Below are 72,089 nucleotides of genomic sequence, written 5' to 3'. Positions count from 1 at the left end.
CCAATCATAAAATATTCTGCTTGTTATTATATTTAAAGGCAAACCAATTTTGTGTGTGTTTGTCAAGCCATTCTCAGCTGTGCACATTGTCTAAACTGCTGCCATGATACATGGGTCACATTACAACATCTCACAGCGTCATAATACTCTGGCAAATGTGAATACAGACTTTCTGCCTCCTCTTCAGGAAACAATCATTTCAAAAGTTTGAAAAAAACAAGGCAATTACCACAACCAAGGTTTTGCCTTTTCCAAGATATACAAGCAGCCACCATATTTGCTGAAGAGGAAGAGGGACCAAGGTTCATTGGACTGATTGCTGGGATGGCAGGATTGTCCTTTGAGGAGAGATTGAGGATACTGGGCTTCTACTCTCTCGAGCAGGACCACCCAAAATGTAGGTCATGACTACTGTATTGTTGCATAATTCCTAGAAAGGCAGCGTATCTTGAAGATGTTTCACTGGCATCTGACTTCCAGTTTGAAAGTCCTCATGTCCCTTTCAGCAGTCACATTGCAGTGGAGTCAGTGCACTGTATATACATTGCAGTCAGCGATGTGTGGTATTGTTACAATACAGGGAAACAAGTCAAATCAAATCAGTCTCACTACCATTGGATTTGCAACACTGTGAAATTAAAACATGTAGTGACCCTCAAAATTGCCCAATGTTCCTAACTAGATTTCATGAATAACAGATCTTGGACACCAGGTTTGTAACTTAAAGAAAAATTAATGATTTATTTTAATTATGTAACTTTAGCAGAACAGAGATAAGTATCAAAGTAATCTAATCAAACAATTTAAAGCCTATTTTTCTCTCATAACCCTCACTCTCTGACAGACAGACAAATACAGTTAAGGGGAAAATTTAAAAAGAGATAAAAGAATTGTAATTTGCCAGTTCAATAAACAGTTTACGATGATGGATACCAGGCTGTCATGAAATCCTTGGACAATGTTCGTGTCGATTTGTCTATTTTGTTTGTCTTCTGAAGTCACCTGTTAACACAAACAGTTTCAGTCGACTCTGACAAATGTTTACTTATTCCTTACAGACTGGGATTATTTTCTGAGAACATTTGATCATTGACTAACTAGATAGAACACTGGAATGTCTGTAATGGTGATAGAGGTAGAAACCTTCATAACATTGCAATTGCACAGCAAAAGACTTCTTCAATGTGAAGGCAAATGGGATTGTGAGCCAAGTGTTGCAAATTGAATGTACAGTTTTAATCATTGCAAAAGACTGCCCAAAATGTGGGTCATGACTGATGTCTTGTTGCACATTTCTCAGAAAGCTGGTGTGAAAGGGTTTTTTTCTGCACAGTAAATCTATGACTCTAAAATTCGAGAGAGAGGGGGGGAAAAAAAGCAATGCTCTGTGGATGTTGTCAAAAATCAGTCTGCGTCTTGGTAAAATCCAGTCAGAACTGTCTTCTCCTCAGTCAACATTCTCTCTGGTTAGCACCAGTGCTCCTTTATATAGTCAAATGACCATGGGCCTAAAATTTCACATTCTAAATTGATGCCTAGCTGAAGATATTGGGCCTGACAGAAAATTGGTCAAATTAAACAGCAGCCAGTTGCTGTCAGCTGCAGAGCAGAGTGGAAACCAAGATCAAATTAGTTACAACCAGATCGAGCGTAGTGCATTGGAGAAATATGCATTGGACAGACTGCCTGAGGATGTGTGCTGTACACCTCACAACATAGCAACTGTGAAGGGTGTTGGGGCGAACCCTTTGAATGCTTTGAACCCGGCTCATTACTCCACTGTTCAAAGGCAACAGAACAGGAAGATCGGGAGAAGCCAGGGGTGGGGGGAGGGAGGGCAGACAGACAAGAACACACACCTGGATTTCATCCTGTCAGTGAAGAATCTGCAAAGACTCAACCAGGCCCAGAACAAGAGCTCTAACCATCTGGGGAGAGAGACAGAGAGAAAGTGAAAGTATGCTCTGATCTGTGAAACCCATCTTCGTCAGTGATTAAGGAGATCCCAGCAGTCCAGCTCAAACACATGAATCATTGTGGGTAATATATTTTCTCTGATGGATAGAACTAGATAGAGAATACATATTGTTGGAATTTGGCAAATGTTGACATAGTGTGATAATAAGCAATATTTTGTGAAGAAATGAATGAGTTCTGTCACCCTTTTTCCACCTCACCGACAAGAGAACTTGGGTAAAGCGTTTTGAATATATAAACTGGTCAGAGTGTCCAAAGCATGAACATTTGTTTGCCCAATTTAACATCTGACTAGTTGTCAGCCCTGAGCATAACAAAAGCTCAGTACTGATTCATCCTTAGAAAAACAATTATGTTCCATGATGTTCCAGGCCTTTTCCCAAAAGCAAACATCTGTCTTGGTTCTATTCTCTTTCAAAACAAGCTGCTGTTCAAAGTTCAACTCTCAGGTCCGAACTGAAAAGAAGAGAGAAAAATACAAGAAAAATAGTCAGAGATTCTACATTATAGTCATATTATGTAATGTGTAAGTCTAAAACCCTGTGATAATGTCATTCATAAATTTCCAGGCACCAATCTAAATAAGAACTTAGTCTCCATGATATATGTTGGATGGATCTAACATAAAGGAAAGCAATCACAGTGCATCTTACTGACAGTGGTGTCTGACGCAAGAAACCACATGAACATTTGGGCCTCATTAGCTCCAATGGCTGCCATGAACTGCTAGCTGGGAGGCCTCTTCTTTGTTTATTCATTCATGAGGGCCTTGCCAGCTGGACCAGCGTTTATTGTCCATCCCTAATTGCCCATGGAACAGTCAAGAGTCAACACATTGCTGTGGGTCTGCAGTCACATGTAGGTCAGACCAGGTAACGATGGCAGTTTTTCTTCCCTGAAGGACATGAGTGAACCAGATGGATTTTTACAACAATTGACAATGGGTTCATGGCCATCTTTAGACTCTCAGTTCCAGACTTTTGTACTGAATTCAAATTCCACCATCTGCTGTGGTGGGATTTGAACCTGGTCCCCAAAACAACAACTGGGTCTCTGGATTAACAGTCCAGTGATAATAGGACTGGGCCATGGCCTCCCCTTGGAGACAAGTATATAGAGTATGCCAATCAGCCCCTTTGAGCCTGCTCTGCCATTCAAAAAGATAATGACAGATTGTAGCCTTAGTTCCCCATTCCCACATACTACTGATCATGTTTCACCCACTTGCTGATGGATAGATTCTCTATCTCTTCCTTAAAAGTATTCCAGAACAAAGTTTCAACTGCATTTTCAAGGACAGAGTTTGAAAGACTGATGCCTCTCTGTGAGGAAACATTTCACCAGCAACATTCCAAGAGCTTCCCTGATTGCATGCTGGGATATCAGATCTGTTGGGCAGAATCCATATAGTTAGCAGTTGTGAGTTTGGCTCACTGCAACAAAGTTGTGTGTTATGGTTCGACAGGCGAGAATGTTGTCTCCTTCAGTGAAGAGTGAAAGTAAAGGCTGTTTGATGCAACTCTTGCTGGCTGGTCTGATAATTCATCCTTCCAGCTGTACTGAAACAGTTTCAATGTTGGGCAGACAAAGAAATGCATAGCTGGAGCTTAGTTGAATATGAAAGGTGCCAGAGCATTACTTTGAAGATAAACAGTCCTCTCCATGATCCAGGCCAGTGTTTATTCTTGAATCTGTTTGTGGGAACTTCCTGCGTACATCGTGTGTCATTTTATCCGCATTCCAATGATGACAAGTACTGAGATGGCTATAAAGCACTTTTCTGAATTTTTTCAATAAAGGCAAATCTTCTAAGTTGCCTTGAAGTCATATTCATGATTTGTGGAACTGACTTTGCTTCTCTTGATCTCCTCTTTGAGGTTAATATCCACAATTTTATTCCCTTTGCACACCTCCTGTACCAGGGAAAGGTAACTGAAACACTACTAAAAATGTGATGATCCTTTCAACTTCAAAACAGTGAAGTGAGATGAGTTGCACAGTTCAAAGCTTCACAATTATTCCTGAAGCTATGGTGGCAATAAGGATCTTGCTTCAACTGTCAGTCAATATTACGCATCGACCTTTTTCCTTAATCTCACTTCCTCATTGAGACTCTCACCTCAGCTACAGTTGGAAATTAATTTTTATTTTGTGAAGGGGTAGATTTCCTCCTGGAGAGGAATATGGAATTTAGGTTGGGCCTACCATGTGGACTCCGTTCCCAAAACCTTCCTCTCATCTTTCTTTAAGAGTCACATTAAAACCTGCCAGATTTTAATCATCTCCCTCAATGATAATATGCAACTGCTATCGGACTCTTTCCCATCTGAAATTCTTCGCACAACTTCGAATTGCTGCTAGAAAAAGGTCTACTATTTACCAATCTTCTATGGCAGTGCAACTTGCATGTTTTGCACTTCTTCTGCACTTTATGCCATGTACAATTGTGTAGTTTGTGCTGTCCATGTAGCGCCCTTAGTCTAGAAGGAACTTTGTCTCGTTTCTACTGTATCAGTTGTATATGGTAGACAAGACAAATAAAAGCTACCCTCTTTCTTTCTCTCTCTCTCTTCGTTTCTCCTGCTCCCTCTTGTCTGTCACCCTTCTGAACTCTTCTCATTGACAGAAGGACAACCAAGACAAAGAACATTAAACAACTTTTTGGCAAAATGGTGCTTCACAGAGACGGACCCAAACCTAATAAATGTCGTGGTCTGTTATGGTCAGTCCACTGGACCCATCTGCCATAATTCATGGTTCATGCTGACTGTGGACCTGCAACTTTGGAAACTGAGGAGCTCTCTTTGTGACACGTCTTCACAGGGTCACATCGACTCACTGAATCAGAGTGAAACCAAGATAGCATATGAGAGACAAATGTTTAAAGTGAAGGACTAGCTGTGCGACTGCAGTTGTGCCTTTTGGATACACTGGGGATGTTGTTAACTGTTGTGGCAGAGTCTAATGGGTAAATATAAAATGGTGAGATGACTGCCTACCTCTGCTGTAATTGTCATTGTGATCTGCTTGCCTTTTTTTTATCAGACTCTGGGTGATACATTAATTTGCTGAGGCACAAGGGACTTCCCTCTGAGTTATTTTCAATGAATTATGGAGATTTATTACACTACATTTGTAAACCTATTAGGTTGGAAATGTCCCATTGTGTTTCTCTTCAGCGGAGCATTCGTATCTGAACAAATATTTATTGTGTGGCAGAGAATGCAAATATTTCGAGTCTGATTGTGATTTTGCATTTAAACCCTGGGCCAATTGATTTCTTGTTGTGTCAATTCCCTGTTAAATCTAAAGACGATACTTTCATGAGCTCAGGTTGCAGCTAAATTTGAGTCCAAGCCAATCTTAGGGCTTGAAAGGAATTGCGCTGCTTCTGTGAAAAGGTGTTTACTAAAGGTTCATCTTCATTTGGCATCTGTCCGTCTGTAGTGCTGGGATGGTCACCCCTTGATTTTCCATCTTTGAATCTGAACAGGGCAGGCGGGGGGGGGAGGCAGGAGATTTGATGTCAAACAAAAACATGGGTGCCGTGCTGCCTTCACCACCTGGTCGAGGTACCTGACTAGAAACCACCTCGCTCTCCCAATTTTTTATCAACACATTGGCTGGAAGAAAGAATAAAGCAGGACTTATAATTTCTTTTAGAAAGAGGTTTGGCTCACTCTCACTTTTCTGACTTCCACACTTGCATTCTTCATTCACTGCCATTCCTTTAACACTGAAACTCCACTCTGAAATCCTAAATCTTTCACCAAGTTTTTGCTGATCTGACGACTTTTGATCGTTTTGCTCAACGCTTGTTTTATGACGTGACTGTTCATCTACAAAATCTCCTGGGACAAGAACCGAAGACCTGGGAGCAGAAATACACAGTTCAGCCCCTTGAGCTTGGTTCACCATTTAATATTGTCATGGCTAATCACAAGTTGGTCTCAACTCTGCTTTCCTCCCTACTCTGTACAATCCTTCAAGCCATTACTAATGAAAAATCTACCTCCTCCTTAAAATTTACTCAATGTCCCAGCATCTCCTGCTATCTAGGGTTGTAAATTCCATTATTGCATAGATATGTGATCCGTTCTCATCATCTCTCTTTTAAAACTGCGATGCTTTATGCTTAAACTGTAACATTTGAGAATACCCCACAAGAGGAAACATCCTCTCAACATCCACTGTACCAATCCCTTTTATCGTGTTAAATATCTCAGTTAAATCTCCTTTCATTCTTCTCAACTCTTGCGCGTATTGGCTGAAACTGCTGACATGGTCTTCATAAAACAAATGCCTCATTTCTGGAATGAATCTCATGAACTGCCTTCAAAATCACATCCCTTTCTCCCTCAAGGCAGGGGACCAAAACTGGATGCAATACTCCAAATTTGGGTTCATGAAGTCCTCATTGTTGCAGGATAATGTGCATAATTTTATATTCCTTCAGCAATAAATGCCAACATTCCATTTGCAATTGATATTACCTGCTGGAACATAAATCTTTATTAAATACAATGAGAATCTTTGGCATCAGTAATAATTGAGAACATCTCTGGTTGTGAAGAAATTAGATTATCAGTCGTCAATATAAGATGTTCACTCGTGACTCTGGTTGAGAATTCAGGGCACCCTTCTTGACCCACTGAATAGATGGAATGTGAAATCTGTTAAAAAGGAGTAGCTGAGCAGATAACTCAGAACATTGCCAGGGACTGGGATAAGAACATGTAGAAGAAAGATGTTACGAGCATTTGCTGATCGCATAAGTGAAGTACATGGTGGAGGAGCATAGCATGGGCCATTTGAGCCAAATTGCCTGTTTTTGTGCTACAAATTTAACAGTAAAGTCCAATTGAAAAAGTACGGGATATTTCTTGTTTTATCAGTAGATGGCAGCAAGAGAACACTTTGCCATCCACTGAACATTGTGCAGTTTCTTCACAAAATTGAAGACTTCTGTAGATGCTTTGCACTGCAGCTACACCTACTGATTTCTTAGTGCATAGCACTTCTTATTTCCACTCTGGCCAAGCTGCAAGTCTGAATGTGTTGTGAAGATTTGATTGGAGTTACTTCTCATCTCAAATTCCTCACTGCAAGTTTAGCCGAGTCTGCCAGGTTTGGGTGACTTTATCTGGAGCCAAATGGCATCCTTCAGCTTGGTCTGAACCTGTCTGAAGATGAGGCATTGTTGACAGTGACCCAGGGTGGCTGTTAATGAAAAAAGGGAAATGCACACAAGCATCAAATAGTCATGGTTTGCAGTCCTCACCCAAGGTAAATGCCAAGAATGCCACACTGTCAAAAATACCAAATTTCTCAGTTGAGGTATTAGTTTGAGCTCCTGTTTACTCTCTGAGGTGGATCTGAAAGAGCCCATTCTCCTATTTCTAAGAAGAGCAGGCTACTGGCCTACTGCGCAACATCTGTTCATCGGTGAAAATTACAAACTGTGCCCTCTTATTAACTTGTTGTTCATGGATAAGATGAGGGCAATTATGGACCACTGCCGGAACCCCATTGTCATTAGTACACTCAAGGATTGGAGGGCGATGCATCAGAGTGAGGGTTGTTTATCCAAGACTTCGCTTCTTATTCCTATAGTTGGCATTGCCAGGTTCCGACCAGGGATGATGGACTCAGGGTTCAAACTATGGACAACGAGAGAAGTTTCTAGTTTGGGAGACTTGTTTGAGGGGGAGGTTGTGATGTCTTTTGAGCAACTGAGCTGCAAATACGGGTTACCCAGCAGAGATCTTTCCCATTTTTTTCAGGTTAGGGATTTCATCCAGAAGAAGACTACGCTTCTCACTAAGCCCTATAAGCCTAATCCAGAGAGGTTGTTGCTCCGGTCCACAAGCACCCTTTCGGTTAGTGCCCTCTATCACCTGCTGGGTGGCAGGGCCTGGCAGGATATTAACTGGTTATGAGGTCTGGAAGCAAGAGCTAGGAGTGGAGATCTCTTCTGAAACATGGGAGAACATATGTGTGGTGAAACGGTTAAAAATTATGTCCCAATACATGTGTGAATAATAATGTAACACATGTATTGGGCCAAGCAGTGGAATGTGGTGAAACGGTTAAAAATTATGTCCCAATACATGTGTGAATCTAACCGGAATGGAGGTGTTGCTTAGTCCCGTGTGAATCTTATTACACACCTTCCCGTGTGAATCTTCTTATCTGTATGTAACCAGAATGGAATGTGTTTTTTAGCCTTGCTCTGCTCTAACCGAAAATGGAAGGTGTCGCTTAGTCCCGTGTGAATCTTGTTATACACCTTCCCGTGTGAATCTTCTTATCTGTATGTAACCAGAATGGAATGTGTTTTTTAGCCTTGCTCTGCTGTTCACATGAATGTTTATATCTGGAAAAGAGTATATCAGCTGGAAAAGTCTCCAGTTCGGTGAGTCTGCTCCGGGGTTACGTTTAACCGCCGAGCGTGGGTTGTTGGCAACCGCTCTACGAGAACTGACGGCTCCCAGTTCCGGTAACATGTAGAGTGAGTATAAGCCAGACCTGTTGTAAGTATGAGACCTGGTTGTGGCGACGCTGCGGGGGATAAAATGCTCATATTCTAGCAGACTCGCCTCTTGGTCGTTTGTTCTGTGTCAGACTACTCTCCTACGAACCTGACCTTGAGAATTTTTTAAAACAATATGGGAGAATACTCAAAAGATCTCAATCTATAATAGGACATGCGCTACGCTGCACAAGGCTCATCTGGCACCAGACCGTCTGATGAAGTTTAAAAAAGTGGCATCCTCAGTGTGCCCCAAATGTAAAATAAATGTAAGTATTCTTGCCCATTGCTTCTGGACATGCCACAGGCTCCGTATTTATTGGAGCGCTGTGGAAGGAGAGATAGGGAGGGTATTGAGGACTGAAGTCAAAGTAGACCTGATATCTCTCTTCTTAGGTCTACTGAATTTACCATCTTTAGACGGGCATGGGAAGAAACTATTTAATATTCTTGCATATTGTGCAAGGAAGAATATTCTGATGAATTGGGTGTGTGAGAACCCGCTGTGCTTGCTGGGATGGCAGAAATTAATTATGGAGCACATTCCCTTGGGCTTTTTAACAAACATGGTGCACCATGTGTGGGCAGCACGGTGGCACAGTGGTTAGCACTGCTGCCTCGCAGCGCCAGAGACCCGGGTTCAATTCCCGCCTCAGGTGACTCTCTGTGTGGAGTTTGCACATTCTCCCCGTGTCTGTGTGGGTTTCCTCCGGGTGCTCCGGTTTCCTCCCACAATCCAAAAATGTGCAGGTTAGGTGAATTGGCCATGCTAAATTGCCCATAGTGATGGGTGAAGGGTTAAATGTAGGGGAATGGGTCTGGGGGTTGCGCTTCAGCAGGTTGGTGTGGACTTGTTGGGCCGAAGGGCCTGTTTCCACACTGTAAGTAATCTAATCCAAACCACACAACAGACCATTTTTATAAGACATGGCAGCCCTCCTTGAGTTATTTGGATATAGATTTGTCAGTTGTCTTAACTAGGGCATTTGTTTAACCAGGATGGTTTTGTCAAGCCTTGGGCTATACAATGCTTCCGTTCCTTTGTTTGGGAGCTTTGCGCTGAGCATAGCTGTTCTGTATTTTGTGTGTTTTTTTGATTTTTTTGGGGTTTTCTTTTTTTTTGGTGTTGCTTTGCACAGTGTTAGGGTTTGTTTTGTATTAAAGGGTAGGTTAATAGTTAGGAGACAGTAGTTGTATTGTAATTTGTGGGTTTTTTCTTTTTATTAAACTGATAGTTGTTATTGATTGTATTTTTCAATAATTTTATATGTTGGTAAAGTTAAAAAAAATTTGCTAATAAATATATTTATTTTAAAAATTACACAAACTGTTGGCCTGTTCATGAATACAATGCTGTTTGTTACATTTTCCTGTGTACAAATGAGTTGGTACTTTTCTAACATGGCAATAGTGACAGCAATAGCACTCTATCAGACGTAAAGGGCTTTGGAATATCCTGGCATTGTGAGAGGCACTATGTGAAGATCCAAGTGTCCTTTTGCTGACTTGTTCCTCATTTATATGATCATATCTGAGAAATGGAAGAGACAAGCCCAGTTTAGTTGCCAAGGGAAGTAGCTGAAATCAGATCTGAAAATACGACAAGGAAACTTCAAACCAGAAAGCTGGAACCATTCAGCAGGTCTTCTAAAATATTTGGAGGGAATAAAGGCAGGTCAACAAAGAAAGGTTAGACCCGAAACATTGACTTCTCCACCCCCTGATGCTGCCTGGCTTGCTGTGTTCTTTCAGTGCCCTGCTTGTAGATGTTATCCTACTGTTATGGATCAGGCCATAGCCCCTGAAAACGTTTCAAGAAGAGAGCCTGGATCCTAACTTTGCTAGTTGTTTTAAGCAGGTGTAAGTGGATATTCCAGGAGTGATGCTGCTGGCCAACCCAGTTAGTTTCAAGCAAAACAGAATTTATGTACAAGATTACTGAATGAAACAAAACAAAAGAGAACAGAATAGCTTAACCGATCTGAAAAACTAACAGATTATCTCAATTTAATGATGCTGTTCCAAACTCCTGCAATAATCCCCATAAACAATCCTTGGCATAAATGGTAAAATCAAACACAGGGTCTTACAGGAGAAAAGTCAGACAGACAATACCAGTCTGGACTTGCTTCTTTGGGTCCAGCAGTTTTTTTTCTCTCCACTGTTAAAACCAAACCAAACCAAAGAAAATCTGAGCTGGGAGAACTGGCTACTCCCCTTTCATTGTACAACATTTTGTTAACTTAGACTCTGAAAAGTTTGAGGTTGAAGGATTTTAGGGCCAATTTGTTTATAGCTGACAGATACTGCCTCAGGCAGAAGGTTTCTGAGTCTTTTACAACCTCTCTGAAAAAAGAAGCCGAGGATAGCATAACCTTGCTAAAGGAGCAGCATCGTCACACTATCATCAGCACTGTAGTGAAAATGCATGAAACATTTAACAAGAATCTTGCTGGAATCAAAACAAATGGAGAACAAAAGAGACAACAGGTTTCAGTCGAGAAAGTGTAACGATCTGTCATCTACTGCAAAAAGATAAGAGTGAGTTTCCTTGGAACATCCTTAACTGAAGCAAAGGATTTAAGCATCCAACAAAGCATAATTTACCACTCCTTGGTCAAGGAGAGATATACTTAAATTGGAGTCAGTTTGAAGAAAAGTCACAAGGCCGTAAGATTCCTGGTATTCAGGGATTGCTCTGTGAGGAATGGTTAAGCAAGTTTGGCCGGCACTCATTGGATTTTGGAAGAATGAAAGTTAATCTTATTGAAGCATACAAGATCCACAGGGCAGATACTGGAAGAATGTTTCCTTGTTGTGTGAGATCTAGAACTGGGGGATGGGTAGGGCAATTGTTTGCCCAGACGGTGTTGGAGGCTGGATAATTGAATGTATCCAACAGTGAGTTCAACTCATTTTTCATCAACCATGATTGTCGAAAGCAGGCAGGAAAGTTAAAGCCACGTCATTTGTGCCATGATGGTGTTGACTCAGGGAGCAGGTATGATGGTTTGAATGGTCTATTGCTGCTGCTATTTTTTTCTGTGCTCATGTAACAAAGTGTAAATCTGTAAGAGAAACCAACGCAAAATTACTGCAGGTGCTGGTCATCTTGAAATACCAAGAGGCCAAGCTGGACACTCTCTGGAGGTCTACGAGCATCTGCAAAGGGAAAGTGGAGTTTCAGGTCAGTAATCTTTCTTTTGTTGCTTTTGTATTTCTTCACATGCTGCCTGTCCCGCTTAGGATTTCCAACACTTCCCGTTTCTAATATATCAGCAACAAAGAAGTTGAAAATGGCTGGGATCATGGAAGACAATCTGAGGAAAATGTGGACAGAAATTCGGCCTGAAGTTAGAAAGGAAATAGGAAAAAGTAATTTAAATTCTCAATCTTGTGACAACATTCTGGTTGACCATGGTTAATTTGTATCTCTGCTGTACTCCAGTTATGTTCCAATTAAATAGGTGAAGCTTCAAAATGTAGTGATGCCTCCTGGCTCATTGGAACATATGAGGCCATGAGTGTACACGTAGACTTCTTCAACAAGTCAGGTTCTTAAGAAAGAATCCTCACACAAGGCAACTGAAAGACAATAAGTAGTGTTACTGATAAATGCATGAGACTGGTAATCCAGAAACTAAGGCTGCTGACCTGGTCTGGCCCAAATGTGATGTGAGATATGCAGCAGTGTGGCTGACTTATTGACTCATTGAAATGACCAAAGTTAGCTACTCAGTTCAAGTCCACTTCAGGATGATAGATCTTGCTTCCTGTCCTGGGGACATCAGTGAATCAGCAAGGTTTTTGCTCTGAGTTCACTGGTTTGGAAGAATCTGTTGTCACTGGCAATCTATTGTTTGTTGTAAGTCAGAAAAGTGTATTATTACGCACCATAAATAAGTGACTGTCAGGAGCAATAATAAGAAAGAAGTGTAAGTAAGCAAAAGTAGAGTCAAGTTAAGGTCTGGGAATTAAGCTTCAGACTCAAGATGAAGCATGGCAGCCGAGCTCAATCCTGTGTTTTGCACAACCTACAGTTGGCGGGAAATCTTAGTGCTCCTGGGAGGCTAAATGACCACATCTGCAAGAAGTGTTACGTGTCTGGTCAGATTGAGCACTGGGTTTTGGAACTTGAGCATTGGCTAGAGGCAGACCAGTGCATCAACAATAACGCTGATAGTAGATTTCCTGACATAATGATGGTGCAGCTTAAAGAAATGCAGTCAGAGAGGGAACGTGTGACCGTCAGTCGGAAGAAGGGTGACAGTCAGGTAGTAAGTAAAGCCCAGATTGCATTGGTTTCTCTGGGGGCTGCAGAGAGACTTCAGCTGTACATGGTGGAATCAGGAAAGGGGGAACAAGTGGTCGGAGATTCAATAGTGAAGTGTATAGTCAGGTGTTTTGGTGGCTGCAGATGTCACTCCAGTTGTTGCCTCCCTGGGGCAAAGGTGAAAGATATTACTGAATACCTGCAGGACATTCTGAAGAGGGAAAGTGACCATTTGGAGATCAAGGTTGACATTGAGACCAACAACATGGACAAAAAGAAGGATGAAGTCCTAGAAGAATGTTTGAGAGAGTGAGACAGTTGCAGATTTTAATGTCTGCATAGTACCCGGACCACATGCGCTTGAGGAGAGGAATAGGTGGATGAAATGGACACATTTATGACTGAAAGGTTGAATAACCAGCTTTATTTTTGGGCAATGTGGAACCTGTCCAAGTCAGAATCAGAATGGAGCCAACATTCTTGCAGGGAGGTTGCTCGTGCAGTTGTTGGAGGTTTCAACTAATTTGGCCAAGGCATGGGATGCAAAGTGGAGGTACAAAATGGGTGATGTATGGACAAATATAGAAGAATAACCAAGTTAGTCTGGAAGGCAGTTTAAGTATAGTCACGTTAAGGTACAGGGAGCATGGCAAGGTTGCATGGTATTTATTTTAATTCAATGCATGTTGCAAGTAAGGCAGATTAGGGTGAGTGAGGGTGTTGATTAGCGCATGGGGAAATGGTATCAATGCTGTATGAAAGCAGGTTGGGGAACAGGCAAGACAGGCAACAGCAGGATGGAAGAATGATATCTTACAAGATTCTTCAAATGAGGCCATGTCGGCAGAACATAAGAACAAACTGGAGACATATCACTTTGCTGGGGTGTTAGGTAGAACACTAAGCAATCAGGGAGAGATGCAAAGACAAGTATGAGGGCAAATCATGGGGAGGTCTAAAAATGAAAGTGGTGATAATAGTGTGGAATTCTTGAAATGCATCCACAAGAACTTTTTCAGTTAGCACGTTGGACATACAAAAGAGGGGAAGATGCTGAATCTAATTTTAGAAAACGAGGCCAGCCAAGTAGGAGATTTGGTCATGTAGGAGCATTTCAGTGACAGCAAGATTGAGTGTAATTATGGATAAGGAGAAAACTGGACTGGAAGTCAAGGTTCTGAATTGAGGAAGGCTGATTTTAATCAGATGAAGACAAGGGTCTGGCCAAAGTGGACTGGAAACAGCTACTTGCAGAAAAATCCATATCAGAGCTATGGATCACATTCTAAAGGGTAACAGTGAGAATACAGGGCCAACAACTTCCTGTAAAGATGAAGGTTGAGTCCAATATGTCCAGAGAACTCTGGATGACAATAACTGTACAAGATTGGACGAGGAAAGGGAAGTAACTTCGGGTAGATTCCAAAGGTTCAGAACACCAGATACTTTCCTTGAGTATAGAAAGTGATGGATGAGGAGAATGAAGAGATGTGAAAAAAAACACTAATAGCACATACTAAGAAAAATGAATGTGCACTTGACAAGGGAGTACTATATACATTAAATGGAAGGACATGAAATGGAAGTAGAGAGGATCGGAAAGACCTTGGTGTGCATGTCCATGGGTCCTTGTAGGCAGCAAGTCAGGTGAATAAAGTGATAAAGAAGCTGTAATGGACACTTGCTTTTATTAGTCAAAGCAATCGATATCAGAGCAAAGAAGTTATGATAATGCTGCTTAATTAGGCCACAACTGGAGTACTGGGTACAGTTCTGACTACCAGACTGCAGGAGGGATGTGATCCCACGACAGAGTGTAGAAGAGGTGTATAAAGCTCTGAGAGGCACAGAGAGGGTCAGTAGAGAGATAGCTTTCCCTTCAGTCGTGAGGTAAATAACCAGGGGGCACAGTCTTAACGGAAAGAGCAGAAGGTTTAGAGGGCATTTGAGGAAACATATTTTCACCCAGAGGGTGTGGGTGTACTGGAATCCTACAGACATTTAAGAAGTATTGAGATGAGTACTTGAAATGTCCTTGTAAATGGCTGTGAGCCAAAGTGCCAGAAAATGGATTAAGCATCAATGATTATTTCATGTGCCAAGAGTGTGGTGCTAGAAAAGCACAGCCAGTTAGGCAGCATCTGAAGAGCAGGAGAATCGACATTTTGGGCATAAGTCCTTCATCAGGAATGAGGATGAAGGGTCTATGCCCGAAACATCAATTCTCCTGCTCCTCAGATGCTGCCTGACTGGCAGTGCTTTTCCAGCACCACTCGCTCGACTCTGATCTCTAGCATCTGCAGTCCTCACTTTCTCCTAATGATTATTTTCATGACTGGCGTGGATACAAAGGGCCTCTTGTTGTGCTGTGAGAACTTTTCACAGTCACGGTCACCATCATTTGAGAATAGATTTAAATCCCATATTTTTGACTGACTTTAAATTCCACAAGCTAGTGTTTGACTTTGAATGCTTGGATTCTGAATACTGAGTAAAATATGAGTATAAAGTCATGAGTCACATGACACTAGATTCTAGTCCAACAGGTTTATTTAAAATCATAAGCTTTTGAAGCACCGCTCCTTCATCAGGTGAAGTGAACAATGACACTTCACCTGACCATGGAGCTATGCTCTGAGAGCTTGTGATTTTACATAAACCTGCCGGAGCATAACCTTGTGGTCTGACTTTGTCCACCCCCATTCCCACACCAGCATCTTCACATCATGCCCGTTAGCACATCACCAGCACTTAAAAAAGCTACTTAAACACAATGTAGACAGGCAGGAGGCTGGAAGAACACAGCAAGCCAGGCAGCATAAGGAGGTGAAGGTGACATTTGGGTGTTAACCCTTCAGAATTTGTCCAGTTTGGATTCCAGCATCTGCAGTTTTTTTTGTCGCTAAACACAATGTGGCAGTGAATCGGCTGGCAAGAATTGGATTATTATACCTGCCCATTCTGCCTTTTTGGGCTATAAGGAGCAGGCTTACAAATGGTATCAGGTGGGTAGCTCAGTAAGGGATCTATTGGAAAGGCCAATGCAGAGAAGAGGAGCTGAAGGGCCTCCTCCTGTTTTCTCACTCTTTCTCTGATTCAGTAAAGTGCCAAATACTTCCCCAGTTCTCTCTTTTTTTTGTCAGGATGTTGGATACTTCAATTTTGTTTTTCGTTTTTTTAACTCCTGTTCTTTTTTCTTCTTCTTTCCCCACACTGCCGCCTTACTGCGGTGGTGCTTATATATTCCCCAGCACTCATGTGTGTGTGCAAGTGTAAGACACAAGGTGCACAAACCAAAAGAGAAAATGCTGGAAAATCTCAGCAGGTCTGACAGCATCTGTAAGGAGAGAAAAGAGCTGATGTTTCGAGTGCACAAATCTTTATTCAGTTTCCACCACCAGGAAGAAAAGAAACACCCAAGTGACCAGTGACAAGAAGTGCCCTTTACATCAAAGGGCAATGCTGCATGATCAAACACTGAAGGGGAGGTCAGGGATTAAATCAAAATAGAGTTGGAGGGGAAAAATAATGCACTCCACTCCCTGCAGTGCCCACCTGTCCCTGAACAACTCAAATCGTGGAGGAGATCAGGTGCATCTTTGTAGGTCCACACTCATGCAAAAGTAAAATGGCCATGACCATTACTGAACAGTGTTCACCTGCGCAGACGCAACAAACCTGGCTGCAGGTCACAAGCGCAGGCGCAGTGGCATCCCGACCAAAGCCAGAAAGCCTCGGAGGAGACCTGGCCGGAGGTGGGCGCACGCGTAGACCGAGGCATCCGTGCGACGAAAGCGGACCGGTTAGAGGCCGCCCCCCCGCCCAACCCTCGGTTGGAGAAAGCGGACTGGATAGAGGGCCCCTTGTTACCTCGGTGAGGAGAGGTAGAAAGTCGCACGGAGGTACAGCCCCCACACCTCCTCCCCTCCCTCTGCAATTTAAAAGAGTCGGGAAAACGGAGGAAGAGACGTTTACCTTCGTTGCTACGTCCTCCAATCCACCAAACGACAGCGCGGGGGGCGGGGCGAAACAGTGAAACATCCGCCGAGGGCAGTTCAACTCACAAGAGAAGGCGAACCGAGCGCGGAGACGGGTAATAGCGAGCGGACCAACCGGCTGAGAAGAGAAGAGAAGAGAGGAGCAGCAGACCGGTCGGGATCATCCTCTGTCCCCGGTCACGCTCGAAGCGGAGCGGCGAGGGACAGCGCACGCGGTGGGGAGGTGGTGGTGGGGGGGAAGCATTTAGACTCTTCCGGAAGCCCCGGCGCAACTGCGCGTGCGGCCCGCCAACGGTCGGCGGCGGTTTGAATTCCTGAACGTTCGGAGGGCGAGCTTCTTGCCAACATGGTGTCGTGGCTCATCTCCAGGCTGGTCGTGTGAGTGTCTGCTCTGTTGCTGTGGTTTCTTTTTCTCCTTCCCGGCCTCCACTGGCGTTACCCCCCCCCCCCCGTCTCCTCTGCGTTTCTTCCGCAACTTTTTTTAAATTTTGTTCCTTGGAAGTCTGGGTTTGCAGCCGGGGCTGGGGCGTGTTTGTAGTCGTTGCACAGATGAAGTAACGTTTGCTTTCCTTTTTTTTTTGTCGAAATCGTTCCCTTTCGTTGCCTACTGGATTCTTTGATACTTCTCAGAAAGCTTGCCTGGCTTTGGTTGTCCTCATCCTTGAGTGTCTTTTTTTTTATTCAATCGTTTTAGAGCAGCTGACCAATTTGTGTCATTTATGACTTGGAGATGTCTCTGTTGGATTGGAAGTGCTTCCAAATAAACCTGTTGGACTTGAACCTGGTGTTGTGAGTTTTAACTGTCATTTATCTCAGCTTTGCAAGACACACAGGGGTTACAAGTTAAGCTGTTTGGGATCACGAGGTGTAGATGGCCAAACCTGGAATCGAGTTGCAAGCCTCTTGGAGTGTCTCTAAGAACTTGGGATCAAGTCTTTGTAAAGTTGCTGCTTTTTGACACCCAGTTTCTCTTGTGGGGCTGAACTCTTTGCAACCCCTGTTGTTTCCCTGTGGTTAAGAGATGTCTCCTTCAAGTTTTCACTTTGCTCTCAATTACATGAGTGCACAGATGAGCTTTTTAAAAACCCAACCTTTTCCCTTCACCTTTGGGGTTTCCTGGCCCTTTTGTGAACCATTATTTTTTGTTTTTAAAGAACTGTATTTGAAACCACCACCACGCGACAGTTGCAGTGGAGGCACACCAAATATTTGGATCCAAAATCCAGTCTTTCGGGTTACTGATCAAGTGGCTTCTATGTCCTGTTGCTGGATCCTGAACTGTCAGGCACCTTAAAGTCTGATTTGATTCATTGGTGATTTCAAAACGTTTTTGAAATGTTCACAGCGCCAGACCTGAGATCCTGTGGTGTGAGTCCCATTACAGCCATGTTGAAACAATGTTTGCAAGGGTGAAAATGACAGGCTTTTGTTATAAGTTGTGACCACGTGTTAAAAATCGATCATTTAGCTCCTCAAGGTTGTTGTCTGAGGTGAAATGTGCATGCAGCCACACCTGGTTCTGTTGTGCCATTTTCAGAAGAACTTGACAAATCTGTGGTAGAATTGTTAATTTAGCCAGCACGGATCGCAGATTTTCATGGCCACCATCTCCATGGAGATTTTTTGAATTTAACAAATTGAGTCTTAGAATTCCCTACACTGTGGAAGCAGGTTGTAATGCCGAGTAACATCGACAGTATAGGTTAAATTATTGAATTGGTTTAGTTTATCATGAAGGAATTTCCTCCTCAACCTCTTCACCTTTTGTATGAGATGTGGTGATTCACATATGAAAACATCACCAGTGTCTGTCTGTGCGTCCCTCTAGCGCATGTGCCCCCCACCCTCCCCGTGCCATTGAGAGAAGAGCATTTGAGGTGTAGTGAGACCAGACAACGTTATCTTCACTTGTCTTAAGTTAGGTTATCTTATCACCTGTATGCACAGTGGCTGCCAGTCGTAAATCTCTTTTCTTTATTTTTAAAAAAACCTCGCTTGAATATTGCTTCAGACTGTGTTTCAAACAGCTGTCCTTGTCCAGTATGGCAACCCTGCAGAATGTCAACTGTCTTCTAAATCAGAGTTCGGTCATTTGAACAAGCATTGCCTACGATTGGTGGAAACACTAAACTCAAGAATACCCCCATGTCTTGAAGAAATCCTCTAAGTTCTCTTAGATAAAACATTTCACCATCTGACCAAATATTTTCTGACATGGATTTACAAAGCTCCTGTGAAGTACCTTGTGTGGTTTACTGTTGATCACCAAGTCATTGTTAGAGTTTGATGCACGATGCAAATGGTTTGAACATGATACAATAACCTTCAGAACTGTCAGCTGGATAAACATACCACCGTATTCTCCAAAATGTCTTAAGTGCACATTTGCAAACTAAGAATCTCCACCATTAATAAGTGTCTTGCTCACCTTAAACTGCAATTTTAACTCCTTTTTCTGTGTAATAAAATTGTCAACAACATGGGACTCAGTCCATTTTTAACTGAGACAAATGAAGGGACTAAATAACAGTGAATTGACTGTTGTGTCTCTCTCCTTTCCTGCATGATGTTCTGTTGGTTTGACAGCAGATGGAACAAAACTTGGAGCTATTATTCTTAACATGTCAGAATATGGATCCCTAAGCACGAATGCAAGATAAGCAATCCTACAGTCAACAAACTTGATGAACTCCAAAACATGTCAGCCTAGTCACTTAGTTAATAATATTCCCGCAACACTGCCATGAGACCAGACTTTACACCCCAAACATACTGCAGATAGTGCTTAGTTAAAAGTTTGTGAAGCCCAGTTTAAATAGTTTGCTCATTCCAAATATAGAACTCCACCTAGCAAGCTAATTATATGCTTAACTTGGTGTGTGCACATGCCAAGCTTGAAATGTTTGCATTGTAAGAAGTCAGTGGAAATATGGGAGAAGATAAATTTGCTTCTCCAGTTGACTGTATGATCAATTACATGACATAACCTACCACATCCAGGTTGCAAACACCAGCTTTGAAACACCATGACTTCTGGAGGGTGATGGGATAAGTACAGTTCAAATGGCCAAGCCAATGAATAGCAACTGTTATTATTAATGTTTATTTCAAAAGATTGGAAAGCATTCCTGAATATTTGTGAAAGGCAACATATAATCTCAGCCTTATTTGTTCAACTGTCCTCAATTGTATGACCATTGTAGCAAGAAACATGGCATCCTTCAAATGATATATCCTGAACTCCCTTAATCTCATCTTTGCAATTAAATTAAAAAGTACATCAAATTCTACACTCAGTTTACGCACCGTGAATTCAGCGTCACCATTTCTGTTGGCCCTCACACCATCTGATTTGTAACTCTGCTTTGTTCAACACTCAGTTTTTAAGTTTCTCAAAGCAAATACTTATCAGACCCAAGCTACTGTGTTTTGCATCCAATAGTGATGCAGTTGCATACCTTTTTTTTTTGTTCTGCTCCCTTGCACTGGCTCAAGCTGAGCTACACATTTGGCATTTAAGCTATTTTAACTCTGACGATGTGATCATGAGCTATCTAAACACTGCTCTGAAGTGCTCTTGCTCACTATTAAAATATGCATAACCTACATTCCACCCTTTATTTCTCATGATAATACCATTTGCCAGTACCAACATTGGCAAATAAATCACCACTATCACATTTGGCATGTCTTTAGTAAAACACCCTATCATTCAATGCAGTGTGTTCTGAGGATGGGTCACTCGACACAAAATATTAATTTTGATTTTGCTGCTGAACTGTCCAGCAAATTGTTTTTGTTTCTCATCCAACCCTGTTTCTCAGTCTGAATGTCAGCCTTGCTTCATGAAGTCCAAGTGACATACATTTGTAAGATTTATCCTGTAAATCTGGTCCTAAATGATTGGACAAGATTCAAATCACATTCAGCAACAGTGTCTGCTGTGAAGTGGCTTTTCTGTGGCAACAACTGCCTCTTAGTCTTCCTGTCAATTCTAACAATTACAACGAACTGATGGGCTTCTGTCTCCGAGTCTCAGACTACATTTGGCAATGCAGGTATTTCATTGATACCTGCCTGCCTCATTTTCTGCTCCCAATATACCAAACAAAAGAGGTAGACCCATGCACAGGCAGAGGGACATCCACTGGTATTTGAGCACTTTGCTGCTCTCCCCCCCCCCCCCCCCATCTCCTTCCTTCACTTCCTCATTGGCCTTTGGATTGTTCAAAGTTTGCACACTGTCTGTCAACTGCAAGAAGATGGAGACTTTTAAGTTCAGCATGTTTGGAAGACTATTAGTGATATTTGAAGATGATTCATGGTCCAACTGTTGGTTTCCTTGTTCAAGAGCCAAATTGATCCAATTGGAAAGGTAACTTAAAAGTTGATCTCAACAATAACCCACGCTAGTATAATTCTTGTTTTTTTTCACAACCGCATGCTTTGCATCTTCCGAGCTGTGGCACAAACTTCCACTCTCTTGAGTAGCTGAAATGAATTGACTGACTTTGGTGCATTTGAAGTCAATCGACTTTTAAACAGAAATAACATTAAAACAAGGCTTATTTATATAGCTGTCTTAACCACATAAACATTCCAGAGCACTGTACAAAACAATCACTGAAGAACTGCCATAAAGGACAGGCAGACATATTAATATGGTGAATGAAGGCTTGGTCAGAAGAAAATTAGCCAAAGTTAGAAGGCTGAATGGCACCAAGGCTTTGAGAGCATGAGGAGATCACTGAATGATATTTTCAAATCCTTCACTGCTCTGACCAGTGAGAACTGTTTAAAAAAAAATCTTAGCTGACTGACTGGCAGTGTTGGTTACTGAATAGACTGTAATAAAAAAAACAAAAAAAAATCTGTTTTGTGCACACATGGGAGGCATTGGTTGGCTAGCCTTTATTGCCCCCCTCATTCTCCTTGAGAAGTTGGTGTTGAAAGCTGCAGGCCGTGCACTGGAAGTTGACCGATAGGCCCTTACAGAGGGAATTTCAGGATTGTGATCGAGTGACAATGATGCCAAAGTAAAATTTATAATATAGTCTTAGAAATCTCCAAGATTTGAAGTACCCTTAATTCGAAGTCCAGAATATGCAAAGTAAATAAAATGCCCTGAATGCGGGGCTGACTTGTGTACAGCCTTGAAAATAGTTTAAGGTTTTTGAATACCAATGAATTCTAATCATAAAACTAAATTCTCTTAAATTCTAACAAATGAATGAATCAAGTGGCTGTTAACAACAGTTAAATTTCAATTTTGATATGATCAATGAAGCTTCTATCTTGAATGGAGAGATTGAATGCAAACCTGGTTTACTTTTGGACAGTTGAAGGCACTGTTGGAGTTGATTTTTAAAAAATCCTATTCATCAGACACTGAAAACTTTAGATGTAGAAGCCTGGAATTTGCCCCTTGTGTCTTCATTGCTGTTGAGTGAGACCAGGTTGACCTGATCGTCCTCTATTCCATTCTGCTGTGTTCCCAATAATCCTTGGTTTTTTTTCGAGATTTTTAAAAACCTGTCTGCAGCTGCCTTGAATACACTTTGCTGCACAGCTCTGTGGCTCTCTGAAGTCAACTAATTTACAGATTCACTGCCTTTGGAAGAAATTCCTGCTCATCTTTATCATAACTGGGCAAACATTTAGTCAGGTAATGCCTTGATTTCAGAATCTTGTGTGTTTCACGAAAGTCGCCTGCTCTCCTTATCACACATTGTCCTTTGTTGACATGGAAAAGAAATGTGTATGCTTCAGATCACTAGCTATCTCTTCATCGACCCAAATAAGTTCATCAAATGCAATTGGATTGAACAATCGTGCTGGCTTTTCTTTCTAACAGTCACGTGTGCTCAAACAGCTGGTCATTTTCTCCCAGCGTAGTGTTTGCAAAAGTACTTCCATGCGATGATCAACTATCCTTGTTTTGCTGCATCCAGAAGTCAGGATAATCATCAATACAATGTAATGTCCATCACTTCTATTACGGACCTACAAGTTGCAAGCAATAGATATTGTAAAGCATTAATAGCAAAGTGAATATAATCATTTGTTCCCTAAAAGATGCTGTTGGAATTCCTGTATGCTCTCAACTTTTCCTCCTAAAAGCTAATTTGACAGGAAACTCTGCAGTGCAAGAATGTACAAAGATTTGTATCCCTGCTGGGGATAAGGACATGTGGCGTGGGGGGAGATCGTTGCATGGCTCAGTGGTTAGTACTACTGTCCCACAGCATCAGACAAAAACCCAGCTAAGTTGTCGTACAAATGAGGTTAGGGTCAAATACTGGCATCAAAACATTTCAAGAAGGTAGCCCAGACCCTAACATTTCTAGTTGATTTGAGCACATGAAAAGTGCAGATTCCAAGAGTCATGCAGTTGGTCAAAATCCCTCTGTTTTAAACAAAACAGTATTTATTTAGAGTACTGAATGAAACACAAGGGAACAGAATATAGAATAATTTATCCGAAAACCCGACACATTATACCAACTTAATGCTCCTGTTCCAAATTCTTGCAACAATCCCCGTGAACAACCCTTGGCAAAAAAGGTAAAATCAAACACTGTCTTACTGGAGAGAGAGAGATGGCAGAGAGATTCAGCATAGAACACCTTCTTCCGTGTCACTGTTTCTTTGACCAGCGGCCTGAAAAAAAACTGCTTGCTGTGAGCATCCAGACTGATAAGGCCATAACCAACTAAAGAAGAGTCAAGAGTGTGATGCTGGGAAAGCACAGCAGGTCAGGCAATGTCCGAGAAGCAGGAGAATCGACTTTTTGGGCATAAGGCCTTCATCACGAATGAGGCTTGTAGGCCGGGGCTGAGAGATAAAAGGGAGGTGGTGTGGGGTGGGTACCTGAGAAAGCGGTAGGTGGATGAAGGTGAAGGAGAAGGTGGTAGGTCAGAGGGGGGAGTGTTGGACATATCCAGAGGGCGGTGCCGAGTCTGAGGCTTGGGACTGGATAAATATGATGGGAGGGAAAAGTAGGAAGCTGTTGAAATTCACTTTTATCTCATGTGGTTGTAGGGTCCCAAGGCGGAACATGAGGCATCCTTCATCCAGGCCTTGGATGCTAACAGTTTGGCGATGGAGGAGGTGCAGGATCTTCATGTCCTTGACTGAGTGGGAGGGGGAGTTGATGTGTTCAGCCATGGGCTTGGTTGGTGCAAGTGTCCCAGAGATGTTTTCTGAAACGGTCTGCAAGAAGCCATCCTGTCTCCCCAGGTGCAATCGATGCAGTAGATGACATTGGTAGATGTATAGGTAAACTTATGTCAAATGTGCAAGGCTCCCATGGGGCCTTGGACAGAGATGAGGGGAGTGTGTGGGCGCAGGTTTTACACTTACTGCGTTGGCAAGGAATGGTGCCAGGAGTCTGGTGTGGGCTGTTGAGGGGGGGATGTGTGGTCGTGGACGTGATGAGGGACTCACGGTGGGAATAGTCTCTCTGGAATACTGATAGGGGTAGGGAGGGAAATATACCTTTGGGGTTTGTTTGGAGGTGGTGGACGCCCTGGAGGAAGAACGCTTCATATTCCCCCTTGGGACCCTGCAACCACACTGGATAAATATGGGTTTCTACAGCTGTCTCATTCCACTCCCCCCTCCCCCACGTTATCCCAGTTCCCAAGCCTCTAACTCAGCACTGCCTTCCAGACCTGTCCATCACTCCCCCCTCTGACCTGCCACATTCTCTCTCACCCTCATCCACCTATCACTTTCTTCGGTAACCACCCCCTCCCATTCATCTCTCAGCCCCGGCCCACAAGCCTCTTTCCTGATGAAGGCTTATGCCCGAAACGTTGATCTCTTGCTCTTCAGATGTTGTCTGGCCTGCTGTGCTTTCCCAGTAACACACTCTCGACTCTGATCTTCAGCATCTGCATTCCTCACTTTCTCCTAAACCAAACTAGAGGAAAAGCTGAGCTAGGAGAACTAGCCACTCTTCTTTGGTTGTGCGAGTGTTTTTTTTTTAAAACCTGAAAGCCTTTTCCTTGAGGCAGTATCTGTTTGCCATAATCAAATTGGCCCTAAAACCCATCAAAACTAGGCACCTGTATCTTTCAGACAGGTCTGAAAAGAACCAAGGACAATGTAACCTTGTTAAAGAGTCGCATTGTCACATACTGAGTTAGTCAAAGGGATGGCTTAGTTTGCTTTGGCAGGGAGGAGAATGGACTAAGATCTTTGAAGAATGGAGTTTGGAGCAGAAATCAAAGATGACAGCTTAAGTGTTGCCAGTTATTGGGGGAAATTTGTGTTTAATAAGTGTACTGAATTATCAGACTGCCTGTCCGATATGAAGGTTTGAGACAGGTGGTGATAACATAGAGGTGAATTTCGTGTCATATGAAAACAAATGCTGCGCTTATGGGTATTTCCGGTCAGGGTCAGCACGCCCGTCAGAGTGTGGAGGTTAAGGTTAGATTGTTATGGGTTACCAGAGGTAAAGATGCAGGAACAGGACAGGAAACTTCCCCAAATGGAAGTGCTTTCATTAAGGGCAGTTTGATAAGGAGAGGAAGTGAGCTGAGTGCAGGATATGTAACGATATCGGACAACATTGAGGATAAGTTGTGTGGTTGTCAAATGAATGGAAGTCAGTTTGAGAGAAGTGACTTGGGCCTCCTGATAACCTCCGAGGACCTCGGTAGACAGGAGGGAAACACATTGCAAATGAGCTTCCATTTCAGTCACTGGGAGCATTTTCAGTTTCATCAAGATGAATCAAAGCTACCTCTGAGTAAGAATCAGAACCGGAGTTATATCTCAAATATGTGCAGTTGGTGAGCTGTCCAAATTCTATCAATTGTGAATGAAGCCAGGATTCAATTTGGAGCACAGTTAACTAGCTGCATTCCTCAAAGCAGAGTTTGAAATTTGTTATATTTTGCACACCAGGGATATATCCAAGATTCGAACCCAAAAATGAGTCTGAAGGTCTCAACCCCTGCCGGGGTGTGTCTGATATGCGATCAGCCATTAAACACTCACAATCAGTCTGGTTCTTTAAGATGCCACACTTTATTTCACACACAACCGGGCACAGATCATCCAGAAACAGAGGTTAAACACTTCAGTGTTTCTCAGGGGAGCTGCGCACATGGCTTAAAACCAAAACATTTTTACCCTTTTACAGAGAGGTACAGGCCATAATCGTACATAATTACCAATTAATTAACAATGATTTTATTGACAGCCACTCAGCCAATGAAATTTCCTGGGAGCCAACTTTGTTTTCCAACATTGACGCTATTCTTATCTCACAAATGTAGTCTTTGCATTTGCACTTGAAGGTCAGTTCGGATGGCCAGTAATGTCTTATCTAGTCTCATTATTTCTATGCTGGAAAGGAAGCATTGTCTGCTAATCTCTGTAGAAGCAGACTGTGGTTAGTCAATTATGCACCTTTAGCAGGCTGAAAAGCCATTTTATGCAGCTTTAAGTAGAATTGTCAATTTGCAGCCTGGAAGCCATTTTGTCGTCATACTTGCGTTAAGAAGCCATTTTACTGCCACCTAAGTTTGTAAGAGTATGTATTAAGTGGTAGTTCTTGACAGCAACTAATTGCTTCAACCTGTATTTGGATTTCATATCCTCAAGTGGAGGTAATATGGCGGTCAGCTTTGAATTGTGGAACAGACTCTGAGAGCTGAGCACTCCTGTTCATCATAGTTATAAAAACAGCACATAAGATCATGTGTAATGTCTCGTGTTCTACGTGTTAGGACAGTTGTCTGGTGTGTTAAGTCAGAAAAACAAGTCTGAGTGCAAACATAAAGTTTTGGGTGTGGTTGAGTTTGGGAGACTGCAGAAAGCACTAAGGTCACAGCATTGATTTGTAAGGAAATGATTGTCATGCCTTCTGTTTCTACAGAAATAGGTGGCTGACTGATACGCCAAAAGGAATTCTGAAGGAGCTGCAACAGTCCAGAATATTAGGGCTGCTGCATGGCTGATTCAGTGCAAGTAACTTTCAGATCGCAAGATAAGTGGGCTGAGAAGTAGGATTTGGCAGGCAATGGGAAGGAGCAGAGGCAACTGTGCATACTATCATCTTGCAGGCAGAGGTCCATTTTTAAAATATACGAATACAGGTGGCTTAGTGATAAGCACTGCTGCCTTGCCGCCAGGGATCCGGGTTCAATTTCCGTGTCTGTGCAAACTCCACACAGATTGGCACCAATCTTTCCATGTTTGTTTGCGTTTAGTCCAGATGCTCCGGTTTTCTTGCACAATCCAAAGATGTGCAGCTTCGTTGGATTAACCATCCTAAATTGCCCATATTGTCCAGAGATGTGTAGACCAGGTGGATTAGCCATGGGGAATGCAGAGTTATAGAAAGTCGGGGGTGAGTCTGTGTGGAATGCTTCCTGGAGAGTCTGTGTGGACTCGTTGGGCCGAATGGCCTGTTTCCACACTGTAGGAATTCTGTGGAATGCTGCTGTGCTCTTATACTTCACTTCCTATTGGAAAAAGTCTGACCTTGTGATGATTCTCTTCCTTCAGCATGGTTATTCTGTCCTTTTTTCTTGGAGGGGTCATAAAGGCAGAGGTTCTGATGTGTCTAAAAATATCGACTTGTAAAAGGTTTTTAAGTTTTTTCTTTAATAAAACACTTGTACAGTCCAAGGCGAGTGGCCAGTTCTCCTAGTTTTTTTTGGTTTGACCTTGGTTGGGAAGTAACTGGAGGAATGCTGCTTCACCTGCAACTGAAGGCATATTTCAAATGCTGCTTGTTTTGAACAGTCATAATTTCAGTGCAACAACAAAATGTTGGTTCACTTTTGAGCTCTTTTATTTCCTGTTGAAAAAATCTTTTGGATTTGTTGCAACAGTCAGGAGTGATAAACCTCCAAAACTTGACCAGACTGCAGGAAACGTCACATACCTGCTCAAGTAGCTGCTCAATATTTAATTATACTTTGAGTGATATAAGATCTGCAAATCTGATGCCTTGCTCTGCGTTGTCAATTCAGTCATCATTTTTCATATTCATTCAGAGAAATTTGAGATCCTGTAATTGAGGATGCAAGAATAGGTTCGTTGCTGAACCTGTATGCAGCCATCAGTGAAAATGGTAAATATGTGTTCTCACACATTAACCCAACAAAGAAATTCTTATGTTCCCAGAGTAGTCTCAAGTGTCAATATTTGAATGAAAACAAGCCTTTGCCCATTTCTATCCAGATATCCATTTCAAGTTTGAAAGAAACTAGGCACACTACTTTTTCATGAACAAGAAAGCAACTATTTATTGTAATCATGCTGACAGTGTCAAAAGTCCAAAAAAAATTTTTTGTGAATCTATCATGAAACTAGGTAAAAATCCTCATTTGATGCATGCCAGCAGATGGAGAAAGATATAGACACATATGATTTGTCTTTGATATATCAAATATGATGACAGATGGAGAAAGATAAAAACACAAACAAGCTCAAGAAGGGAGCACCTTTTGAAAGCACCAGTTGACGGTCAATGAGTTTTCTTAGACTTCAGACCTTTTTGCTGATGACACGATTGGGGGTATATGTAACCTTTCACGAATTGGTGGGCATTCTCTCTGTGTCTCTGAAGGTGGTTTTCCCTTTTAGTGGGGATGCGCAATAAGTGGGAGAGCTGCTCAAAAAAGGTGAAGACAAATAAGTAATGACAGGCAATGTTCTGTTCTTCTCACAGGAGTGAGAGAAGTAGGCTGAATCTCTTACTGTGTTGTCCAAACACAAGGCTGCAGTAACCTGTCCCATAACTGGTCAAATTTGGATTAGTATAGAGTCATAGAGATGTACAACATGGAAACAGACCCTTCAGTCCAATTCATCCATGCAGAGTAGATATCCCAACACAATCTAGTCCCACCTGCCAGCACCCAGCCTATATTCCTCCAAACCCTTCTTATTAATATACCCATCCTAATGCCTTTTAAATGTTGCATTGTACTAGCCTCCACCACTTCCTCTGGCAGCCCATTCTCGACATGCACCACACTCTGCGTAATAATGTTGCCCCTTAGGTCTCTTTTTTATATCTTTCCCTTCTCACCTTAAACCTAGATTAGATTAGATTAGATTACTTAGAGTGGAAACAGGCCCTTCGGCCCAACAAGTCCACACCGACCCGCCGAAGCGTAACCCACCCAGACCCGTTCTCCTATATTTACCCCTTCACCTAACGCTACGGGCAATTTAGCATGGTCAATTCACCTGACCTGCACTTTTTTTTTTGGATTGTGGGAGGAAACCGGAGCACCCGGAGGAAACCCACGCAGACACGGGGAGAATGTGCAAACTCCACACAGAGAGTCGCCTGAGGCGGGAATTGAACCCGGTCTCTGGCGCTGTGAGGCAGCAGTGCTAGCCACTGTGCCACCCACTACATCCTGTAGTTCTGGGCTTCCCCCATTGCAGGGCACAGACCTTGTCTATTTACCCTATACAAGCCCCTCATGATTTTATAAACTTCAATAAGGTCACGTCTCAGCCTCCTCTGCTCCAGGAAAAACAGCCCCAGCCTATTCAACCTCTCCCTACAGATCAAATCTTCCAACCCTGGCAACATCCTTGTCAATCTTTTCTGAACCCTTTCAAGTTTCAAAACATCTTTCTGATAGGAAGGAGACCAGAATTGCATGCAATATTCCAACAATGGCTGAACAAATGTCCTGTACAGCTATAACATGACCTCCCAAGTCCTCTACTCAATACTTTGACCAATAAAGGAAAGCATACCAAATGCAGCCTTCAATACCCTATCTACATGCAACTCTACTTTCAAGGCACAATGAACCTGCATGCCAAGGTCTCTTCGTTCAGCAACACTCCCTAGATTAGATTAGATTACATTACAGTGTGGAAACAGGCCCTTCGGCCCAACAAGTCCACACCGACCCGCCGAAGAGAAACCCACCCATACCCCTACATTTACCCCTTACCTAACACTACGGGCAATTTAGCATGGCCAATTCACCTGACCTGCACATCTTTTGGACTGTGGGAGGAAACCGGAGCACCCGGAGGAAACCCACGCAGACACTGGGAGAACGTGCAAACTCCACACAGTCAGTCGCCTGAGGCGGGAATTGAACCCGGGTCTCAGGCGCTGTGAGGCAGCAGTGCTAACCACTGTGCCACGATCTTACCATTAAGTGTATAAGTCCTGCTAACATTTGCTTTCCCAGAATGCAGCATCTTGCATTTATCTGAATTAGACTCCATCTGCCACTCCCAGACCTTGGCTCATTTGATCAAGATCATCTTGTAATCTGAGGTAACCTCCTTCGCTCTTCACTAACCCTCCAATTTTGGTGTCATTACTTACTTACTTACTTACAGTGTGGAAACAGGCCCTTCGGCTCAATCAGTCCACACTGACCCGTCGAAGCGCAACCACACAGACCCATTCCCCTACATTTACTCCTTCACCTAACACTACGGGCAATTTAGCATGGCCAATTACCTAACCTGCACATTTTTGGACTGTGGGAAGAAACTGGAACACCCGGAGGAAACCCACGTAGACACGGGGAGAATGTGCAAACTCCACACAGTCAGTCGCCTGAGGCAGGATTTCAACCCGGGTCTCTGGTGCAGTGAGGCAGCAGTGCTTGCTACTGTGCCGCCCACAAATCTGCAAACTTACGAACTATACCTCCTCTGTTCACATCCAAGTTATTTATACACATGTTGAAAAGTAGTGGACCCAGCACTGATCCTTGAGGCACTCCAATGGTCACAAGCCTCCAATCTGGAAAATAACCCTCCACCACCACTCTCTGTCTTCTACTTTCTGTATCCAAATGGCCAGTTCTCCCTGTATTCCATTTATGCTGAGCTTTCCTGAACAGAGCACGTGTTGCCAGTTGAAAAGCCAGTCATGTTTTATTTGTGGACAGAATTGTCTTGAGCAGGCATGGGTGTTGCCGATTTGTCTGGAAATCTTACTCATAGTTTGATTAAGGCATGAGTAAAACTCTGAATGTGCTCCAGGATTTTATTTTTACAACTGCAGAAATCTTATGACCGGTCGCTTGTTCAGAGCAGAATGTTGACCCACTTGAAGTCCGTGGTCCAAAAAAGAGGTGGTCCTTACAGATGTGTTTTTTTTAAAAACACGTTTCTGAAGCCAAGATATAATTTGGTTTTATCATTGCAACTCTGAATGACACCCATGTGAGCTGTAGCCTGCTTTTCATTGTGTGTGCGTGTGTGTGTGTTAAGTGACCCACCTGGTCATGTACAAGTGTTAACTGTTGTCTTGCACTAAATTTGATGTGAATTTGGTATCTTCCATGTGTTAATTAACTGCTACTTTTTGTTTACAAAACAGGCTTACATTTGGTACTTTGTATCCTGCCTATACATCTTATAAAGCTGTGAAGACAAAAAATGTGAAGGAATATGTGAGTACTGTGTTTTTAATGTTCTGTAGCATGTATAATACCTCTGAATTGTAGTTGTTCTCCAACCATTTAAGGTCATCTTGTACTTGAAACTGTTACTAAGACAACTGAGTTTAGAAGAAGGATTGAAGAAGAGATTTGAGTAAGGATTACTGCACTTGAAAAATGAATGCTGTTCTTTTCACATGGGTTTGGACCTGAATTTCCATTGCACTGTATTTTTCTATTTTGAGTGTTGAAGAGACTTGGTTGTTGCAATATTGGTGGAGTCCATCACAGACTGTTTTCAAACAGTTACTTGATAAACCGTGTTGGCATTGGACAAAGTCAGCATGTGTTTCTGGAAGGAAAATAACGCTTAACAAATGTCTTGGAACTTTCTGTGAATGTGACCAGAAGAGTTTATAAGGGAGAAATAGTGGTTGTGTTTTACTTAGACTTTGAGTAGGTGTTAAAGAAAATATTGGAATGCAAAATTCAAGATGATGGGATCATTTGAATGGAGAAGTGGCTGACATCCTGCTACAAAAAAGGTGCAGTTAAATTGGAAAGTGTGTGAACATGATTTGCACAAACATTAGAGACTGGAAGGTTTGAGTTCTAACAAGAGCCTCCATAGATGATACATTTTATTCTGGACCATAGGAGGCTGAGGGATAACCTACTGATATATAAAATCATGAAGGGCACTAGTATGGTGAATTGTCAAAGCTTTTTCCCCAAGATAAGAGTCTAAAAGTTGAGGACATAGGTTTCAGGTGAGAGGGGAAACATTTCAAAAGGGAACTGAGGGGTAACATTGTCATGCAGAGGATGGTGTCTTAATGGAAAGATGCTAAAGGGAAGTGGTGAGGCTAGTAGAATTAGAGCATTGCAAAGACATTTGGACAGGGAGAACCACTGGTAAAGTTTAGAGGGATGTCAGCCAAACACAGTCAAAATTGGATGAGTTCACTTGAGGTTATCTGATTAGTATGGGTGAGTGGGCCAAAGGGCCTGTTGGTAGCTATATGGCTGTGTGACAAGAAACAACTAGTTGGAGTTTGTAGATCACTTGGAGTGGCAGTCAGAGACCAATGGGGCATGAATTTATGCTTGGACCCCAGGTAGTTACAAGTTAATGATTTACATGAGGAGACGAAGTGTAAGATACTTGATAGAGAAAGCCTATTGTGAATAAATGTGAGGTTATCCTGGAAGAATTTTATTTCAATGGCAATTTTATGGGAAAGGGGAGATGCAACAGGAAAGACCTGTCCTTGTGTTCCAATGATCAAGAGTTAGCATTCAGATGCAGCAGGCAGTTGATGCAAATTCTATGGTGGCCTTGAGCTGGGAGATGTGAGCATTATGTGTTGCTGCAGCTGTGTGGGCTTTTGCTGAGACCACACCTAGGATATTGTGTGCAGTTTAACTCAGCAAATCTGAGGAACAGTATCTGGCTATGGTGGAAGTGTAACAAAGTCTTAATACACACATTTTTGGGATGGGGGGTCTAATGTATGAAGACGGAACAGATTTTGCATGATATTTACTGGAGTTTGTAAGCATCGGGAGAATCTGATTGAAACTTGTAAAATTCTAAAAGGACGAGACAGGGTAAATGTGGAAAGTATGCTCGAGACCAGGAGTCGTGCGTTAGGGATCGCAGTCTGTGTATGGGGTCGGCCATGTTGGACTGGCATGTGATATGTCTTCACCCAGGCAGTGAGCTTGGATATAGACTTGAGGCCAAAGTGCAGCCTGTTTTCAACAAGGAGTGAGATACTTTTTTTGGGCTAAATGGATCCAAGGATATTGAATGAATGGAGCAACATGGTACTGATTTGGATGATGAGATTGTGAAACATGAATGATGTCATCCTGTTCCTATTTTCTGTGCTCTTAAGTTTGAGTTGGATGGATCCGTGTCCCTTCACAGGCATCTTCTGATTTTGTGGCTTGCAGGTGATTTGTTGTAACATCCAGAAATCTGAGAAGATCCATGAATATTCCAGGTTTTCAAGTCCAAGTGGTTGATCCTCACTTGACTGAAGCTTCAGTTGTGCAGGAATAAGCATATTCTTGTTGTGTTTTGGCTGTCTGTTGTTTAAGGTGGCCATTCATCCCAGGAAGAGACAGTATCTGAAGAAATAAGATGTTTTGCATTATTTGAAGTAGTATTTGGATTATATGCAAAGCAATAAAGGCTGACTGTATCATTTGTCAGATCTGAACTTGACTTGCTTTCATTGTCATCCCTGGTCACCTGACGTCTGAAAAGGTTTACAGCTATTGGGTGAAGGTTTGTACATATGCAAAAGGATATGTTGGCGTTGTTATCACAAAGATCATTTGGGTCAATAAATCATTTGGTCAATGGAGTTTTGAAGCTAACAGGCGTTTGCATAGTTTAACAATCAGGTGTTCATTTGTTCAGGTTATTATTACCAAGGAAATAATTCTAAGTGATAATCTTGGCTAAATCTAAATCAGTTATTACCACCAAGACATTTGGATCCAAGAAACAAAAGCCAAATTGTTGTCAATGTCTGTCTAGATGAAAATGGCATAGAAACTTCAGATTGGAGTTAATGCTGCAGAAAACACATTCAGAACTGGTCATGTGCCATCTACCACACCTTGACAAAAACTGCATCTTGCTGAATGGTCCACAAATCATTCTCTGTCATGTAATTGTTGATCCAATCCATCTGATGCCCAGTAAGCAGGCAGCAGATTAAGTGTTAAAGACTGTTTGGCAATCGTTTGATTTGGTCACTCCAGTCGTTTTTCATCAGTACTTGTGTACTGCAAAATGGATTGTCTGTTGATTGTTTTAAAGACTCTATCTGTGAAATTATGGCACCTGTTTGTAAATGTCTTATTTCTTCATTGTCCCCTTCACCACCTAATTTAGCATCTACTCAAGTGTTGAAGGTAGAATTTTCTATAAGAGTCAGAATGTCATACAGCATGGAAACAGATCCTTTGGTCCACTTGTCCCTGCCGACCAGATATTCCAACCTAATCTGGTCCCACTTGCCAGCACCCAGCCCATATCCCTCTTAAATGTCGCAATTGTACGAGCCTCCACCACTTAGTCTGGCAGCTCATTCCATGCATGTACCATACTCTGTGTGAAGAAGTTGCTCCTTAGTTTGCATTCCCAATCTCTCTCAACCTATGCTCTTCGTTCTGGCCTCCCCCACCACAGGCAAAAGATTTCTATTATCCTATCCATGCCCTGCATGACTTTATAGGTCTCAATAAGGTCACCTCTGAGCTTCGAAGCTCCAGGGAAAACAGCTCCAGCCTATTGAATCTCTTTGTATAGCTCAAAACCTCAAACCCTGACAACATAATAATTCCTTTTTATCATTCTCAGTCACTAATATACATGGTAAATAGTCAAGGCCTTCAGACTGAATCCTGTGACACTTCACTCAGTTACGTTGCGAATATGAAAAAGAGTTGTTTATCCCAATTCATATTGTCTGTTGGTCAGCCAGTCCTCCCTCGGAGCCAACAAATGAACTGTGACCTCATGTAATGTTAGCTTGTATGTTAATCCTCTGGAAGTTCAGATCTGACAACTGATACAGGATTGCTGTCATCCACTTTGTGTGTTAGATCTTGCAAGAACTCGAGCAAATTCATCAAGTGATTTATCCTTGCTGAAGCCATGCTGAGATGGACAGAAATTCTGCTTTTGGATTTCCTGCTGTTGTTTCCCTAGTTTTGGATTCCCCCAGTTTGTTTATTTACCCTATCCATGTCCTTCATGATTGTATAAACCTCTGGAAGATCACCCCTCCGCCTCTGCTCCAGGGAAAACAGCCCCACTCTGTTCAACCTCTCCCTATGCCTCAAACCGTCGAACCCTGACAACATCCTTGTACATATTTTCTGGACCCGTTTAGGTTTTACAACATGCTTCCGAAAGGAAGGAACCCAGAATTGTGCAGAATATTGCAAAAGTGGCCTAACCAATGTCTTGTACAGCTGCAAACTGACCTCCCAACTTAATGCTCTGACCAATAAAGGCAAGCATACCAAATGTGGCCTTCACTCTCCTGTCTTCGTAGCTCCACTGGAACTAACAACCTACACTCCAAGGTCATTTTGTTCCGTGATATTCCCCAGGATCTTAGCATTAAGTTTGTAAGTCTTGCCATGATGTGCCTTTCCAAAATGCAACATCTCACATTTACCTAAATTAAACTCCGTCTGTCAATCCTCAGCCCATCAGCCTAATTGATCAAGATACTGCTGCACTCCGAGCGCCGCCCTCACTGTCGACCGTGCGTCTAATTTTGGTGTCATCTGCAAACTTATTAACCTTACCTCCTATATTCATTCATTCATTAAATCATTTATGTAAATGAGAGAAAGCAGTGGATCCAGCATGGCTCCTTGTGGTACACTGCTGGTCACAGGCCTCTAGTCTGAAAATCAACCCTCCCCTACCACCTTTGAGCCAGTTCTGTGTCTAAATGGCTTGTTCTCCCTGTATTCTGTGTGATCTAACCTTGCTAACCAATCTACCACGAGGAACCTTGTCAAACACTTTAGTGAAGTCCTGATCGATTACGTCCACTGCTCTGCTGTCCTCAATCATCTGAAGTCCATATGGACAAAGTCCACCACTCTGACTTATTCAATCATCTTTGCCATTTCTTCAGAAACCTCAATTAAGTTTGAGAGACTGTCTTCTGGCATCTTGCCTAGCTTCCAACAGAACTTTTAAGATATTGCTGATTATTTCCCATGTCCTCTCTCTTCCATATCCCTCTCCACAGTAAGCGATAATGCAAAATACTTATTTCGTATCTCATGACCTCCTGCAGTTCCACACTGAGGTGGCCTTACTGAATTTTAACGGCTTTATTCTCTGTCTAGTTTCCCTTTGGTGCATAATGTATTTGTAGAATCCCATTTGGATTCTATTTAACTCTATTTGACAAAGCTATGTCCTGTCCCTTTTTGCCCTCCTGATTTTCCTGCTAAGTGTACTATGACAACTTTTATACTCTTTGAGGGAATCACTGGACTTTTGTATTGTCTATACCTGCCATATATGGTTTGCATGCCATGGGCATCTATTGTATGGTATGCTGAACTTAGTGTCTTCATGGTCTGATTCTTTGTTCAGCCATTGATGTTATCACACTGTTACAATCTTTGTTTCTCTCTTGAATAGAGTTTATTTGGATGACATGACATATATTGTTCAAGGTTTTGCTACTGCTCATCAGCTTTTATAGTTTTATTCCTTTTACAGTTTTCCTTGCCAAATATGTCTCCATGGTGATGTAGTTACTTTGGTCAAATTCTGTAACATATGTGGGACTGCCATTTTTTTGCCCTCAAATGGAATTTGAACTTCAGGCACGTGATGACCACTGTCCCTAAGACCTTCTTTTACAAGAAATTTCATCATGTCAAATTCACAAGAGTCTGTTTGCTGGTTGGTTTCCAAATACCTGGCTCCAAGAGTCAAGCTGTAATGTTTTCACTGAACCTTTCCTCAAACCTACCATTGGCAATTTGATAAAATCAGTCTGTTTGGTCTTGAGAATAACCCATGGTTATTGCTGTAGTTTTCTTAGCAGTCCCCAGTATTTTCTGTTTCATACTTTGCCCTGATGCTGTCACGGACCTGTGGATGGCGAACTGAGGATGACTTTGCCTTGGCTTTGTTTATTTCCATGTCTTGGTTTCCAGTGCTAATGTCAGTTCTCGCTACAGTAGTAGTTCTCTTGTTTGGTAACAAAGCTACATTATCTGCTTCACAGTCTATCTTTTTGAATTGTCTGGTAATCATCAGCATCACCAGTAATCTGTACTGCTACTTTGTCTTTTAACTTGGATCTTATCATTTTCCATGTCGCCAAACCCTCAAGTAACAGCTGTTGTTGAAATTGCAACTTGCTTCGATTTAGTTAATGCTCAATTTGTGAGGGGAGGAGGTGTGGCATGCACATTAAGCCAAAACTGAATTTTATAACTTGATTTGGAAACTGAGCTTTGTGGACATCTTTGTTCCCTGAGCATTGAATAAAAAGAATTTCTTCTGCTTTATAGTTCAGTCTTTACTATGTATTTCAAAAACTAGGGACTTGGCCTCTGATGGTAAGTAGTGCTAATGTCTTCTGTTGGTGAGGCATCTCAATCAGTGGGTGTCTGATCTATCCTTAGGTCCGATGGATGATGTATTGGATTGTGTTTGCTATCTTCACGACCATAGAAACTTTCACGGACATTTTCATTTCCTGGTAAGTTGAAATGTTCTTGTATGTTAAAATTGTGAGATTGATTTGTTCTTCTTTTGTGTCATTATTGGGAGAGTGTAGGATACCAGAGAAAGTGGAGCCACAAGTCCACACCGACCCTCTGAAGAGTATCCCAACCAGACCCATTTGCCTCTCGATTACTCTACATGTACCCTTGACTAATGCACCTAACCTAACCATGAACCCTGGGCAATTTAGCATGGCCAATTCACCTAAGCTGTACATCTTTGGACTGTGGGAGGAAACCAACGCAGACACTGGGAGAATGTGCAAACTGCACACAGACAGTTGCCTGAGGCAGAAATCGAAGCTGGGTCCCTTATGCTGTGAGGCCGCAATGCTAACCACCGAGCTACTGTGCCGACCTGATTTTATAACGCCGGTGGGATATAAGAGTTTGTTCATACAAGTATGTTATCTTTTGTATTGTTACTGAAGTGAAGTTCTGTCTCCTGCAGGTTCCCCTTCTATTATGAAATGAAAATTGCCTTTGTTGTTTGGCTTTTGTCCCCATACACCAGGGGTGCCAGCATGATGTACAGGAAGTTTATTCATCCCACACTGTCTTCGAAGGAGAAGGTAAACCAAAGGAAGTTTCTTTGAAAACCTTGTCAGAGTCATTTTGGACTGTAGCTTTTGAGAACCTACTTTAATGTTCTTAAGAATTTGAGGTCACTGCTGTTCAAAAGTTGAAAGCAAGGGAATCAATCAACCGTTGGTATTTGCAGTAGTGTGTCATTTGTGATGTGAACTTTTGTGACTTGAAAATTAGAAGGTTTCACATGGAATTGTTAGACTCATTAAAGCAGAGAGTGTGTTGCTGATAAAATCTTGTGATTTCTGCAGCAAGCAGTGTCACTGTCATGGCAATTGCTCGGTTTGCGAAACATTCGAGTATGCTATTTTCACAAAATCAATCTGGTACATAACCAAGTTTTTTGTTATCATGCTTTTGAATGTCACATTACTCTTTTTTGTCTTTGGCCTCTGAGAGTTGAAAGATGACACGCTTTGTGAGGCCTTGTCAAAAATTTCTAGCTCCACTTTTTGTCCATATTTATTGACATCTCCTTGACCTCAGCCAAAACCAAGGTTCTTCAGTTTCGTTGCCACAAATATATGTGGAGCTACAAAGCTGGAGCTGTGAAGGGTTAGGATGATCATACAATACTGCCTGCCAATGGTACACCATGTACTTAAATTGCAGCAGTCCTAGTCATTCATTGGTGCATCAGCTGGGTCCATGGAAAGGCAAACAAAATTGATATAAACAAGCAATGGTGTTCTTTCTCAACATGTTGGATTCGTTCAGGGACACTTAACAGTAGATTCAGTGTACCAAAATTGGTCAGCAGATTTTGTTGGATTTCTGTTGCACCTTCCTGGTTTGCAAATGTCCACTTCAGAAATTGAAATTATTTAGGAACTACTGTTATGCAGGTTACACCAACCGATTGGCAACATCATCTGGTGAACTGCTGACCAGATGGGTTTTGGTGACCACTCGGGGAGAATACTGGACTTGATGCCAGAATATGTCCTTTTTCTTCGCGTGTGTTTATATATTTTTGGACTGAGTAATCTGATCAGTGTGCTGTGCATAGGAAACTTCCTTTACTTGTTCAGGCTTCCCTCAGAACTAAACTTAGCCTCCAACCCCGGTTTCATTACTGTCTGAATCACATGTCAAGGTTGAGTGAATTTAGTTTGCTTGAAGGAAAATGACAAGTTAGTGATATCTTGACTGATAACATCAACTTCGAGGAGACAATGACATAAGCAAGCCAGTGGAAAAAAATTCATGGCACCACTCGAACAGAAGTTAGTGGAATAGCCTTTGAAGCCTGCCCCTCTAACCAACGCAACCATTGCAGATCAAACTCTTCAAATGGCTTTCTCTCACCTCATGTCTTTAATCTTGTAAGTCCCTGTTTAGCTTAAATCTGTCCATCTGTGTTACATATACTGAGACTGAAATGTGAGAATTAGAAGGTGTGGTCTTGAAGGCTTGGTCAGCACTACTGCCTGACAGTGCCAAAGATCTGGTTCAATTCCAACCTTGGGTGAGCTATCTGTCTGGAGTTAGAACATTCTGCTCATGTCTGGGTGGGTTTCCTTTGCTCAAGTTTCTTACAGTCCAAAGATGTTGGCTATGTAAATTAGCCATGGGAAATACATGGCTATGGGGATATGGTGGGGGTGGTTCTTTGGATGAGATCCTTGGAGATTTGATGGGCTTGCTTCTGCACTGTTGCGATGTGAAAACTGAGTCAAATGATTTATATGGTCATTTCAAACCTCAGTGGCATGCCCTTATTTTTCAGTTGTACAGCCTGGTTTTCAACTCGCCAACAAAGGGAACCATTTTACCTTCCACTAGCCTGTCTGTCCCTTTTTAAATATTGGTTAAGTTTCGCTGAAATCACGTACAATCATTTGAATTTTTCTAGACTACTGATGCAGTTTGTTCAAGTTTCTTCCTTGGACAGCCGTACCAGGATTAAGTCTGGGAAACCTTAGTTGCATTTCTTCAATAGCAGTGAGATGTTTTTTGAGATGAGACCAAAAGTACGCACACTGGTGCAGCTGCACGTTACCAAAACTGAGCAGTGAAGCAAAGAGAGATGAAAACCAGGAGGTGACACTGAAAAATAAGGGTGTGGCACTTAGGTATGAGCTAAGTATAAATTATATGAATCAGTTTTCAAATCACTGCAGTGCAGAAACAAAAGTTCAGTCGTCATGAGGTGAAGTCCTTTGGCAACAGAGGTTAACATTGCACAAGTTTTGTTAAGAGTTGACTGCACCTGCATATTGCAGTTGGGTGATTTTTTGATAAGGGCATCAGGGTACTTTTGTATATGTGCCTTCCACATCTTTGCATTTAAAAAAAAACTGTGGCCATCTGGTTGTCCTACCAAAGTGGGCAATGTCAAATTAACGCAGTCTGTTGAAACCTTCCTAAAGCTACTGTACACTGAGCCCACAACACACAGTTACCCTGTAAACGAAAGGAATACTGAAGTAGATTAGTGAGCAAAGGCTTTCTCCGTATATTCCTGTCAGCTTTACTGTTAAATGGATGTGTTAATGGAGGCTGTCATCTTTCCATTGCAATGGACAGATAAAAGAATTTCAGAAAGGATTGTTCATCTTTTCAGTCTGCTGAAAAGGTGAAACATTTTAGTATGAATTCATTAATGGCAGTTTTACTGGTGTGCATTTGAGAGAAACAGAATGTGTGGCAAGTGTGAGATGTTTGGTTTGTATGGATAAAAATGAGTTTTTTATTTGCGTGTATGGGGAAGCCATTGCTTTATATCTGATCTTATGACAACTTTTTTAGGAAATCGATTGCTACATCAGTCAAGCCAAGGAGCGTGGTTATGAAACAATGGTCAATTTTGGCAGGCAAGGACTTAACATGGCAGCCAATGCCGCTGCAAATGCTGCTGTGAAGGCAAGTATTAAGGGCACATGGATAATATTTTAATTATTGAAGGCACAATATTGTAGTTTTTGAATTATGTTCAGATTGTTCGAAGGTAACAAATAGTTGACTTGTGCAGGAGTATTTAACAGAGCATCAAGGAAATAATGTTCTAATGGACTAGATCATCCTGTAGAGTTTTTTGAACAACCTGTCCATGTACATTGTGACAAATCTTGCAAACAGTTGGGACTTGAACCTACATGTGCTGGATCTTGGACACGTGGCATGGTTAAATTGAATTAATGGTCCTTAGTGGTGTGAAAGAATGTCACCTTATGTGTTGATTGGTCAAACAGGACAATGAGCAAGTGCTTAAAGTTTGAATACCTGCAATGGGACTTGAATGTCATGTAGGTAAAGTGAAAGGAATAGATCTTCTGTTGTTTTAAAAAAAAGATTTTCATGTTCATAAGTACAAGTTCAAGACTGTGGTTTCTGAACTTGTCATAGAATTAGAATCTGCATTATCTGTTGAGTGGAACCAGTTTGTTGCCTCATTCAGTGACCTGAAATATGTTATGATTTGGAGATGCCGGTGTTGGACTGGGGTGTACAAAGTTAAAAATCACACAACACCAGGTTATAGTCCAATAGGTTTAATTGGAAGCACACTAGCTTTCGGAGCGACGCTTCTACATCAGGTGATTGCCCTGATCATCATCAGGGCAATCACCTGATGTAGGAGCGTCGCTCCGAAAGCTAGTGTGCTTCCAATTAAACCTATTGGACTATAACCTGGCGTTGTGTGATTTTTAACTCTGAACTGTGTTCAGCACAAACTCATAATATCCACCCTGAAGGCTATTGTTGCATCCTTGTAAATGAGGATTTACAGAGAAATGGTTCCAGTTTTGGACCCTTTCAAGCATCTGTCTTTGCCTGATTTGAAAACTGTACCCTTTGACATGGTTTGTTTAACAAACTATGTTGTCTTGACGAGCTCTCACCTAAGGAAAAAGCAGTATTGGAGACCTTTCGGAATATTTATGCGTCACATTTTTGGTGATTGACTTGTTCACAACATTTTAATTAAATTATTTTTGTTGGATCATGTTTGGAACTGAGGTTGTCCTTTTTCAGTGGAATGTTGACCATGTATACCTTTTCAGTCAAGGGAAGTTTTCATTTCATGTTTGAAGGAACTTTGCATTGCATGGTGTTGCTGTGATATCTCATCCTTGTCTTTCTGCTGCTGTAGAGTCAGGGAGCTATCGCTGGCCGCTTGCGTAGTTTTAGCATGCAAGATTTAACAAGCATTCAGGGTGATGAGCCAGTACATGACAGAGACCCTCTTTATCCTGAGGATGAGCTGATGGGAAGGAAACCATTCTCTGCTACACAGCTAGAATGTGGTGAGTCTATTTATTTTGCTAAGGTTAAAAAAAAGACATATCTGGACATGGCACATCACAGCCTGAGACCTGAGTTCTAGAAGACAGAGAATTTTCCTGTGTCAAATTTGGGATATTAAATCAGTTGTTAAACTTCTGGCAATCATTTTGAAGATAACAAATTGCGATGACTATCAGTTTGGTATTCATGCCATGGCCTGCACTGTGGAAGTTGCAAAGACCAGAAATATAAATGGCACTAAAACATGGATGGGGTAGATTGGGAAGTTTGACTGCTGAATATGCTGTGTTCATTCCTTCAAGTTTTGTCAATTTAATCACTCCCTGTAAGCTCAAACTGAATTGAGCACTATACCATTTGTTGGGGAATTGAGGAAGACTGAGCAAGTTGCAAACAGTATTGCAATTTGAGTTGACCACTCCAGTGTTCCCTCCACATTCAAACTAGAGAAGATCACTTTCAACGTTCAATTAAGTTTAGATCATAAAGGTTTTTCACTGAAAATCTCAGGTTGTCTTTGGACCACCATTACTTATAGCTTTGTCGTCAGATTTGCAGTTTCACATCAACTGCATTATGTCAGCCTTACTCTATCAGATTGCAATATCTTTCACTCTCCTTATTGTGAAGGTCTGTGAGTCTGTGACAGAGTCCATCAGTTATATGGAAAATTACCAGGAACAGAAAAAGGGTCCTTTCTGGGGTGATCTGCAGTTGGCTTACCCCATCAGGCCAAATGCTGGCCCATGCAATCCAAGTGGATTTGTCTTCGAATGTGTTAGAGTTTTGAGTATATTTTGAGTGTTGCTGACCACCTATGCTGTGTTGTATACTCATGTCACAATTCTAAGTATTACACCAGCTTCCAAGTAGTGTAACAACTCACGATAAAGTGTTGAAGAGTTGATACTGCTCACCCATGACGAGGTGCATATGTTGGGATGAGAAGGTAAAAGGGGCTGCAGAACAAGTTTGGAGTTACCATGACTATTCATGAATACACAGGTTTCAGACAGGTATTGGTGCTTAGTCATGCTAGTGAACATCTGACATGAACTGTATTGATTCCGAGCTTGCAATTTTAAGCATAGTTTGTCTTTTGAACAGAGGTCAACTAGCCACTGCTTTCCTGAAAATCCTTTTTCTGGGCAGAATGTTGTGGCCTTCAGTTGAGGCATTAGGTCGATGACTGATTTCCTTTGATGTTGCATTGTCAAACTCCAAAGGGGTCAGCATGCATAATTCAGCAAATGTTGTTGTGTCTTAGAGAGGATCCGAAGAAATGCAGGCAACTATTGGTATTGAAGTGTTATTTAGGAGCTGAAACAAATGTTTATGTTAGGATTTGACTTGTCATTTTTTTCAGCTTCAACACAACCTGTATCAGCATGCAATGATCAATATATTGACAGCGATTCTCATGATGACTACAAGTCTGATGGGGAAGCAGAAAACCAGAAAAGTTCTTTGCGTCGCCTTGAAGTACCAAAGATCAAACGAAGTAGACGAGTGCAGGGTCAACAAATGTCCCGAAAGAAAGTGCTGGGAAAAGAGGTATGAGTCCCTGCTGTCACTCTTAAGGAACTAGAGGTTTTTGTCAGTGACTAGAAATTTGTGCTCTGTTCTGTATGGGCCTAATGGGTCTATTGCATAGAAAAGCTGGTGATGTCCAGTTGTAATTATGAGTAATGGAGAGAAGATGCATCTGAGGGGCATGTTGACCTCGTGTAAGCTTGTAGACATGTTGACATGATGGAACCATTCTTGTGCCTGGGCATATACTATATTGAATCGTTTGTGATGGTGTAAGACTTCTGTAGGCTAAATGGTTACGATGACATGTAATGAACTTTGGAAATAATTTATTGGTTATTGGCTTGGCAATTTTTTCACCCAAGTTGATCTTGGTATTATTTATTTCCTGAGATAACTCCATCTTGCCATCTAGTTGATGTCATGCCATAGGGGTTTCTGAGTTGAAATAGTCTGAATATCAAGCTGGAAAAGCTGTAATTAATAGTGAAATTGTCAACCTGTATAATCATAGTTTGGTAACATTGTAATATGTTAATTTGACTGCAACACTTGATTGAATACCTCCAAAACTGAGGTGTAAGCCTTTTGACATGGCAATGCAGCTGGTTGCTTTTGGTAATGTTTTGAGGGCCCCTGGTGGCTGATAGGGCAAACTGCATTGAGTTTAATTTCATATTCTTGGAGGCAAATGTGGATAGAGGCTCTGACTCCTTGCTGCAAAATACATGTTTTGTTAAGCAGAGAATCACTTTAGTTCAGACCTGTTTGTGAACACCCTCTTTTTTATTTGTTTATCATTGTTGCAATCACTATTGTTAATCAGTATGCAGTGTCTCGAGAACTCGCGTTTAACTGTAGGGCATTGTAACAAAGTGTAATATTTGTCAATTGTGTACCTCCATAAGTCTGCAGCAGATTGAACTTGAAAATGAGAAGGAGGTATGATGTTGGCAAATGCTGGTTTCTTGTTGGTTAGTGTTCCCTGTCTTATCCTTTTACCAAATCCTGAGAGCCAGATCAGGTTTGGATCCTGTGAGTTTCAATTGAAGATGAGTCCAAATGTTGTTTCTTTGTCATGTAACAGTGTGTGGTAAAATTGTGTCCTACGAGCATCGTAGTTGAAGGTAATAAGTGGACATTGGAATGTTGAATACTTTCAATCAGTTATGACATCAGTTTATATGTTGTCTAAAACTTATTTCTGTTTCTAGGGTGTGGTAAAACCAGTGAAGGTTAGACCAAAGAAGAAGGCTGTGCAATCGAATTTTGACACTTTATGAATTCCAGAAAACCACATTTTTTTTTTCAATTCATCAGAAACGTAGAGGTCGTGGGTGAAGGTGACTGCTATTTTTATTCACTGGCAATTTTCAAATGGCCAAATGTTCTAATCTTCTGAAACAGGGTGACATCTTTGTAATCTTGTTGTGTGCCCTGTTTTTAAAATGTGTTCTGTAAAGATCAGTGCCAAACACTGGATCAGAATTAATGTCCAAAAAATACTTGTCCAACCAAAGAGTGTAGAGGCATAGACTGTAATTGTGTCAACAAATTAGTGTAAAGGGAGATGCTGTGTATTTTTAAAACTGTTTCTTGCCACATGACTGAGTCTGGGACTCCTTTTTTTTCATATTCCAGGTTCTTTTTAAAAAAGTGCTCCATGCATTGTTGTTCGTGGCAAATGAAATATAAAATGTGACAGTAAGGAGCTTGCACGGACTTGTGTTTTTACTAATGTCAAGGTCTGTTCTGTGGCTCCTAATTTATTGGCATCTAATGACCATGTATTGTGATGAATTGATTTGTTGAAGAGTTAAAATAGTAATGCATAATATCACAGCCTTGTGGGACAAATCTCCTTCAGGTAGTTTAAGTATGAATGTGGAAAATGGTAATTTGGTGGAAATGCTGTGCTGTATCTCAGTCAAGAGTGTGAATTTGAGTCTGTACGTTTGACTCAGAGAATGGAATGTGTTATGTGCTTGTGATGAAATGTATTAATGTCACCAGTCCAGCATTTGGGAGTTCATGGACTGAACAGCAGAAGCTCACAGTCAGGCTTTTACTGCAAGTAAATCTAGCATAAAAACTTAACAGTCCTTGTCTTCCTCCCATGTGTGTGACATAAATTTTGAAAGAATACATGTTTAGTTTAATGATTGAATGTCACCATCAATTCTTGCAAATAACCACTGGTCATTGTATTCAGTGACCATAGGGTGTTGTCGACAAGCTACATGAAGTTGCAGTCTTGCTGTTAACAATACACTGAAGAACTGATTTGGAGTAACAGCACTATTAAGAAGGATTGATCCAACATCAGCTGCATAACTTGGGTTGAGCACTTTGGTGCTTTAATGTTGAAGTGGCTGTGTGGTTTCAGTTCAAGCTGAACATATGTGGACTCAAGTTGGCCAAGTTCCCATGATTAGTGTTTTCCTCTGCTTCACTGGACCTTCCCCAATTCCAAAAATATTTAAGTAAGGAGAACTGTGCGTCTACCTTGTCCATGAATGGTTTGTACCTATTTGTTGAGAATCTCTGGCTGCTTCCAGTGGTTGAAGGACTTTGGTTGTCATCTACTTTGGGTTGTTTGGATGTTTGCTGTGACTTGCATTCCACTCGGTCATTGAGTTTTCTTAATTTCTGCCTAAAACAAAAGCATTTGTTCATACAGAAATACTCCTTGGAGCTCGGGGAAAAAAAGTCCCATACACTGGAAAAGCTGCAAGTCTCATTGTGATCCTGTGTACAAGGACGATATGCTTCTTTTTCCAACATTGTGTGATGGACTTAAATTCTTTCAAGTTACCATTCTTAAGTGTCATTGCCAGGTTTTTATTGTCCATTGTACCATGTCTGTGAACAAATTTTCAAGTGTCATTTCAGTTCTAATGCCTTGATGTTTAACACTTTTATATTTCTCATTTGTGTGAATGGAAATGTGCACTGTGCAAAATAATTACTACTGAGAAAGAAGCCGTTCATGCGTGCACATACAATGTAAAAGTCATTTTGACAAATTAGAAGTTTGCAACTAATATTGAACAAACCTGACATTGAAATCATTGCCTTGGATCATTTGGCACCTGGCCAACGTTCTGCAATATCTGGCCCCATGCAACCACTTCAGCTGCCGGGTGGTACCACTTTGACACAATGTGAAGTGAGCACATTGCAGCAGGTAACTCTGTGCAGTTGGATACATTTACTCTGATCAGCACATGGTCCCATGGTTCCTTCTTCTGTATTTAAAAAGTTGACGAGAGGACTATAGCTGTTTACATGATGCCATTTTTGGCTTGGATTTGATCTGTTCTCTGAAAGATAATTGGAATAAATGTACCTGTTTTAAAGTGGCCCAAACTTTCATAAGGTTATCAAAACAGGAGTCATTTAAGTGGACATTTAAGTACAATTTGGAGTACAAGTGGTGTCCAGCACTTCTCATTTAAATTATGCTTGATGAAATGCAAGGATTTGAATGTCAGTTTGAATCAGCCTGTTATCAACATCTTAGTTTTTTTTGTATCTTGTTTGTTATGTTTTTACAAGAAAGTCTGTATTGAGGTTCTTCTTCGCAATAAATATTTTGTCAAACAGTTACATTATTTTCTAGTATTTCCTTGGTCAATCATGCAATTGATGATCTTTGCACAGGTGTCACCTTCCATCTGTAATGAGGCTTGGAAATCTGCCATTGTTAACATGTCTGGCCTTGGTGTGACTGCAAGCACTTGAATGTGGTGTACTGTTTTCTCTTTTCTGTAGTGGCCAAGCACAGTATGCATTTCCAGCAAAATGATATAGAAGTATAAAAAGATCCCTGTGTCTGCATAGGTTTCCTCCCACAGTGCAAAGATGTGCAGGTCAGGTGAATTAGCCATACCAAATTGCCTATCATGTTTAGTGCATTAGTCAGAGGGAAATGGGTCGGTGTGGACTTATTGGGCAGAAGGGCCTGTATCTACACTGTAGGGAATGTAATCTAAAATTCAAGTGTTGGTAGCATTGACCTCAGCATGGGAAAGTAAACTGGCTGTGCTCAGTCCTGTCAAATGTGTAAAGTTTTTCTTCCTCCTGTCTGGCGATAGCTGTGGCACACTTGGGAGACTAGTCCCACAACCTTAGTTAAGCATCCGTCTGATATAGTTGGAGTCTTTTTTTTCTCTGGGTAAGACAGATCTACTATACTGTTAGCACAGTGATATATGTTGAGAATGGACTTAGTGTCCTTGAGAAAAGGGTATTTATGTCCTTTCCTTGTAAACCCATATGTTGGTTAGATTTTGTTTTAGCATGCAGCCATTGCCCTGTACTTGGCAGATAAAATGTGACAAACCAAGAATGAGGTTGCAATGTGGTCTTGAATGCAAACAAGTGGTATTTTGTGACAAAAACGATCAAAACAGCATCAAACATAATTGAAATTTTTAACAGAAATTAGCATGAATGTTGTGATGAAGGATGAGGGAGTCCAAGCTATATACCTGAAGCTCAAGGCAGTAGCAATTTCATGTCCTTCATTTTGCAATGCAATATGTCTTTGACTTGACCAGTTTTAGTTGTTGTGTAGCAGTCTTGTGCCATGATCATCAGCTACTTAAAGCACCTTTTGTTTTTATTCATTGAGCAACTTAGAATCATAAATAATGGCTTGTGATGCCACACAGTACAGGAACAATCGTGACTCCTTGCATAACTGAGGAGTGTAAAATCAAAATGGTCCTGAGGGTGGAAATGAATGACTGAACTGTAATATAAATGCCACAGTTTCTTTTGACCTTGAAAGGAAAACCTGCAATATCTGTGCATTACCACTAACCAAATTGAAGTGGACCAGTCCTGTAAATTCTCTGGTACATACTGTGGTACATAGTCAGGCTAGGCCTTTTGAGCTGACCAGCTCATCTGTTGTGTAAATGATGTTTTGTGTTTGGTAACTATCAAGGCAGGATTTGAGGGAATAGATTCTGCTTTGCTGTTTCAGTGCAGCTCTAACACAATTCCATGAGTGGCCATAAAAATGAAGCATAAGCAATTTAATGAAGAGAATCTTGAATGCTATTGTTTAATATCATCCAAGAAATCTCACTCCATTTTATCAATTTATAAGGGAATGGTGGAATATTTTGGCTAGTTGATCAGGTCCCAAATGCTGATTGCATGTCCCTCTGCTGAGGCTGCATGTATGCTGTAGTGTCATTGGTGAGGGAGCATGTGCTTATAGATACTCTTTACTGTTGATGAACTGGTTGGGTCCTGTTTGAAGTTGCACCCATTTTGAAATTATCCTCTCCTGACTTTGATTTTAGCTATGGTGTTATCTAGTCAAAGACTCTGCATATAAAGTAAATACTTGGAAACACTGGGGAATCATTGCTGGTAAATAATGGATGAAAACTACCATGGATGTTTAGGAGGAGAGAAAAATGCCTGTCAGGCACGTGATCTCACACTTTTGGAATAGGATGAAAAAATTGGAACAGTTTGTCACAACAAACCTTAATCAATTGGCAAAACAAGTTCTTATTTGCTCTTTTACAAATATATTTGTTGTGCATGTATACTTGTTTAAACTTACAAGGATTCATAAACAGGATGGTTATGAAAGATGACATTAACAATTTCATAGATATATATGCACATCTTGCAAGTAGTTCAGCTGGACAAGGTCAAATCTGTATGGTTGAAAGCAATGTAGTGGGCTTGATTTTAAAGTCTATCCACACTTGTATTCACTGTCTGTGATGCTGAAACATAGTGATACCAGTGTCTGTCACATATCCGATGGGGTGCAGTAGCTCATAAACCCCTTCTTTGATTGTACCTTCCCAATCTACAATCTCTCCCTCCTTGGAGGGTATAGCATGCAAATGCATGGTAAGACCACCATCTGTAAGTTTCTAATACTTGAGCTGTCTGCAGTGCCATGCTTCAAGATGACAGGTCACTATTAAATTTACAGTAATGAGGGCTAGTCGGGAAATGGTCATTCTGACAGAGATGCCAACATTGTAAACATTGAAGAAATATGGTTGCCTTCACAGAAGGCAGAGACAGGAATGGTGAATGCTGAGATGGTTTCAGCTGAACAGGTTGATGTGTTAGACCATTTGCTTGCCCCCAAATTGTGGTTGTTTAGAATGAAGCCTCAATTTGGGAAGTTGCCATTTGGCTTTGTTACAACAGTGATGAGATGCCAAGAAATGGAATCTACAATTCCGTGAGTAGGCACAACTTTCAAGTCTGACCAAGTTAATCACTGGGATGGTTAAAGCTGTATTGACCACTATCTAAGATCAAAAAAACTGCTTTCATCACTGAGCAAGAAAATGAAAAATTGAATTAGACGTCCAACAGTATGCAAACAGGCCCTTTGGCCCAGCAAGTCGGACTGTCAAAGGAGTAACCCATCCAGACCCATTCCCCTATTATGCTACATTCCCCCTGACTAATGTATCTAACATACAGTGCCCTGAGCACAATGGGCAATTAATCATGACCAAATCCCCTAACCTGCCTATGTTTGGACTGTGGGGAAAAAACCCACTGTCACTGGGATAATGTGCCAACTCCATGCAGACAGGTGCCCAAGATTGGAATTGAACCTGCGTCCCTGGCACAGTGAGGCAGCTGTGCTCATGATTGAGCCACCATGCTGCCCCTGTTGGACCCAACTTACCTTTTGACAAGTGATAAAATAAATTAGTAAATATGAATTTGTAATTTTAAGGTATACCCCCCTTAAATCTAAATTAATTCACAATTGGGTATGATAAGACTTTTATTTTGGTTCGACTCAATATTGTGTATCTCTGTTTCAAACTGGAATTGACAGTCAGCTGAAGCAGTCTTGCATCTGAAGTTTTGTACTTCTCATTTTATGTTGGGTAAATCTTGATCTAGTTCCTCAGCCTGAGTTAAAGAAAAAATGTGAAACTCTTGTCTTTAATCATCTGTATCCTTGAGGGAAGTTTTGGCCACTTGAACATCTTGTGGGTTGTGACATGAGTTTGTTTAGTCATTGGCCTGAGTGCCAAATATCACAAAAATACTTGCATTCTTTATGTGGCAATTTCTTAACAAATCCTATTACCGCAGTTTTGGATAACATGCCACACTCTGCTCCCTGTAACAGGGGTTGAGATATACTTTCCAGCTAATGTATTGTTTGCAGTTGGGTTTTGATGGCAGTCTGGAGAAAAAGAAAACTGTGTCTAGCTACAGACAGACTTGTAGGAATGCCTATATCTTTTATTATTTGTTTTAATTGAGTTTTATCATTTAAAGAAAGCTTTGCCTTTTGACCGACAGCCTTTTTTAAGTTTCATGCTCCTCATTCACACCCATTCTGCTATCTTAGTGATATTTGGCTGTTGTGTTGTGGTTGAAGGTCTGACTTGATCTGTCATATAATCATTCTGAGTCTCTTTTGTTTTCCTTCTATTTTATGACTGTCTGAAAGTCCCATGGGCTTCCAAGCAAACTTCAAGCAGTCTGAATAATTTGTCAAATTGGAAATAGTTGACCTGACTTAACACCTGCATTTGTGTTCTTGGAAGGAGACGTTGTGGACTTTCCAGTGGTCCCCTCTTTACTGTCGGAACTTGATTAACTTTCACCTGGCTACATTCTATTGTTTACAGCTTTAGGAAGGTTATTGGAGAAAAATTCACTTTTATCCATCAAGTAATCATCATCTGTTACTGTGATTTCCTGTTAGATAGTTGAAGCTGTCTGATGTTCAGCATTGTGTGAAGACTGAAGGGATGAAATTAATTTGTTCTTGGAGGATGATCTCCGAGTAGCACTTGTGCTCAGTTCTCATATCCACCAGTCAAAATAACATGGATTTAATCATTCCATTTCAATTACTTCAAATCTTAAACTTATTGGCATCATTTTTCAGGATCTCGCTCCTGCACCATATATAGAGGAACCTTGATTAACTGGCTATCAGTTAACTGATTTTTGGATCATCTGAACAGCATTGCAATGTCCTATTGCTTTGCTAACTGTTATCTGGCATTTGATTACGTGAATGAACTACTCGCTGCCTGTGTCCTTTGCATAATCAACGTTCCTCTGTTATTTTTTTCATATCCTAATCTGTAGAAACTTCCTCTTCTTCAGGGCATAAATTTCAAGTGTTGTGTCTATGAGGCTACTCTGCTCAATTATTCCTTTTGTTGTTTCATTTGTTTTGCTACCTTCTAACAGGTAAACAAAATGTGAAATTGTCTGTGAATGTTTTCTTATAAGACATGAAATTATAATTGGTATTTTTTCATCAGAACCACCTTCAATATGAGACCTGTTATTTAAACTGCAGCCTTTACAGTATATAGTTGTCTTATCATTCATCATTCCACTCACCTGTTTTAAATTTCATTTGTCTTTCCAACTCTTATGTCAAGCTTCCTCAATTCTTTAACTTGCTCAAGCTGCTTGAACTCTTATTCAATTGGAACTCCTTCTGATGACTATGGAGACCTGGTCTTTGTCTTATCTCTCCCAAATGCACATCTTGTGATAATTAGTATGTTGAAGTTTTGGACCAAATAATCATCTTCAATTCCTTTGCTAATTCGATGTTTTGAGCCTTTGTCAGGTCATGGAAATGAACCAAACTACAGTGTAATGATGGCTGCTTCCAGTTTGTAACAATGCATATACGGAGTGCCTTGGCCATTGAGCTCTAATGACAATTCGTGACAAATCTGAAAATGGCAGTTGGCTGCTGCCAACCTTTAACTTATACAATAAAAGAAGTTCACATAAGCTTTTGTCAATGGACAAGGAATCCAAGATACTTGTACTGAGCCTTCAGTGAAACACTGTTGAACCTCAAATATGTGTTCAATCACAAATGGGGTGAAAATGATAGATCAGACAGGCAGCTTTGAAGGAATATGGTACATGGAAAATTTAAGCAGCCAAGACCAGCATCAGTCAATTAAGAAATTCAGTCCTCAAAATGAAATGTGATGACTTGTTTTATCTGGTTCGGTCATGGAGTTGACTGGGGTGATCCTTATCTAATGCAATTAGGCCTAGTTGTGACTTGTATTAGCTTTTGTTTTACAAGGTCTTCATGTTTGTTTGTTCCCCTGAAGTAGTGAGGGGGATCTGGCTTGCTTGCAGGATTTTAGAACTGAGAGTTCTCCAGCAGGCTTTGTTTTCTAAATTCAGTGACAAAACTGTCAATTAAAGCAAGTGCCAAAGCTGTAGATGTGCATCTTGGTTGGCACTTGCTGTCATTTACTTTTCCTGAAGTATCAAATGTAGCCTCAGAATAGTGTGAAATCAATTTATTTAAGTGATTACTGAACAACTCACTGTTTCACTTTGGATGAAAAAGTCAAGTTATTTCTTGCAGCACCAAATGTAACAAGTTAAATTTGTGCTTTGCTAATCAGGCACCATTACCCAATTGATGTGTGCACATAGTGATGAAAGTTAAGAGTTTGTTGGTCAAAGCTGAGCAAATCACTATAGTAACTTTGATTCCATTCTTAGGGGTAAGTAAAATTGAGTCATGTAATTGTGCAAGATCAATTCCCAGTGTTCAAAACTTAGCAGTTCTAATGGGAAGAGAGAACTTGGGAATGCCAATACTTAAATCCCAAAGGTTTGAGATCGTGGAAAATAATGTGTTGCACTAACTTGCCAACTACACATAGCCTGTGCTGAAACTTCACATTAGGTGTGCTCATAGCATTGTCATTTTCCTCATTGCTGTGGAAATTATATGGCTCAACACTATGGAGTGTTGCTGTATTGAATGTATGTAGTTTTATTGGAGTTGACAACCTTGATCCAACAGAGACTGAAGATAGATTGCAGTGGTTCTTTGGAAAGCCAGAGCTAAGGTTTTCACATTGTTGTATCTTTGTGTTTTAGAAACTGCTTGTATTTGACATAATCATAGTCATGCAGTGCAGGCAGAGATCCTTTGGTTCAAGTTGTCCATGTTGACCAGGTTTCCCAAAGTGAGGTGATAGCATTTGTGCTTGGCCCACATAGCTGTAAATTTTGCCTCTGCATGTACCTGCCCACCATATGTTTCAATTGTTCATGTAAACTACATGTACCACTTCATTTGGCAAGTCATTGCACAGAAGGGAAGGTTGCCTGTCAGGTCCTTTGTAAATCTTTGGTACTACTTGACAGTTGAGCTCTTAAGTTTTGACATTGCATACTGGATGCAAAGCACCTTATCTGTGCCACTGAAGATTATTAAAGAATAAATTTGCCATCAGGCACTTAGGACAGAGGTATATCTCCTTTTTCAGTGATGAATGCTGAAGTGGCTCCAGTCCTGCCAAACTCCTTATTTGGACTCCTCAGACCATTGGGAGTGTCCATAACATTTCTTTTTGTGAACTGGTTGAGATGTTTGCAGCTGCTTATTACTGTTTGGCCGAGATGAGCTGTTGTGCATTGCATGTTGAAACATTCCAAATGAGGTTTGACAGGGAAGTCAAATAGTTTATAAGTCTGGACTGTGTTGTCAATGTGTATTTAAATGTTGAACTGGTGCTCAGCTTGCTTGACATTTCTTCCCTCTTTTTTTGTATGTCTGTATTTGTTACTTAAGCTTATTCTGGACAAGGAACTGGTCAGTGTCAGATATTTGGCATATAAACCAAATAACTGATTTACCTTGAATGTATTGTGAATGTGTACTTAAAAACACCTCAACATTTGCTTTTGTACTTTTGATTTTGTACTTGTGCTCTTGTTTAAATTGCAGGTTTCATGATGAAACTCACAGCAACTTTGTGCCATTTATTTGTCAATACTGTTTTTGACTTGGTGGTGTTTGTGGCCTGGGCTGCACTTTGTCATTGTCTAGTTGGAGTTAAAGCTGAAACAGTGCAGCAGGTCAGGCAGTATGCAAGGAGCAGGAGAATCGACGTTTTGGGAATGAGCCCTTCTTCAGGAAACCATATCGGGCTCATGCCCGAAACGTTGATTCTCCTGCCCCTTGGATGCTGCCTGACCTGTTGCGCTTTTCCAGCAACTGCTTTCCTCACTTTCTCCTAGTTGGAGTTAAAGCATGCTTCAAATATTCGTGTAATACTGGATACTGCATTTGTTGTATCCTGTACTTGGAATAGTTGTTCAATGAGCAAACCAGCCAAGAGTGTTCTTTTTTTTACAGGGTTTAACTGAGCAACACCCTTCTGGGGTTTGATGTGAGTAAAATTTATTAATGTTGTTACTGATTGAGTGGGTTCTGAACAAAAGATCATGGATATGTCTGAGTTTAGATTCATGAACAGTTTATTTTTTGCTTTGTGTACTGTTTGTAATCACATTTTCAAGGTACTTTACAAATGGATTTCAATGTTAGCAGAGCCAAATGTGCTGATGCTTGAAATCTTGTTTAAAAAAACAATAATTGCCAAGGTGAGCATGTGTGGGTAACATCAGGTTAACTGTGAGTGAAATGACCTTGTATCAGAGGTTCAGTTGGTGCGTATATGCAGGTGTTGATTTAAGTATCAGCCTTGTCTCATTGGTGTGACATGCTTTAACCAAATTATGTGCTGTTTTATTGAAAGAGTGCAAAGTCGATCTGTGTCTGTCCACTGAGGTCGGTGTGGAAGATGCTACATTGTGACTCAGAAGAAAGTGGGAGTGAGTTGTATGTACTTGATTTTACCCTGCAGTTTGTTCCATCCCAATATTTTATTTGCACACTGGGTTTTGTGGTCATCTTAGAATAGGCAGAAAAAAATCAATCAGACTTCAATATGCGCAGAGGGTAGTGAATTATTGACTTTGCCAGAAGGTCTTCATGTGACATGTTGATGATAATCATGACATGAAGGGATTTGTGGATAGTGCAGGTAAGTCACTGACTGTGAATGGTCATCAGTTGTAGAATAGGCTTGAGCAATTTATCGGTTGCTCCTGCTCCTCAGTTCTTATGGAGGCCAACCTTGATGCAATTGTTCATCATGTTTCATTTCTTAATTTCAGAATATTAGTTAATATCGTGGGGTGGCACAGGGGTTAGCACTGCTGCCTCACAGCGCCAGAGACCCGGGTTCAATTCCCAACTCAGGTGACTGACTGTGTGGAGTTTGCACATTCTCCCTGTGTCGGCGTGGGTTTCCTCCCACATTCCAAAGATGTGCAGGTGAATTGGCCATGCTAAATTGCCCGTAGTGTTAGGTAAAAAGGGGTCTGGGTGAGTTGCACTTCGGTGGGTCGGTATCCACACTGTAAGTAATCTAATCTAATCAGCAAATTGAAAAGCTTGATGGATACGATTATCAAGTGTTGTAACTTAAAGGATTGTTAGAAATGGTTCAAGTGATTCAGAATGTTGCAAACATCCCTTAGTGAATAAACAAAATTTTAAAAAGTAAATTAATCACTGGTGTCCACGTTTTATTCCAAAGCCTGTTGGTTTGTATATCTGGACCTTCACACTGTGCATTAAGAGTTCATTGATACTTCTGGGTGGCACTGTTGTGAATGATGAAGACGTTAAACTGAGGAACTGTAAGCCCCATATGTCTTTGGGAAAAATTATGTTTTGTTCTTGTCTCAAGTTACCATATCATTTTCTTTCATGATCACAATGGAATTACAAAATGGCTATTGCTATGGAGCAAACACAGTATGATTTTGTGCCATCCTGATGTGGAGGAATGTAACATATGTGAGTTGACTGTTCTTGAATGTCAATTGTTTCACTGTGTTTTTCAGCTTTGTCTTGATAACAACCTCCTAGTGGATATTTGAAATCAGATGATGACAATGAGGGTTTGTGAATCACTCTGCTACTTCTGCAAGGGACTTGAATCAATGTAATGAATACCAGAGTGTTGTTTAAAGAACCCTCTGCTAGCAGAACCAGTGAAGATACTCAATCCGACTTATGACATCAACCAAATCAGGTGCTTGACTCTTATTTCGTGAGATTATCATACTTGGCCACCTCCAATGTATGCTGTTTCTCGTCTTAAATATCATATCAAAAGACCATGAAGTTCTGTCTCCTGGCATAGTATGTTGCACAATGATATGCCTGATATGATTGCAGGCTCCCTGCTAAAGTTTTCAAACTTGTTCCATGTGTACTGTAAGGTCCCTTTTATCATGAAAAGGGAGAGGGAGTCAACAGTGTTATGCACCCATTTGGTGGTCCTTTTGTACAAACTGAAGGAAAGACTAATTCACTTTCTACATTACAGAACACATTGTTGCAACTGATCTGAGAATGCAACTTTTGATTTACATGTGGACAACATACATAAAGTATGATATCCTGGAAAAGAATCATTCCAAAGTAATTTCATTGAATGTTTGCTATCCATACTATATCTATCTTGCAATTGTGCTTCCAATTCAACCTGGGATGGTATACTTTTTCACTTTGTACACCCCAGTCCAACATCAGCATCTTCAAATCATTGTCAACATTTACCAGATACACTCTCCAGTCTGTAACTCACATTCTAGCACAGTTACAACAGCACAGCATTAATCCTGAAGACCTCAGGATTGTTACTGAGGCTGAAGGGTCCACATTTAGACACCCCTTCCTCATTTGTATTACCCGACAAATCCAGTGATAGTCAAAATTTATTTGTGGCAGCATGGGCAACAACACAACAATTATTAGGGGAAACAGACAAGACAATGCTCAAATCTAAATATGAGTTCACAATCCCTCTCCATGTTGACTCATCCCAGATAGTGATTTCAAATCCTGTGAGGACATTGCAGTCTGTCTGAAATGAAGGCTGAAGTGTAATTTATAAACCGTCAATATTTATTGGCTCACTTTTACCACCCAAGAGGACCAGACATAGTGCATATGTAAGTCCAAACACAGAGAGGCAAATTCCACTGACCCAGTCTACACCTGAGACTTCAACAATATGACAAACTGTCATTCTCTCACTGTGATCACAATTCAGTTTACTCTTGGCCCCATCTCAAACCAGTCAGATCCACCGCTCCAAGATCACAAGCTAACATCCCCAATAAGCTGTACTCATTGCTCAAGTCAAAAGTTTGAGCTGACATGAACATCATTTCAGCAGTATCACAGTGAAACTGACACCTTGTCTTAAGAACTGAACAGACAGGACTGCAATAATCCTTGATTCTAATCTGCATTACAAGTCGCATTTCTGAAATAGTGATTTGAAACTTAACATGCCTTCTTCAGGATGCAATGTGAATGAAGGTGCTGGGAAAACTCATGATTTCCACAAAACATGACAAGAGGATCTTCTCTGCCCACCCACGACAACAAATTATGCTCTCATTTGAGGGCTATTTCTATTCAACACTACCTGGGAGGAGTAGGGTAGATGTCCTTGATGGCCTCACCATTGTGTCAAATGGAAAGTGAAATACAATCCAGCCAAATTATATCAAAAAGCAACCATTTCACAGTAAAAATCAACACAAAACAATTATTGGATACAGTGTATCATTTATTTTTAATCCTTTTAAAATTGTTATAAAAATATTTTAAATATTTTAGACTGTACAAGACTTAAATTACATGCTGAGCTCAATAACTTACATTTTAAAGTACAAGTGAGGAACTTCAGATGCCAGCACATCCTGCATAATGTGCTAACAAAAATTCACAACTCTTTGCTCATGCTTCCCTCCCCCCAACAAGGGCAGAAGAAGCACTTCCGTTTTTTACCTCCCTCTTGGACACACCAATTAAACAGTTGGGTGAACCTAATGCACAGAGGTTCTGACCGAATTCCTCTTCCACCAACTAACTTTGCATTTGTAAAACATACACCTATTCCAATAACATTTCAAGTCCAGGAGCCATTAACTGTTGCACACTCTCCCCACATCTGCCCTCTGAACTACACACTGCATTCTTCCCTTACCAAGCTTGAACACATGCTTTTCCCTCATTCCAATCAGTATACCAAACACTACCTCAAACCATAGACCAGAAACTTCGTAGTGTCTTCACAACAATATGCAGATTTACAGTATGTACACTGCACTCAAAACACAGCTGCAATGGTTCTCCAATGAACTTGCTATCCATCCTAACATTACCATCCTAAACCTCTGATCACACTGCCACCATGAGCACCCTCTAAACACGATGTTTGTCCAGAAATCAAGGATTCTCTTCAAAAGCATCACTTGTCTAACATCTTCACCAAACTTCAGCATTGGCCACTGACAATAAGCAAACAATATCTAACAAAGAAGCATGCTCCTCATTCTATACATATCCAATTCCCATGAAGGTCTCCATGACTCGTTACCATTTGACAACTGCTAATCACTGACTGAAACCTCAACACCAATGATTCACTGTCTGTCAAACATGCACTTTGAAAACCACATTTGATTTGGTTACAAACACATCTCAAACCAAATCCTGTACTATGTTTGTACAGAGACCACCTAAAATCTTAGCGGTTGATTTGTTCCCAAAATTCTGTGTGCACTTAGACAAAAACCAAGCCAACTCTTCATGAAACTGATGCAAAAGCCAAAAGGTTGTCTCTATTCTGGAACCATGTATCAAAGTTGCACTTGTCCTTGACACCAATGAGCAGCAACTGGTGGGCATTTTAACAAGATCACCCAGCAAGGCACCCTGAGCAGGTCATAATCAGAAGACATCACTAACAGACCACTCACTTCATTCCCAAATCAAGAGAACCAATAACCTTGTGGTGTGAAAATAAGCATTTGTTTCAGCATCACATGCTGTGGTCTTGACACTGCGACGATTTTGACTCAGCGCAATGCCCATCTTTGAACTTTAACACCAAGAATAATCTGTTAGCTTCACTGCAGCCGCTTCTGGTCCACTCTTAAATTCAACTAAGAAAAAAATGGAGCAGAATTAGATGAGGAACATACCATAAGAAGATGCAACAGAATCCAGGGATACACGACATAACATGGGTAGACATAACCAATGCAGACAGTTATCACAAGCAACAAAACACATTGTTTCATGATTCAGAGAAAGCACATAATTGGAAACAGAACTTCCAGTTCTGTTTCTAACCTACTCTGCTTCATCAGTTCAATGTGATCAGATTAGAGAAAAAGACTGCAACTAGAACAACATATTCGAAATACCACCCCCCAAATAACCCATGGATGGGAGTTGAACACACACCAGGTGAGCTCACTTGTACTCACACCAACAGTGACACAAAGCAGACAACCACTGCTATGAACCTCAAAAGCTCACCATTGTTGGCAGTTCATTTCAAAAAATTCTCAGCCAGTCCAGACCCAATTAACAGCAAAACTAGCTGAAGACTTGACCACAACTTCAGCTTCATGCTTTCACTTTGTGAAAACTATTAAATTTGGGGCCAATTCAGCAAAACCCTCAACAAGTTGTTACATTTAACTTACGTGATACTGCAGCAGCCACTGTGAATCACACCAATCACCACAAAGCAGCAAACAGACCCTCATTTGGGGAGTCACTCATCCTGTTCACGGTTTAACACCAAGTTTGGTGACAAAGATGATCAGTACAGTGTATATAGACATTGCGTTAAGTTAATGCATTATGTTTTGGGCACTTCTGCAGTACGCAATCTGATTTGTTAATCTTTTCAAAGCAGGTGTGTATCTTGCAGAGTATATACATAGTCTTCATTGACTCCATAATTCAGTGTTTGTTTATCATTTGTCCTATTTACACAAAAGATGAGGTAGCCTTCTGCCAAGTGGAAATCCAGCCATTGCTCACACCGAGGACTCCTCTGGATTCGCATCAGGCAACATCTGACGCTGCTTCAACTTCTTCCTTAACTCTTCAGAGAATGGGTCCACACCATCCTCTCCTAGCTGCAGCCGGATATAACCATTTGTATTTGCACCACGAATGTTTGCCAGATTGAGACGGGTGGGTGACTGGACAGCCGTGGGTAGGGGCTGCCCAGGAATTCCATTAGCAGTGCCATTGTGAGATGGTGAGCTCCCATTCTGGCACAGGGCATGGCCAGGTACAATTTTCAGGGAGCCATCAGAGTAATAATACGAAGGTGACTCCCACAGCTTTTCATCAGAGTTCGATGTCTGACTAGGTATGAACTTGGTACCCTTGGGAACCTCTTTTGGCAGGATACGCTCTGTGGGGTAAGCATGAACACACTCTACTTCCTTGGTCACCTCTGGTTTCTCCAGCCGCTCCCTAAGCTTGCGGTTCAGGTAGATAACTGCGCACAGCAAGCAGAGGCAAACCACTCCCAGGACAAACACACTAAGCCAAACCAATCCAAAATTGCTCACTGCCGCTCTGCTTTCCAGGGTCATGGCAGGATTGGATACAACATTGAGCAAGTACTTTCCCACCAAATCTGGCTCATGTTTCTCAACAGAGAAACACAAATAAATGCCACCTTGTTGGATCTGTATGTCTGATATTAACAGAGATTTGGACTGAACTTCATAGTTGTCGTAAGATACTTCAGCAAGATCTCGCTCTTCAAATTTCCACTTGGGTACAGCCAGGTTGGAGATGAGTTGGCATGGCAAGAGGATGGTAGTGCCAGCTACAACAGTCAGGTTCTTGATTTTCACAACACCTACAAGGGCATGATCAGAATAAAATCAGAGCAGTCAACCTCACCTTAGTCACAGCAACAGGGCTCAGATAGTCATTCCATGAGTACACATGGATTTACTGAAATGCTTTACATTTCAGTGCTATCTGTGCACCCTAAAAATAAACATTTTAAATAGATAATTAGCTACTTCTAAAAATTCTAATTCTAAAAATACAAACTGCTAATGAGCACATCCCCCACAGATTTTTAGACAGCCAATACATGCACATGACAAAAACCAGGGCAAAGTCCCAAGCTCCTCTTCATCATGATACAGTGGTGCACTTCATGTCCGTATGAGAGCACATGAAGTTCTCATTTCATGTGTCAACAATTATATCAACAACTTGATCCTCATGTCCACTTGTATTTGAACACCTAACATTCAGATAGGTAAAAGGGCAACAAGAGCAGACAGAGTGCAAAGGACTCTTCAACCAGTGTGAAAGGTCCTTTGAATTTCAGGTATTTACAATGGACAAAAATGTAGCGTCAACTAGATTAGTTACATATACAGTTAACCAAATTATACAAGCTTGGCAGTGCACATGAGCAACAATTGAGATTCTCAGCATGCAATTGCTCTAGACCAGAAGTAGAAATAAAGCTCTTGATGTTAAGCCAGAGTAGCTGCACAAGTCTCATCAGAACAAAACTTCAGACAAAAACATGCACGCTTCCCTGAATCAGTGACACCAAAAGAGCTGCCAGTGCAGGCAGAGGAAACAAGGGCACATCAAATCCACCCCATCCATCTGCATGGAGGTTTATAAAGCATCATTTCCTCAGGCTGTTTCTGAGCGCACTGAATGCAACTTCCCTGTCCATCTGCCTAATGTCATCATTATCGTGAAAAACCATTGAAAACTGTCCATGTCTCTCAGTTGTGTTACCTGGAGGGTGACGACACAGCGTGACATCAGCAAAGCCAACATCCTGTACCATATCAAGAAATCTGTAAGAAACAAAATAAATTGTCTGGAATTAACCTTGACCAAAATACATAAAACACAGTAGTCCAGAACGATTCTGTTCCACAGATTTGACATGAGTTGAAGCACATCCAGTGGAACGTTGAAATCTCAGCATGCTGAACCTCCACAGCAGACATACTTTTAACCTCAATTTATTTATGGGCAGTTTGACTTGATTTGTCATCGCCACTCTGCATTTCATATCCTTCTTAGAGTTCAACAACTGAGAAGTTGAGTAATCACCAATGCAGCTCCAAGCCTCCAACTTGACACAAAACATTTATGAAATCTACTCCATTCCTTGAAATATACTATGGTCTGAGGGGTGGAGGCCACATTGAAACTGCACAGTACAACTCAAAAGATTTTCACATAAAATACAGCTTCCTGGTATGTGGAGCATACCATCCTTGGACACTCAGGAGTGCAACATGAGCTCCCATTTATCCCAATTCGTTGGCATTTTCCATCATCAGCCCAAACCCATATCAAATGCCCCAGATGGATTACATTTTAGACCTGGGCACATTAGGAATGCCACTATTTGAGTTAAAAGGTACCAGTTGTGCTCACACTAAAAAAAACAAACAAGTCTATCACAACACAAGACTCGATCCTTACCCAGATGATTCATCAACGCTCATGCATCCCCACTTTGTCCAGGCACAGTATGGGTCCCTTGCCAAGATGCAATCCACACAGCTTCTGTACTTCTCACAGTCTGCAAACGGCACCTGAACAACCTGACTGCGAGATCCAGCAAACAGGAGTTTCTGTAGCAAGGAAGGGGAGAAGAATGAACTTCATGCCCACTCTGAATACCAACTTGCATTCACATAGGACCTTTACAATAGGGCAGACATTTCAAGGTCTTTCACAGTATTTCCAACAAAAGTGGCTGTTGAAGAATGTAACAATGCAGATTCAAGGACTTGGGAGAAACATTAAGCAACGCACATAAAAAACGAAGAGTACTAGCACTCCACACATGAACAGCATAATGATCTTAGGGGATGCTCAACAGGAACTGTGGAAAAATGGCAATCACTTAAAACAATTTCAAACTGCAGTCAAGAAATTAAACATTGATATATTGGTATAGCAGGACACCACAGAGTTAATTCATGGCAGGATGTAGGTTTGGAGTTACAGAGCTTCAGAATCCACAGGTCCTCTTGGTCAAGTTCAGTGTTATCTAACACTAAGTTTCATCATCCAAGCATCTTTAGAAAAATTATTTTGGCCAACAAGGCAAGGAATACAACCTACTAAGTTTTCTTCAAACTCTGCACAACAGCAGTACCTTCTACCATTCTCAAAGGTAGATAACATTGCCCGGTTTACTAAGTGGTGCCCTTTAAGCCCATCACATTGGACTATTCTCCATCGCTCATCTGTGGTATGATCGACTGTTAATACTGTGATCTTGACAAAGCAGAGTAATAACATTAAAACAAACTGGGGAGCTACACAGAACATAGATTAAATCATTGACTTATTGGATGGAGCTAAACAGAGCTGTTGACGGTCATGCTGAATAAACATAGAGGACACACTTACTTTCTTCTTGGAGATGGCTAAGTTTTCAACTGGCTGAGGGTCCTCAAATAGCTGGAGCTCTTCAATAATGTGTATCTGGGAACCAATCATTACAGCCTTGTGCAGCCATCCTCTACCTAAGGATTCAGAAGCAAACACATGCCAGGAACTGTTTGACATGGAAACTCCATACATATGACATTGCTGACTCCAACCAGGGAACTAGAACAGAAATCAAGCTGTTTCAGCAGCACATGATGGTCATCTAAGTTTACAATTTGTCCTGTCCCAACAAATGTACAACCCTATAGCTGAACGCTGGATGTTTCCTGACCCTTGCAAATGTTCATGTTTAACACCATGGGGCACTTTCCCAGATTGAAGATAGCACATCTTACAAGCAAACTCACGGTCAACAGTGGGACAAAGGCATTCCAAGAGAAATCATAAATTTTCCCTATGTTATTAATCATGTTCTTTCTGTAAATTCACACAGAAACAAAATCCAAAGTTCACTCCAGTATCACATGACTCCAATTGCACGTAGTTTGCTGTCCATTTGCTTCAGTGAGCTTTTTCTCTGTCACTTTATGCACAGTGCTGGGCCACCATTCACTGCTCATTGCACTTTGGAAAGGGCAATTAGGATCTACTCTCTCTGCAGTAACCTGCCCCTTAAACAGTCTAACTCTATCAGATTTCTTCACCTGAACATGACGTTGGTGAACCAGTTCAAGGTTTACCAATTTACATTCATTTAACACACTAGCCATCCAGCTAATGTTTAACTCCAAAATTTCCTGGGCACTATCAGTTTTAACGTTCACATCACAACCAAAAGATGCCCAAAGCCATTTTTTGTTAATGCATAGTCTATCTGCACTTTGCAAACTGCTGTCACCCCAGAAAAAAGGCAGGCACCAGCTGGCACTGTCACAACCATGCAAAGCTCCTCTTCCAAAAAAAAGGCATTTATATTCCCCTGCTTTGTTTTTAATTCATAATGTAAATTATGTGCACATCATTAATTGAGCAAGCACTTGTTGCACATGCCAATTGATCTGACAGAATGGATTGTGCCATTTCAGGGAGTTCACAATACATACAAAGTTACTCTTCACACAGGCAATTTAACCAAGCTTTTTCCCTGAAGGACCATTCTGAGGCACTTAAGTTTTTACAAAACCATTAACAGTAATTAATTATACAGTTTGCAGTTCAGCCATACCTTACAGCAGTCATAATATTCCTGGTATCCCTTCAGTTCAAATTTCAGTTCCTGCTACTGTGACATTTGCACCCACATCTCTAAAGTATTAGCTTTACTCTCAGATTTACCACCATATTTCTTTAGCACTGCCCCCTCCCCTTCTTCAAAAATCTGTTGAAAACTGTCACTTCAGATGCATAGGCCAAAGCATGTCGTACACACATCCACAAAGCTACAGGTAGAAGGCACATGACCTTCTTTTCCACAGCAACTCTCTTAAAACCGTTATCTTGAATTACCAACCCATCACTGCCATTTCCCCAGCCTTTCAAACCTTCATGGTCTTCCACTGGGCTGACCAGTTAAACATGAGATTGGATAACATAGCTCTTCTTTCAGCCAGAATTAAGTGGATATTTTCTTTTGGACCACATGTGCCAGACACTACGCACAAGGAACTTGGTAACAACTTACAGAAAAAACTGTGACACTTTATTGAACCCAGATTGCAACACTAAAGACCTACTCTCTGACAGACTACTGTAAATCTTCAAAACCAAAAAGAGGACTAACCTGTCCCAATGAAGAGGACTATGTACTGATTCCCATTCACAGCCAATGCCCAGTCCACCACAATCTGTGTGTAGTTAATGTTTTTCTGGATGAGTAGAGGTTGATGTCCGACAGGTTGAACGAGATCGTCCATCAGTGGATGCTTCTTCGCGAAGTTAAGGGTGTTGTCAGGCAACTCGAGTGAAGTGTTATAACCAAGCTCCCTATGGTTGTTTGTGATGCACTGGAAACCAGGACAAGATCATGAGAAAATGTTAGCAGTTTACATTCAAATTCTTACATGCAATATTTGGAGATTACCCCTTAGTGTTACAAGCATAACTTAGGTATTTGTTCTGCTGACAGATTTACTGGCATAACAATTTACATTTACTGCTGCACTTGATACTACAACCCAAGATCTAGTAACTCCATCTCAATCAAGATGATTGTTACTGGCCAAACAACATTGACACAAGGCAAGTTCCTGGGATATGTTATACATTGTTGTAACAACAACAACAAAAAAGGTCTCAAGTCAAGCTGACAGTGCATTTGACACTCTTTATCCAGGATCTGCCAATCAGATTACCGATGGTTCCAATGGCCCAACTCAATAGTGGAGTCAAAAGATGTTTTTTTAAGTGTCACTGTGGCCTTTCCTGCAACAGATCACTACAATAAACAGATACCCTATTTTATCAAATACCACTCTGATAGAACCAAGATCCAAAATATACAAATTTAAATCATGTCGAGGGAGTAATCCTGACAACAACAGCCTGAATGCACACTAAATTCAATACTGATCAATGCTCTGTCCCAACTACTTCCAAATTGCAATTAGATACCCAGACATGTGATACTGGGTTAAAATCAACGAGGAGAAAGTGAGGACTGCAGATGCTGGAGATCAGAGCTAGTTTGTAGAGGGAGGAGGAGAGCTTCTTCAAGGAAGAACATTCCTGAAGAAGGGCTTATGCCCGAAACATCGATTCTCCTGTTCCTTTGATGCTGCCTGACCTGCTGCGCTTTTCCAGCAACACATTTTTAAGATCTGCTACTGGGTTTCCTGGGATGCTGCAAACTTGAACCATACTGCTGAAGGGACAATTGAGTTTAGCTTCTTATAATAATCACTTTGTTTGGGAAAAATTTGTTGCTGGGCGCTTCTGACATTAAATCAGCATCAAGTAATTCAACTGTCACACACTTAAGATACAAAGAATCAAAAGATGTACAGCATGGAAACTGACCCTTCAGTCCAACTCGTCCATGCTGACATGATATCCTATAAAATCTAGACTCTTGTCAACAATTGGTCCCATATCCCTCTACACCCTTCCATCATATTCCCATCCAGATGCCTCTCAGATGTCGTTATTGTACCAGCCTACTCCAAGTCCTCTGGCAGCTCGTTCCATACACTCTCCACCCTTTACATGACCAAGTTGCCCATTAGGTCTCACTTCTTTCCCTCTCACCCAAAAGCGATACCCAGTATTTCTGGACTGCCCCAACCCAGGGAAAAGACCTTGTATATTTATCCTATCCATGCCCCTCATGATTTCTAAACTTCTGTAAGGTCACCCCTCAGCCTCCAATGCTCCTGGGAAAACAGCCCCAGCCAATTCAGCCTCTCCCTGTAATTCAAACCCTCCAACCCAGTCAACATCCCTTGTAAATCTTTTCTAAACCCTTTCAAGTTACACAACATTTGTCTCATTGCAGGCAGACCAGAATTCTTCATAAGCAGACTCATGGTAAACTCATGCCCACAAACGGTAGTTGATATTGAATAAAAGTGAATAAAGGAAGCTAAATTAACCAAAGGACCATAACTTTTCCCAGAAACACAATCTGGTTTTAAGCAGGCCTGATGGACTGCAAGGGAGCAGAAATGCCTTTCAGGGACACACTGCTACTCCCCCAAAGGAATAACCTGAATGGAAACCCAACCTGCACCTTGACCGCAGGCCTCCACCTTCCACAAAGTGGAGACTTGTACTGACTTATAGCTTCACAAGTGCTGCTCAACTCCTGCAGACTGAACCTCATCAGCATTGATTCAGTGCAATGCCAAATTAGCCAACAGCAATGTACCTCCCTCATGGCTTCATGCTTGCTGTCAGTCCAGACCATAGACACATGCTGCTCAAACTGGTATTCAGTCAGGGATAGTCCATGCTCAGAACACTGCTTCTGTGTGTTCTTGTCCAATGACAATAACATTTCAATGTCCAGCAAAATTATGTTTTAAATCAAAACTCAAGAGTACCCACAAATGTGAATTTTGCTTCCAATGCAAACAAACATAGCTATTTGTTACCATCACGAAAAACAAACCCATGTATTTATCCAATCAGCATTGAAGGTGTATTACCAAATATTGAAGGATTTGAAGCCAAGACAGAAAACAATCAAATAAAGGACATGAACTTAGCTTAAGAAGATGAACATGAACAGAGACAGGAGGCAGCTTGAGTACAGCAGACATCTTAACATGGACAGGTTACACATAATAGCCCAGCATGGTGATATATATCACGTGAACTTATCTCCAGGTAAACTCAACCTTACCAATGAAGTGCTAAGGGAATTAACATAAAGAAGGGGAATTTAAACTATCTTCTCCACGTTCTCTGCTGGAATTCATCCAAACAGTTTGTTAGTTATGGAAGGATCAAGATAAACTTGCGCCAAAAACTTACTGCTCCAGGCCGGGGACTTGGCACTTTGTCAGAGTATCGGCCCCATTTCTGTGCCTGGTCCCGGTATTCTTTGAAAGGTCCATCAAAGGCACGTTGAATGTCTTCAATCCGGTACTGGCAGACAGCAGACATGTCCACATCAGCCCTGTAAGCAAGCAGTAAGAGGTCATGACACCCAACAGGCTGCTAACAAAAATTTCACATTAAAGCTCTCATTTGCCATCACAGCAGAGATGAACAGACTGACATCAAATGAAATGCAGTATCACCATTGTTCAGTCGGCACTTGGCATCCAGCACCAACAGATGGTTATTGCATTTATCAGAAGTGCTTCAAGCTGTTCCATCACTCCTTTGCCTAAATCTCAGTTACGTTCCAGCTCTACTGCCTCACACAGAGAGGTACAGCAACGTCATACTGTCTGGTGCCGTGGATAACACTCCTGCTTCACAGCACCGGGAATTCAGTTCCAGCCTCAGCCGACTGTTTGGGGTTTGCATATTTTCTGTGCCTGTGTCTCTTGCCACAGTCAAAACATGTGGACCTTAGGCAGATTGGTCATATTAAGTTGCCCACCATGGTCCACGAATGTCAAGGTTAGGTGCGTTAGCCATGGGAAACACAGGCTCGGGGAGCTACATGTGGGTGGACATTCTTCAGAGGCTTGGTGTGTACTGCACAGGCCAAGTGACCTGCTTCTTGACTGCAGAGGTTCTACAATGCTATTAAACCCATCTTGCAATGTCTTCACATCTGATGGTACAGTGTATGTAGTACACGAAAAAGCCAAGCTTTTACTGCCAAGTCCTGGAGCTTGACCTCAAACTTTAGCCGTTGACCAAATCTTTCTATCTCTGCCATATTTTCAGCATGCTCCATTAGAGAATGATGTTCATGCTTGGAAATAAAAGATTGCTGCAGAAATAACTAAGTGCTGAGGGAATGTCCTCATTTCAAAAATCTGACAGCAGTAACTCTGGAAAGCTGGAGGTCTTAGTAAAAGTGCTCTGTTAGCCCTAACTGCAGCTTTTCAGCCCAAGACAGGACAGTCAACTCTGATGTAACACAATAGCTGCAATCTTGTATTATATCCACAACTTCCACAACAGCTGCGCCATTTAAACTAATGGGGCCAGATTTTGCCAGTATTGGTATCAAAGGTTCCTGTTCTACATATAATGGTTGAAATTCTGTAAATGCGTTGAAACCAATTCATGTGGAGGAAACACACATCATTGCAGAACCGACTGTACATCATTCATTAAGTTGCAAACGACTACGTCTACCAAAGCAAAAAATTACCATGGATCAAAGCACAACTGATTTACAAATTTGCAAGCAGTCAATGTAATGCTACAATTATAGAAGCCTGGTCTGAACCACAGCTCAGATACAGACATGTTTCCAATATATTTGACAACTGCTCAAACACATCCAAATCTAACGTTTTGCATTCTTGATCAAGTGCACAAGTTCATCAATACCATGCCAATTTCGTTTTGCTCATCCACGTTGGCTGCATTATTTTTTCTTCTCAATAGATATACTAATCACAGCTTGCCTGCCTCAACTCTTTTCACAGTTCTCTTTTCACACAGCATTTGCACGTTTACCCTTTCATAATTGCAATTAGTGGATACATTTTTTGGACGTGTCTTCAGCAAAAACTTGGGACAAGCTTTTCATCACAGAATCAGTTCAACTGAGCCACAAAACAAGGTCTCCTGGGTAAATATTCACCCCAAGTGGAAGTGCGTCCCTGAACTCACAATAAAAGCCACATTTCAGCCTTTTTATAGGTAACGAGCTCAAGTTGAGGGTAACAGACAGAAACGTCAGCATGTTCGGAAATCTAATTCCTTCCTGCTGGGATTGTGTGTTGCCTTCTGTGCAGAGCAGAGCAGCAGTACCTGCATCTCCAATATTGTCTTAGCAATCACCCTCTCACCCCTCCCCCCGTCACCCACACCAACTTGATCACCTGTCTCACACAGTTTGCAGTCTAACTTCTTCCTGATAAGGCAAAAATTCTCCAGCCTGTCACATTTGTCTAATTCTCCAGGGACTAATCAACACAAAGTCTCACTCATGCAGCCTGCACAGCACACATTTGCAGCTTTTATTCCCATGTGTTCTTCACACACCAGCTGAAATGGGGAGACTGACTTCCTCCCAATTGCACCATTTTACTTGCCAACAAAAACACAACACACAATGTTTCTTCCCCTACCAACATCTCTCATCATACCAAACACTTCAGTCAATCCCCAAGAAAGGTGTACTCTGGCTCAATTCTACATGCACGGGCAGGTGCCCCAGGAGCATCTGCCTTCAAATGCGAGGAACTGCAGCTTACAATGCTAGTAGGCTGTGGCCATTAAGACATTGCATCAAAGCAGAGCTTATCCATTATGGGCACAAGCAAACTGTCTTCATTGGGAATCAGTGGACAGCCATCTTGGATGAGGACAACACTTGGTGTGACTTTTGCCAGACTTAACTTGGCAGCAAAATGACCCTGACTGGACTAATTACTCACTTCACCTTGTCCAAACCTTCATGATCCAATGGCTAATCTGCTGGAGTGAAGAGGAATGGATGCTCCAATCACCAGCTCTGGGTATAACACAGGGAGCCAGATGCAGTGAACCAATATCTTGAATTTTGTAGCACATCTTCGCAATAACATTGTGACCGCACTTGCCAGTGTAAAAAAAGTCTGACAGGAAGCCATTCACTCCAATTTCATTTGCAACCATGACATTTTTTTTACAGCTCAAGCTGAACTTTTCACTTTGCTGCATGCAATCTCTTTCTTCCTCTCGAAGGCTAGATCAACTTAGAGTGGGTGTATTGCATTCTGACAGACTAAATCATCGACAACAAGGTTCCAGTTGAGCCAACAACCTCCCTTCCCCTTGCACGAACAGTGGGAATGATTTCAGTGTTGAACCAACCATCCCTGCCCTGGCGCCAGGTCCATCAGACATCCAAACAGTGCTAAAATCCCAGTTTCCTCAGATCTCCTCCTATTTTAACCCATCCTCTATCAACGTAGAAACTACATACTGAGCCCCAAGACGCAGCAAATTTCGCCAACTTCACGCAATGCACAGGATGACTCAAGCAATATCAAGTAGCAAATGAGCCATTCTATGGCTTATAGTGGTCACATGTGGGACCACATGACATATGAAGGCTACACTCAATAGGAGTGATGAGGCTCTGTCCCTAGATCAATTCTTTCCCAACAGGGGTGAGGGATTATTAACCCTGGACAGATAGCCAGTGAGTCAGTCCATGATACTGCCTTATGGACTTGAGACACCACCTGGCATTTGAATCAACCACATATGTACACGACTGTCTCAGCCAAGTGCTTTTGAAAAACTCATGACCAGAACAGTACTGGGAGTGCAAGTGAAGTCTTGATGGCAGGAAAAATCAGAATGGAATCCCAATTCAACTTACCATTGTGCCTGGAAGATACCAAAGAACACAGTCTTCTGCCAAGTGACATCATTCAGTGTGTAAGTAGTCTGGATCTTGTTGAAGTGAAGCTGTAGCTCGGGGACTGAGCACAATAAGCGGGCCTTCAAGAAAGTTGTCCATTTTTTCTGAAGAGTTCGAGCCCCACCCATGTCACCC

General features: G+C 41.4%; 2 protein-coding genes across 14 annotated transcripts in view; one reads left to right on the top strand and one right to left on the bottom strand.

Annotated features, from left to right (window-relative positions):
* Positions 1–16,494: 16,494 nt before the first annotated feature.
* LOC122543069 (receptor expression-enhancing protein 1-like) lies at positions 16,495–47,453 on the top strand. 2 transcript variants are annotated; one of them, XM_043681291.1, is made up of 8 exons: positions 16,495–17,158; positions 31,122–31,194; positions 37,375–37,451; positions 37,928–38,048; positions 40,816–40,929; positions 42,161–42,314; positions 43,703–43,869; positions 45,063–47,453. In XM_043681291.1, the coding sequence occupies exons 1-8, from the start codon at positions 17,127–17,129 to the stop codon at positions 45,129–45,131; spliced, it is 807 nt and encodes a 268-aa protein (XP_043537226.1). In that variant the 5' UTR covers positions 16,495–17,126; the 3' UTR covers positions 45,132–47,453. The 2 variants fall into 2 exon arrangements, with proteins under 2 accessions (XP_043537226.1, XP_043537225.1); XM_043681290.1 differs by having other exon boundaries at positions 16,496–17,158; positions 43,682–43,869.
* Positions 47,454–58,304: 10,851 nt separating this feature from the next.
* Positions 58,305–72,089, bottom strand: part of sema4c (sema domain, immunoglobulin domain (Ig), transmembrane domain (TM) and short cytoplasmic domain, (semaphorin) 4C) — a 115,442-nt gene continuing 101,657 nt past the window's right edge. For 11 of the 12 annotated variants that reach the window (XM_043681280.1, XM_043681287.1, XM_043681281.1 and 8 more), the window contains 7 exons: positions 71,913–72,088; positions 68,441–68,585; positions 65,751–65,973; positions 63,989–64,104; positions 63,050–63,201; positions 62,348–62,409; positions 58,305–61,433 (listed from right to left, as the gene is read on the bottom strand). In XM_043681280.1, coding sequence (XP_043537215.1) covers positions 60,592–61,433; positions 62,348–62,409; positions 63,050–63,201; positions 63,989–64,104; positions 65,751–65,973; positions 68,441–68,585; positions 71,913–72,088 — 1,716 coding nt within the window. In that variant the 3' untranslated portion in view covers positions 58,305–60,591. The remainder of the gene's footprint in view (positions 61,434–62,347; positions 62,410–63,049; positions 63,202–63,988; positions 64,105–65,750; positions 65,974–68,440; positions 68,586–71,912; position 72,089) is intronic. The other variant, XR_006309910.1, reaches the window with a different exon arrangement.

Source organism: Chiloscyllium plagiosum, chromosome 42, assembly GCF_004010195.1.
Source record: "Chiloscyllium plagiosum isolate BGI_BamShark_2017 chromosome 42, ASM401019v2, whole genome shotgun sequence".
Lineage (NCBI taxonomy): Eukaryota > Metazoa > Chordata > Chondrichthyes > Orectolobiformes > Hemiscylliidae > Chiloscyllium > Chiloscyllium plagiosum.
This window is presented reverse-complemented; position numbering and strand designations above follow the sequence as displayed.

What these genes read in the sequence shown, in the direction of transcription:
- LOC122543069 (XM_043681290.1), top strand. Translation starts at nt 17,127, where the DNA reads ATGGTGTCGTGGCTCATCTCCAGGCTGGTCGT. An exon ending in CTCATCTCCAGGCTGGTCGT is followed by an intron (nt 17,159 to 31,121) that starts GTGAGTGTCTGC and finishes TTTACAAAACAG; the next exon opens with GCTTACATTTGGTACTTTGT. An exon ending in CTGCAAATGCTGCTGTGAAG is followed by an intron (nt 40,930 to 42,160) that starts GCAAGTATTAAG and finishes CTGCTGCTGTAG; the next exon opens with AGTCAGGGAGCTATCGCTGG.